The sequence below is a fragment of the Bos mutus genome, unplaced genomic scaffold (genome assembly GCF_027580195.1).
Source record: "Bos mutus isolate GX-2022 unplaced genomic scaffold, NWIPB_WYAK_1.1 CTG219, whole genome shotgun sequence".
Lineage (NCBI taxonomy): Eukaryota > Metazoa > Chordata > Mammalia > Artiodactyla > Bovidae > Bos > Bos mutus.
In genome coordinates, this window is record NW_027219646.1 from 29,757 (window position 1) to 101,845 (window position 72,089).

General features: G+C 37.4%; 5 protein-coding genes and 2 pseudogenes across 5 annotated transcripts; all 7 read right to left on the reverse strand.

Annotated features, from left to right (window-relative positions):
• Nucleotides 1-7,299: 7,299 nt before the first annotated feature.
• Nucleotides 7,300-8,244, reverse strand: LOC102269560 (olfactory receptor 5W2-like). The gene has a single exon (XM_070366855.1). It carries the CDS (start codon nucleotides 8,242-8,244, stop codon nucleotides 7,300-7,302), a length of 945 nt encoding a protein of 314 aa, XP_070222956.1.
• Nucleotides 8,245-25,187: 16,943 nt separating this feature from the next.
• On the reverse strand, nucleotides 25,188-26,117 carry LOC102269277 (olfactory receptor 5W2-like). Its single transcript, XM_014479270.2, has one exon. It carries the CDS (start codon nucleotides 26,115-26,117, stop codon nucleotides 25,188-25,190), a length of 930 nt encoding a protein of 309 aa, XP_014334756.2.
• A 4,474-nt stretch (nucleotides 26,118-30,591) lies between these two features.
• LOC102280080 (olfactory receptor 5W2-like) lies at nucleotides 30,592-31,523 on the reverse strand (annotated as a pseudogene).
• A 4,485-nt stretch (nucleotides 31,524-36,008) lies between these two features.
• On the reverse strand, nucleotides 36,009-36,941 carry LOC106700526 (olfactory receptor 5W2-like). Its single transcript, XM_070366858.1, has one exon. The coding sequence runs from the start codon at nucleotides 36,939-36,941 to the stop codon at nucleotides 36,009-36,011; it is 933 nt and encodes a 310-aa protein (XP_070222959.1).
• Nucleotides 36,942-41,370: 4,429 nt separating this feature from the next.
• Nucleotides 41,371-42,302, reverse strand: LOC102268998 (olfactory receptor 5W2-like; annotated as a pseudogene).
• Nucleotides 42,303-56,497: 14,195 nt separating this feature from the next.
• Nucleotides 56,498-60,240, reverse strand: LOC138986866 (olfactory receptor 5W2-like). The gene is made up of 2 exons (XM_070366859.1): nucleotides 60,228-60,240; nucleotides 56,498-57,429 (listed from the first exon to the last, which is right to left on the reverse strand). The coding sequence occupies exons 1-2, from the start codon at nucleotides 60,238-60,240 to the stop codon at nucleotides 56,498-56,500; spliced, it is 945 nt and encodes a 314-aa protein (XP_070222960.1).
• Nucleotides 60,241-68,385: 8,145 nt separating this feature from the next.
• On the reverse strand, nucleotides 68,386-69,321 carry LOC138986867 (olfactory receptor 5W2-like). The gene has a single exon (XM_070366861.1). It carries the CDS (start codon nucleotides 69,313-69,315, stop codon nucleotides 68,386-68,388), a length of 930 nt encoding a protein of 309 aa, XP_070222962.1. The 5' UTR covers nucleotides 69,316-69,321.
• Nucleotides 69,322-72,089: the final 2,768 nt, after the last annotated feature.

The following is a 72,089-nucleotide window of genomic DNA, read 5'->3' on the forward strand; positions in this document are numbered from 1 at the left end:
CTCTATACACTCCAAGAGAGTAGAAATTTCTGGTATTATTATTGTATATCTCTAATGCCTAGAAATTTACCTAGAAAACACATTTGGCCTTCAATGAATACTTGCTGGATGAATAAAAATGAAAATTTCTGACTAAATTCATCATATTTAGTACTGTGCTCACCTAGGTAAGGGAGCTTCTTTGGTGGCTCAGATGGTAAAGAATCCCCCTGCAATGCAGGAGACCCAGGTTCAATCCCTGGGTCAGGAAGATGCCCTGGAGAAAAATGGCAACCAACTCCAGTATTCTTGTCTGGAGAATCCCATGGACAGAGTAGCCTGGCTACAGTCCATGGGGTCACAAAGAGATGGACACGACTAGGTGACTAACTCTTCACCTGGGGAAGACTTTAGATGATGTCTCCTTAATGAACATAGTTGTCACATGAGATTTAAAAGCTAAAATAACATTAGTGATACACTCATTGACTTTTATGAGTGCTTCTATTGCTGAGTACTGTAACTTGGAATATATTTCTTTGTCTAAGTTTAAGTCTTTAGCTGTAGCTGCATACTCTATAAACATTTGACTCTCTTGCAGTTTTCGGAACCACAAAATGACACTTCCATTATCAAAAGGGTCTTTCACAAATAGTCCTTTAATGTAGTTTATTAACACTTGTTGTTGTTGCTGTTGCTGCGTCACTTCAGTCGTGTCCCACTCTGTGCGACCCCATGGACTGCAGCCTACCAGGCTTCTCCGTCTATGGGATTCTCGAGGCAAGAACACTGGAGTGGGTTGCCATTTCCTTCTCCAATGCATGAAAGTGGAAAATGAAAGTGAAGTCGCTCAGTCGTGTCTGACTCTTAGCGACCCCATGGACTGCAGCCTACCAGGCTCCTCCATCCATGGGATTTTCCAGGCAACAGTACTGGAGTGGGGTGCCATTGCCTTCTCCCTTATTAACACTGGTCATGTTCAATTTAGAGATCTTGCCCTTTCTAAGCTAATACAGATTTCAGAAATTCTGAAGAGTTTATTCAAAATTCTCCAAGTCAGGCTTCAACAATACCTGAACCGTGAACTTCCAGATGTTCAAGCTGGTTTTAGAAAAGGCAGAGGAACAAGAGATCAAATTGCCAACATCCGCTGGATCATCGAAAAAGCAAGAGAGTTCCAGAAAAACATCTATTTATGCTTTATTGACTATGCCAAAGTCTTTGTGTGGATCACAACAAACTGTGGAAAATTCTGAAGGAGATGGGAATGCAGACCACTGGACCTGCCTCTTGAGAAACCTGTATGCAGGTCAGGAAGCAACAGTTAGAACTGGACATGGAACAACAGACTGGTTCCAAATAGGAAAAGGAGTACGTCAAGGCTGTATATTGTCACCCTGTTTATTTAACTTATATGCAGAGTACATAATGAGAAATGCTGGGCTGGAGGAAGCACAAGCTGAAATCAAGATTGCTGGGAGAAATATCAATAACCTCAGATATGCAGATGACACCACCCTTATGGCAGAAACTGAAGAACTAAAGAGTCTCTTGGTGAAAGTGAAAGAGGAGAGTGAAAAAGTTGGCTTAAAGCTCACCATTCAGAAGACGAAAATCATGGCATCTGGTCCCATCACTTCATGGAATTAGATACGAAAACAGTGGAAACAGTGGCTGACTTAAATTTTTTGGGCTCCAAAATCACTGCAGATGGTGATTGCAGCCGTGAAATTAAAAGATGCTTACTCCTTGGAAGGAAAGTTATGGCCAACCTAGACAGCATATTAAAAACAGAGACATTACTTTGCCAACAAAGGTCCATCTAGTCAAGGCTATGGTTTTTCCTGTAGTCGTGTATCGATGTGAGAGTTGGACTATAAAGAAAGCTGAGCACCAAAGAATTGATGCTTTTGAGGTGTGGTGTTGGAGAAGACTCTTGAGAGTCTCTTGGTCTGCAAGGAGATCCAACCAGTCCATCCTAAAGGAGATCAGTCCTGGGCATTCATTGGAAGGACTGATGTTGAAGCTGAAACTCAAATCCTTTGGCCATCTGATGTGAAGAGCTGACTCATTTGAAAAGACTCTGATGCTGGGAAAGATTGAGGGCAGGAGGAGAAGGGGACGCCAGAGGATGAGATGGTTGGATGGCATCACCAACTCAATGGACATTGGTTTGGGTAAACTCTGGGGTTGGCGATGGACAGGGAGCCCTGGTGTGCTGTGGTTCATGGGGTCGCAAAGAATCGGACACAACTGAGCGACTGAACTGAAGTGAAACTGAGGGTGTTTGTGTCACTCAAGAGCTTTACTACCATTATCTACTTCTCTAGTCACAGATTTGAACGTTGGAGTTTGTCCTTGGTTACTTCATTATGATTCTTTTCCAAAATCACTTTTTCCATCAGGCACTTCTCTGTTTCCAGGGATATCAGATCTCTTAGGGTTTCACTCTTTTGAGGAGCACTTAAATTCTTGTCTTGTTCCTTATCTTTGAGGGAAAGATTTTACCTTTTCATTATTTAATGTGATGTAAGTGGAGTTTGTCACATATGCCCTTTATTTATGTTGAGATAGGTTTCCTCTCTAGCTGGTTTGCTGAGAATTTAATCATGAAAAAAAGTTTGAATTTTGTCATTTGTTTTCTGCATTTATTGATATGATTATATTCCTTATACTTGTGTTTGTTAATGTGGTATATCACATTATTCAATTTGCACACGTTGAACTGTCTTTGCATGCTTGGAATAAATAACACTTGATCATAGTGTATGATCTTTTCAATGCAGTTTTGAATTTGGTTTTCTGATATTTATGTTCGTCAGAATATTCACCCTTTATTTTCATTACTTGTTGTGTTTTGTCTGGTATTGAGATCAAGGTAATGCTGGATTCATAAAGTGAGTTTGGAAGTACTGCCTATGGTTCTATTTTTTTTTTTTTTTGAAAAGTTTAAAAATTATTAATTCTTCAAATGTTAGAATTCACCAGTGAAGCCTTGTGGTCCTGGACTTATCTTTTTGGGAGCTTTGGATAACTGATTCAATCTCCTTATTAGTAATTTGTCTATTTGGATTTTTTTATTTTTCATCGTTCAGTCTTTGTAGGGTGTTACGCTCTAGGAATTAAACAATTTCTTCTAAGTCATTTGTTTTTTTTTGTTTGGGGGGGGAGGGATGTATATTGTTCATAGTAGTTTCTTATGATCCTTGGTTTTTGTGTAGTATCAAGGGTCATATCCCTTCTGCCATTTATAGTACTATTTATTTGAGACTTCTCCCTTATTCTTGATAAATTTAGCTATTTTTTCCTCCATTTTGCTTACCTTTTCATAAGTACAGCCTTTATGTTGATTGACTTTTTCTATTTCATTTGTTTTAACTCTGATCTTTGTTTTTTCTTTTCTATTACTAACTTTTGACTTAGCGTGTTCTACTTTTCTAGTTCCTTGGGGTATAAAAGGTCTAGCTTTTTTTTTTTCTTCTTCTTCTTAATGTAAGCATTTTTTCACTGCAAACTTTTCTCTTAAAGCTGTGTTTTTTGTAATTTGTTATTGTACTCTAATTTTTGGCATTATATTTTTCTATTTCCATTTGTCTCAGTATATTTTTTAATTCTTTTTTGATTTCTTCTCTGAACTACTGGTTGTTCAGGGATATGTTTAATCTCCATACATTTGCAAATTTTTAAACTTATTTCTCTAACTGATTTCTAGTTTTATACTGTTGTGGTTGGGAAAGTGTTTGATATGGTTTAAATTTTCTGTGACATTCTTGAATGAAGGTCTTACTGTCAGAGTCAGATGATCTGGAGACATGTCAACCCTTAAAGTGTTAGTCACTCAGTCATGTCAGACTCTTTGTGACCTCTTGGACTGTAACCCACCAGGCATCTATGTCCACGGAATTCTCCAGGCAAGAATACTGAAGTGGGTAGCCATTCCCTTCTCCAAGGGATCTTTATGACACAGGGATCAAACCAAGGTCTCCTATATTCCAGGCAGATTCTTTACCATATCCCTAGGATAGTCACAAAAGCTGAGGTATATCTATGTGTACAAGTTCCTTCCAGGGAGATACTGGTAAATTGAGGTGGGAGGTCCTCAGACAATTGAATAAGTCAATTTTAATTTTATAATTCCATTTATAGGACTTAAAATATTCTTACCTTTAGTTCACATCCACTAGATCTCATAACAGCCAGTTTGTATATCAAATGAATCTTTAGATGCCCTGACTTTATTTTTTGGGGCTCCAAAATCACTGCAGATGGTGTCTGCAGCCATGAAATTAAAAGGCACTTACTCTTTGGAAAGAAAGTTATGTTCAACCTAGATAGCATATTCAAAAGCAGAGACATTACTTTGCCAACAAAGGTCCGTCTAATCAAGGCTATGGTTTTTCCTGTGGTCATGTATGCATGTGAGAGTTGGACTGTGAAGAAAGCTGAGCACCAAAGAATTGATGCTTTTGAACTGTGGTGTTGGAGAAGACTCTTGAGAGTCCCTTGGACTGCAAGGAGATCCAACCAGTCCATTCTGAAGGAGATCAGCCCTGGGATTTCTTTGGAAGGAATGATGCTAAAGCTGAAACTCCAGTACTTTGGCCACGTCATGCGAAGAGTTGACTCATTTGAAAAGACCACGATGCTGGGAAAGATTGAGGGCAGGAGGAGAAGAGGAGGACAGAGGATGATATGGCTGGATGGCATCACTGACTCGATGGACGTGAGTCTGAGTTAACTCCGGGAGTTGGTGTTGGACAAGGAGGCCTGGCGTGCTGCGATTCATGGGGTCGCAAAGAGTCGGACATGACTGAGTGACTGAACTGAACTGAACTGATACAGGGTAGTCAAATAGAGAGAAATTACCTAACCAGATTACACATTTATATTCTCTAAATTAGCAACAATCCACGAACACTCCATTTTTCTTGGACAATATATCTCAAAAAATGATTTCTACCATGTTTCTGCTGATAAATAATAGTTTTAAAATATTGTGTGTAAATTGAGAAAACATAGCACAGGTGAAAACCCCTGAAGTCTTTTATTTAAAAACAAAAACAAAAACAAAAACCTCTTCATAAGTTCTTTCCAGTATGATTCTGTATAAGAGGTCAATGTCTCACAAATGCCCCCTGTGGTAGCCAGAGAACCTTCTTGGGCTTTAATTTCATTATGAAATGTTTTTGCACAAAGACACTCTACAATGATAGCTAGAAGATCTAAGAAACAGTGGTTTTTTTAACTTTTGCAACTGTAATAAATAAGTGCATGAATTTTACATGCTTCTTCAAATATATGTATTGTTTAGACATGTTGATTCAGTGCTTTAGCATCAGATTCTAGAGCAGAAACCAACAAAATAGATACATATTAAGAATGTATCCAGATGAATGCTCTTTACTTCTAGTGTGATATGTATCTTCTTTATAAATCAGTACCCTGGTATTCACAACCATTTTATATTCTTTCTTAAAATTTATTATATATATGTATTCAAGCCACACACCATATCTTCAGTTAATTTTTATTTTGTTAATTATTTATGTCTAATAAACACTCACAAATGTTATCTACTCTTTTTATTCCTTCCTTTTTCTTTACTTAATTCTCTCTCTCTCTTTCCTTCTCCATTTGTGTCCCAAACATTAGGTAAGTCCTTTGGATAATACAGACAGAATATAGAATCCTTGAGCAAAGATTGTTCACAATCTCATACTGTAGGCCATGATTTCACAAACAGGACACTATTAAAGAAAATGGTTGTTTGTGAACTATAAAAAGGAACATTTAATCAGAGCTAAGAAGGGGAGGAGTTGATAGCTAATTATTAAAGAAATCTATGCAATTTACCAAAGCACTGTAAATTGCTTTCAGTTTTGGATTTCTTAATTCTAAAAAGGTGTGTGTATGTATGTGTCTGTGTGTTCAGTTGCATCCAATTCTTTGTGACCCCAGGGACCACAGCCTGCCAGGCTCCTCAGTACATGGAACTTTCCAAGCAAGAATATTGGATCAAGTTGCCATTTCCTATTCCAGAGGATCTACCTGACCTAAGGGTTAAATCCAACTCTCCTGCATCTCTTGCATTGGCAGGCAGATTGTTTAGCACTGAGCTACTGGGAATCCCCTGAAAAGTTATGTTGTTGTTGTTGTTCAGTCACTCAGTCGTGTCTGACTCTTTGTGACCCCACAGACTGCAGCACACCAGGCTTCCCTGTTCTTCACCATCTCTCGGAGTTTGCTCAAACTCATGCCCATTGAGTTGGTGATGCCATCCAACCATCTCATCCTCTGTCGTCCCCTTCTCCTCCTGCTCTCAATCTTTCCCAGTATTAGGGTCTTTTCTAATGAGTCATCTCTGTGCATCAGGTGGCCAAAGTACTAGAACTTCAGCTTCAGTTTCAGCATCAGTCCTTCCAGTGAATTTTCAGGATTGATTTCCTTTAGGATTGACTGGTTTGATCTCCTTGCTGTCCAAGGGACTCTCAAGCATCTTCTCCAACACCACAGTTCAAAAGCATCAGTTCTTCAGCGCTCAGCCTTCTTTATGGTCCAACTCTCACACCCATACAGTTCAGTTCAGTCACTCAGTCATGTCCGACTCTTTGCAACCGCATGAATTGCAGCACACCAGGCCTCCCTGTCCATCACCAACTCCCGGAGTTTACTCAAACTCATGTCCATCGAGTCAGTGATGCCATCCAGCCATCTCACCCAACTCAAGACCTCTATAAGTATCAAATTATCTTCCTAGAATAATTTCCTTCCCAAATTTTTGGATCTGACAATTAATATCTCCATTCAAGAAAACCTTTATTCTGCACACTATGTTTTGACATTTGTTCCTAGATTTTTGACCCTACTTTTTTTTTTTTTAATTAATGAAAGTCTTAAACTTTACTATGAATTGTATGTGTGGTTAGTTAGTAAATGTTTCTTTATTCATCTAGATTATAACGTCCATTTTTATACAAACTAATGGGTTTTTAAAGAAATGTAAAGCACTTAGAGGCAGACAAAGAAGAATTAAATAGTTGCTAAATATTAATACACTTAAAATAATAATGTTTGAATGAATGGATACACAGAAAAAGTATGATAGAATTTGAAGAGCCAGGAAGTTTTACACAGAGTTTCATAGATAAGGTCAAGACATATAATGAAGCATGACAAGTTTTGAAAACTGCAACAATTTCCTATGGCTGAGCTTTAGTATAGATACTCATTTATTAAATAATTTGATAAAATTATATTTCTCGTGTATCATACCATATAATTTTGCAAAAATAATAACTACTATATGTGTGTGTATATGTGTTATATAAATCTTTGAAACCATCTTTTATTTTTTAGTTTTCCTAGGGCATTTTTCACATCCTTGTTACGTAGGCTATAAATCAGGGGATTTAACATGGGAATCATAACGGTGTAAAACAATGAGGTCATTTTGTCTTGATCTAAAGAGTAGATTGAACTTGGCCTAAAGTACATAAAAAGCATAGTTCCCTGGAAAATTGCCACAGCAGTTAGGTGGGAGGCGCAGGTAGAGAAAGCTTTGAACCTCCCCTCTGCAGAATGGATCTTTGAGACTGCAAGGATGATATAACAGTAAGAGATAAGAACTCCTGAAATTGAGCTCAATTCAATAACACCAAAAACAATAAATACTGTCAATTCATTGACTTGTGTATCAGAGCAGGAAAGAAGGTAGAGTGGAGGTAAGTCACAGAAGAAGTGGTTAATCTCATTTGACCCACAAAAGCATAAGTGGAATGCTAATGTCGTGTGGATCAAAGCATCTGTCATTCCCACAAGGTAAACCCCAGCCACGAGCAGGGAGCACACCCCACTGGACATGCTGAGCGCATAGAGCAAGGGGCTGCTGATGGCCTTGTATCGATCATAGGCCATCACTGCCAGCAGGAGACACTCAGAATCTGCAAAGGTACAGGCAACCAAGAACTGTAGGGCACAGCCATAGAAGGGGATTGGTTTGTTCTTGGCCAAAAGGTCAACCAGCATCTTGGGCCCAATTGCTGTGGAATAGCAGAGGTCACAGAAAGAGAGGTGGCTGAGGAAAAAGTACATTGGCGTTTGCAGCTGGGGATCCATTCTAATCAAAATTATCATTCCAAGATTTCCCAGAAGATTAATGAGATAAACAACTAGCAACATGGCAAATAAGGTCACTTTCACTTCCAAATCACTGGTAATCCCCAAGAAAATGAATTCAGTCACAGAGGAGCAATTTTCTTTCTCCATTCTTTAATTTTTCTTATCTAAATTTTTGACAAAATGATCAGGAAAAGTATAGATAAATGTATGGACATCTGCAGAATATCTGTAAAGGAGAGCACAGTCTCTTTGTGTAACTGTCATTTTATACTCAGAAAATTACCCAATAATGTACTTACTTTTTGAAGGAACATTTTTACCTACCTGGAAAAATAAAAACAAACAACAACAACAACAAAACACTATATTACACATTGAAAAAGTTTTATCTAAGTCTGCATGTCATTATGATGTATATAAAACTCTATGAGTTTTTCATTTTCCTAGGTTTTTGCCTTCTTATCTCTGGAGGTATAATTGGAAGAATTAATGTCTTATTTTATGTTCAAAATACCATAGAAGAAACACCAGTGTTTGAAACCTGGCTGTCAGTTATAGGATTAAGCATTTTCCATCTCTGGAAATAGTCATTTGGGCACAAAAATTTGTTACCATTGTTATGTTTCTCAAAATACAGCTCAGATAATGTTGGTTTGAAATGATTTTCTATACATTCTAGAGCATATCAGCAACTATTCATAATGAAAATTATGTTACTGTCCTGGTCTAAGTTACCTTCAGCATTTGGTAGACATAAAATAAGCATTATTGGCCTTTACTATAGAAACATGTTGCTCCTTTGTCACAATTCTCATCACTGATCTCTGCTTCGCCCTGGTGCCAGAGGATCAGAGGATGGATCCCTTGACCAGCCAAAGAAAAACGATACAAAGAAGTGAAAACAACAGAATTTAACACACGCATTTGTGTCTCTTTGATTTTAATTGACTTTTATATTAAAAAGAAAATGAGATGAGGTATAATAAACACTTCTGATATGTACAGTGTCCTCCTTGTGTGTATGTATTTGCATGTGTCATGTCTGCATGTATGCACGTCTCTGTTGATATAAGAATTAGCATATTGGTGACAGATTTTCTTTAAGTATATATTGGCATATGATTTACATGGAGTTAAGTTTGCAAATATTGCTATTTATAGTGTTCTGACTATATTATTTTTTAAATAAAATTTTAAAAAGTATGTATATGCTTCCCCAGTGACAAAGAGTAAAGGCTTTCCGTGAATCTAAATTAAAAGTAACTAATTAAACAATCATTTTATAGATGCTAGAGACAGATTCTTCCAGTTCTGAGAAGATAATATTTTCTGACTTTTAAACTCATGAGTTTATTATATTGAATTGGTAGGCATAAGTAATTAATTGATAAATCTCTCATTTTTAAATGCTGTTTTTCTCCTATATTCTTACATCTGGAGATTCAAGAACATACCTGGAATAAGCAGGTCTTTCTGTCCTTGCTACTGATGTCTAAAAAATAAACAGCTAACCTTTTATTTTGCCAGGTAGCATTTAGGACTTAAGTCTCTGAAGCGTCCATCCTCTGGCTCAGTGTTTGCTAACATTTGGTTAATTATATTTTCTGCTTTGTATTTTCCCCCATGAAAACAGTAACAACCTTTGCAAAAATTAAGCTTTATTTCTTCACTATTGTCAACATATTGATCTGACAGTATGAAAAATACAGATTATGTTTATTTTAAGCTGCACAGTTACACTGAATCTAAACTCTCCTTACCTAGTCAAAGCAGAGATCTGATGAATTACAAGATTTCCCAACTTAGTAATTTACATCTTCCTATTATTCTTTTTGTTTCCTTCTTTTTTGAAATATTCACCTTCCTCATGTCATTTAGGAATATTTCCAGTAATAAAAGTATATGAAGAAATGTCAAAGCAATGCATGAAAAGCCAACAGATTTAAATAATCAGTACCTAAAATCAATTCATTTTGATGAGTGCAATGATTTGATGTAGTTTGTGGGAATACTTGGATTCAACTAACAAACGTTATAAATGAAAAGTGGGGAAATGTACTTGTTTTACACCTGCACTATATCTTTTTAGAACAAAGATTGACTCAGGTGTTAAAGCTTTTTATGACTCATAATTTCCTCTCTTATTAGAGAGGCAAAAACAAGATATCTGCACTAAAGAGAATTGATGATGCATTTAAGTCCTCTTAGGCTTCAAAATCACTGCAGATGGTGACTACAGCCATGAAATTAAAAATTGTGCCTTGGAAGAAAAGGTATGACTAACCTTGGAAGGAAAGTTATGACCAATCTAGATAGCATATTGTAAAGCAGAGACATTACTTTGCCAACAAAGGTCCATGTAGTCAAGGCTATGGTTTTTCCAGGGGTCAAGTATGGATGCGAGAGTTGGACTGTGAAGAAAGCTGAGCACTGAAGAATTGATCAGTGCTCACTGATCAAAAACACCACAGCTTTTGAACTGTGGTGTTGGAGAAGACTCTTGAGAGTCCCTTGGACTGCAAGGAGATCCAACCAGTCCATCCTAAAGGAGATCAGTCCTGAATGTTCATTGGAAGGACTGATGCTAAAGCTGAAACTCCAATACTTTGGCCACCTGATGCGAAGAGTTGACTCATTGGAAAAGACTCTGATGCTGGGAGGGATTGGGGGCAGGAGGAGAAGGGGATGACAGAGGATGAGTTGGAAGGATGGCATCACCGACTCGATGGATGTGAGCTAGAGTGAACTCCAGGTGTTAGTGATGGACAGGGAGGCCTGGCATGCTGCAGTTCATGGGGTTGCAGAGTTGGACATGACTGAGCAACATAACAGCAGCAGCAGCAGCAGCAGCAGCAGGCATAAAATACTTTACTTACAAATTTATTTTCCCAAAACAGTAGCTATTTGTTCTAGAGTCTTGAAATCATTACCTGGAAACCTTACCTGAGATGAGCAGGTCTTGGGTAGCTGAATAAGCAGATAGACTTTTATTTTACCAGGCACACTGGGACTTAAATCCCTCTGCTAGTGTGTCTAGGTTTTGACAATATGCAAATACATCATTACATTTATTTCTGCTTCTGTGTATCCCCCTGTGAATTCAGAAATAACTGGGCAAAGTCTGAACTTTTATGCTTCAATATTGTCACCAAGTTAATCTATGGTATGAAGAAGACTGCAAAAAACGTAAGGTGTTCCCCACAGTTACGCTCTATCTGGTCAAAAAGGTGCAAAACTTGAGAGTTGTGAGTTAAATTTTATTGGGGGAAAAATGAGGACTGCAGCCTGGGAGACAGCATCTCAGGTAGCTCTGAGAGATTTCTCCAAAGAGGCACTGGGAGAAGGTCAATATATGAAATTTTGATGAAGGGAGAGTTCTATGCAATCAAATGCTTATTTTACAAATGGTTTTCTGCTGGTTACAAGGAGCTAATGTCTCGTGAAGGGATTTAGTGATTTTTCTAGATATTAAGGGATGCAAGGATTAGGATCATAAAATCAGTTTCTGAAAATCAGTTCGGTTCAGTTCAGTCGCTCAGTCGTGTCCGACTCTTTGCAATCCCATGAAACGCAGCATGCCAGGCCTCCCTGTCCATCACCAACTCCCAGAGTTCACTCAAACTCATGTCCACTGAGTCCGTGATGCCATCCAGCCACCTCATCCTCTGTTGTCCCCTTCTCCTCCTGCCCCCAATCCCTCCCAGCATCAGGGTCTTTTCCAATGAGTCAACTCTTCCCATGAGGTGGCCAAAGTACTGGAGTTTCAGCTTTGCATCATTCCTTCCAAAGAAATCCCAGGGCTGATCTCCTTCAGAATGGACTGGTTGGATCTCCTTGCAGTCCAAGGGACTCTCAAGAGTCTTCTCCAACACCACAGTTCAAAAGTATCAATTCTTCGGTGCTCAGCTTTCTTCACAGTCCAACTCTCACATCCATACATGACCATTGGAAAAACCATAGCCTTGACTAGATAGACCTTTGTTGGCAAAGTAATGTCTCTGCTTTTCAATATGCTCTCTAGGTTGGTCATAACTTTTCTTCCAAGGAGTAAACGTCTTTTAATTTCATGGCTGCAGTCACCATCTGCAGTGATTTTGGAGCCCTCAAAAAGAAAATATCTAACATCTAAAGACCAAGTTCCACCAGTTTCCCTGGGGCACAGAGTGCCTCCCTCTGCACCCTGAATTCCCTCGGGGGTGTCACAGACCAGCAGCTGCTGCAGCACAGGGTTCAGTCTCCACACAAGCAGATGGCAAACACCCTTGTTGTTGTTCAGTTGTTGGCAAAGATTTTTGTCAAGTGCTAATTCGTAGTTGACACCTTCATAAATATTCTCCTTCTTTAGTCAGAAATAAAATAGATCCTTCTTTTCCAAATTCTTTGGATTGTTCATTGTGTTTTTGAAGCATTCTCTGAAACTACCTCATGTGGAGGTATTACTACACTTTGATCATATTTATTTTTATTTAAATGTTACATATATATAAATATATATGCATTTTCATATAACTAGTTCTTTGGGTTTAAATATATTTTCAAGGTTGCTCACCCATCACCATTATCTCCTTCTGGAACATTTGCGTCAATGAGACACTCATGCTAGTGTCTGTCACTACCTCTTCTTCCCTCCCCAGCTCTGGCAACCACTAGTCTGCTTTCTGAGTCTAAGTAATTGCATATTCTGGCCATCTCACGTAAAAAGAATCATGAAATAATGTGTGTCTATGTGTGTGTTTCTCCTGTCAGATTTCTTTTCTTCAGTTAAATGTCTAAGGTTAAATCAAGTCGCTGAATGCATTGGAATTTCGTTTCATTAAATGGCACTACAATATTGCATTTTATAGATACAACACATTTTATTGATCCATTCTTCAGACAGATGGATGTTGGCTTGTCTCTACTCTTAATCTATTATGAATAATGATGTTTTAACATTTATGTCAACTTTGCCTTTCTAGGCAGCCTTCAAAACCAAACATCAGCTTATTCCCATCCTTCAATCTCATACTGATAGCTTACAGTGAACAATTTCGGAGTTGTGATCTCCAAAGAAGATTTAGCTTCAGGACCAGGGACAAGGCTTGATCACGCAGAGCTTTTGTGTGGCAGAAGTTTTATTACAGTGCAAAAAGACAGAGAAAGCTTCTGACATAGGCATCAGAAGGGGGTGGAGAGTGTCCCACTCACTAGTTTTAACAATCCCTTATATACTTTTACCAAACCCATTCCCCCAACATACATCTTAAATTAACAAAAAACATGTATAATATCATATAAGAAATGAATCACCAGTCCAGGTTCGATGCAGGATACAGGAAGCTTGGGGCTGGTGCACTGGGATGACCCAGAGGGATGGTATGGAGAGGGAGGGGGAAGGGGGTTCAGGATGGGGAACATGTGTACACCCATGGTGGATGCATGTTGATGTATGGCAAAACCAATACAATATTGTAAAGTAAAAATAATAATAATAATAATAAAATAATAATAAATTAAAATAATAATAAAAATTAAAAAATAAAACTAGAAATAGAAAGGTATTACCAGACCCACTCCCACAACATAGGTTTTAAAACAGCAAGATTAGTCAGAAGGTTCTTGTTAAGAAGTAGAAACATGTCCTTAAGCAAGATACGTTGTTGTTACATAATCATTCAATTCAGTTCAGTCACTCAGTCGTGTCCGACTCTTTGCAACCCCATGAATTGCACACACCAGACCTCCCTGTCCATCACTAACACCCGGAGTTCACTCAAACTCACATCCATCAAGTCGGTGATGTCACCCAGCCATCTCATCCTCTGTCGTCCCCTTCTCCTCCTGCCTCCAATCCCTCCCAGCATCAGAGTTTTTCCAGTGAGTCAACTCTTTGCATGAAGTAGCCAAAGTACTGGAGTTTAAGCTTCAGCATCACTCCTTCGAAAGAACCCCCAGGTCTGATCTCTTTAGAATAGAATGGTTGGATCTCCTTGTAGTCCAAGGGAATCTCAAGAGTCTTCTCCAACACCACAGTACAAAAGCATCAATTCTTTAGAGCTCAGCTTTCTTCACAGTCCAACTCTCATATCCATGCATGACCACTGGAAAAACCATAGCCTTGACTAGACGGACCTTTGTTGGCAAAGGAATGTCTCTGCTTTTGAATATGCTATCTAGGTAGATCATAACTTTCCTTCCAAGGAGTAAGCGTCTTTTAATTTCACGGCTGCAATCACCGTCTGCAATGATTTTAGAGCCCAGAAAAGTAAAGTCTGACACTGTTTCCACTGTTTCCCCATCAATTTCCCATGAAATGATGGGACTAGATGCCATGATCTTAGTTTTCTGTATGTTGAGCTTTAAGCCAACTTTTTCATTCTCCTCTTTCACTTTCATCAAGAGGCTTTTTAGTTCTTCTTCACTTTCTGCCATGAGGGTGGTGTCATCTGCATATCTGAGGTTATTGATATTTCTCCCAGCAATCTTGACTCCAGCTTGTGCTTCTTCCAGTCCAGCATTCTCATGATATACTCTGCATATAAGTTAAATAAGCAGGGTGACAATACCAGCCTTGATGTACTACTTTTCCTATTTGGAACCAGTCTGTTGTTCCATGTCCAATTCTAATTGTTTCTTCCTGACCTGCATACAGGTTTCTCAAGAGGCAGGTCAGATGGTCTGGTATTCCCATCTCTTTCAGAATTTTCCACAGTTTATTGTGATCCACACAGTCAAAGCCTTTGGCATAGTCAATAAAGCAGAAACAGATGTTTTTCTGGAACTCTCTTGCTTTTTCTGTGATCCAGCAGATGTTGGCAATTTGGTCTCTGGTTCCTCTGCCTTCTCTAAAACCAGTTTGAACATCTGGAAGTCATGGATCACGTACTGCTGAAGCCTGGCTTGGAGAATTTTGAGCATTACTTTACTAGTGTGTGATGAGTGAGATTGTGCAATAGTTTGAGCATTCTTTGGCATTGCCTTTCTTTGGGATTGGAATGAAAACTGACCTTTTCCAGTCCTGTGGCCACTGCTGCATTTTCCAAATTTGCTGGCATATTGAGTGCAGCACTTTCACAGCATCATCTTTCAGGATTTGAAATAGCTCAACTGGAATTCCATCACCTCCACTAGCTTTGTTCTTATTGATGCTTTCTAAGGCCTAATTGACTTCACATTCCAGGATGTCTGGCTCTAGGTCAGTGATCACATCATCGTGATTATCTGGGTCATGAAGATCTTTTTTGTACAGTTCTTCTGTGTATACTTGCCACCTTTTCTTAATAAATCTGCTTCTGTTAGGTCCATACCATTTCTGTCTTTTATCAAGCCCATCTTTGCATGAAATATTCCCTTGGTATCTCTAATTTTCTTGAAGAGATCACTAGTCTTTCTGATTCTGTTGTCTTCTACTATTTCTTTGCATTGATCAACAAGGAAGGCTGTTTTATCTCTTCTTGATATTCTTTGGAACTCTGCATTCAGATGCTTATATCTTTCCTTTTCTCCTTTGCTTTTGGCTTCTCTTTAGATCCCAATACTAAAATATGACCAGTACTCCTGTGGACATATTGTTGAGGCAAAGCTTCAGTTCAGTTCAGTCACTCAGTTGTGTCCGACTCTTTGTGACTACATGAATTGCAGCACGCCAAGCCTTCCTGTCCATCACTAACTCCTGGAGTTCACTCAAACTCATGTCCACTGAGTCAGTGATGCCATCCAGCCATCTCAGTCTCTGTCGTCCCCTTCTCCTCCTGCCCCCAATCCCTCCTAGCATCAGGGTCTTTTCCAATGAGTCAACTCTTCTCATGAGGTGGCCAAAGTATTGGAGTTTAAGCTTCAGCATCAGTCCTTCCAATGAACACCCAGGACTGATCTCCTTTAGGATGAACTGATTGGATCTCCTTGCAGTCCAAGGGACTCTGAAGAGTCTTCTCCAACACCACAGTACAAAAGCATCAATTCTTCGGCGCTCAGCTTTCTTCACAGTCCAACTCTCACACCCATAGATGACCACTGGAAGAATTATAACCTTGACTAGATGGACCTTTGTTGTCAAAGGAATGTTTCTGCTTTTGAATATGCTGTCTAGGTTGGTCATAACTTTCCTTCCAAGGAGTAAGTGTCTTTTAATTTCATGGGTGCTATCACCATCTGCAGTGATTTTGGAGGTCCCAAAAAGAAAGTCTGACACTGTTTCCACTGTTTCCACATCTATTTGCCATGAAGTGATGGGACTGGATGCCATGATCTTAGTTTTGTGAATGTTGAGCTTTAAGCCAACTTTTTCACTCTGCAAAGCTTAAACCACAACTAATTTTTAATAGTTCCCCACTAAAATCCAGAAGGTGATAAGCTTGTTTCAAAAGAATTTTACTATCATCATTTGCTTCTCTGTTACACATACAGTGTATATAGAATTGTCCTTGATCACCTAATTCTATTCCTATCTTTTGTAATTTCTCCCTCAGTTACTTCCATTCCTTACAGGGTATAAAAATCCCTTGAGTTACATTTTGTTCTGTCAGAACCTTGCTATAGCTTTTTAACAGGGCTGCTCCTCAAAACCATGAGGACTAGCATCATTTTGATCTACTCCCACTCAACAACTGAAACCTGAATTTGGGTAGCTGCATTATTATTACAAGCTGGATAACCTGATATATCTCACAATGGGATTTGTGTTTCATTAAAAATGAAGATCTTAAATAGCTTAAAAGCTTATCTTAAGGAGAAAACATATTCCTCAGATATAAGCAAGTGAAAAAAAAAATCTATACTTAGAGTTTCCCTGGTGCCTTGGTGACACTAAAGCAATTCTGTGTAGGCAAATACTACCCAGATCAAGATCTTCTTCAGAATGTAGTTTTCTGGTCCCCAAATCTATAATGATATAAAATGCATTGCATGGTTCTGAACTGAAGTACATTGTAGCTCTCTCTTGCTCTGAGAAAGACTAGGAGAGCCAGTGGTTGTATAAAGACAGTGCTGTTCTACAAGCAAGGCAGCAGTTTTAGTAACATAAAGATTAATAACACATTGAGAAACTCTAGACAGTATGCACTATATCAATTTCATAAATATATAATGAACACGTGTACAAGAAACTTTTCATTTTAAAAATAAAAATTAACAGTCTTCTACAATCTCATAGTGAATGTACTGTGTTTATGGAAAGCCATTTTTAGAGTATAATATACACATTAAAAAGGCATTTTCTAGGTTTAGAAAAGGCAGAAGAACAAGAGATCAAATTGCCAACATCCCTTGGATCATCAAAAAAGCAAGAGAGTTCCAGAAAAACATATATTTCTGTTTTATTGACTATGCCAAAGCCTGTGACTGTGTGGATCACAATAAACTGTGGAAAATTCTGAAAGAGATGGGAATACCAGACCACCTGATCTGCTTCTTGAGAAGCTCATATGCAGGTCAGGAAGCAACAGTTAGAACTGGACATGGAACAACAGACTGGTTCCAAATAGGAAAAGGAGTATGTTAAGGGTGTATATCATCACCCTGCTTATTTAACTTATATACAGAGTACGTCATGAGAAATGCTGGGCTGGAAGAAGCACAAGCTGGAATGAAGATTGCCGGGAGAAATATCAATAACCTCAGATATGCAGATGACACCACCCTTATGGCAGAAAGTGAAGAAGAACTAAAGAGCCTCTCGATGAAAGTGAAAGAGGAGAGTGAAAAAGTTGGCTTAAAGCTCAACATACAGAAAACGAAGATCATGGCATCTGGTCCTATCACTTCTTGGGAAATTGATGGGGAAACAGTGGAAACAGTGTCAGACTTTATTTTTTTGGGCTCCAAAATCACTGCAGATGGGGATTGCAGCCATGAAATTAAAAGATGCTTACTCCTTGGAGAAAAGTTATGACCAACTTAGCATATTCAAAAGCAGAGACATTCCTTTGCCAACAAAGGTCCGTCTAGTCAAGGCTATGGTTTTTCTAGTGGTGCTGTATTAATGGGAGAGTTGAACTATAAAGAAAGCTGAGTGCCAAAGAATTGATGCTTTTGTACTGTGGTGTTGGAGAAGACTCTTGAGAGTCCCCTGGACTGCAAGGGAATCCAACCAGTCCATCCTAAAGGAGATTGGTCCTGAGTGTTCATTGGAAGGACTGATGTTGAAGCTGAAACTCCAATATTTTGGCCACCTCATGCAAAGAGTTGACTCATTGGAAAAGACTCTGATGCTGGGAAAGATTTTGGGTCATAGGAGAAGGGGATGACAGAGGATGAGATGGTTGGATAACATCAGCGACTCAATGTACATGAGTTTGGGTAAACTCTGGGAGTTGGTGATGGACAGGGAGGCCTGGCATGCTGCAGTCCATGGGGCCACAAAGAGTTGGACATGACTGAGCGACTGAACTGATACACATAGAAGGGTTTCCCAGGTGGCTCTAGTGGTAAAGAATCCTCCTACCAATGCAGGAGTCATAAGAGAGTATGGTTCAAACCATGGGTTGTGAAGATCCCCTTGAGAAGGATGTGGCCACCCACTCCAGTATTCTTGCCTGGAGAATTCCTTGGACAGAGAAATTGGGCAGGCTACAGTCCATAGGGTCACATAGAGTCAGACATGTCTGAAGCAACTTAGCATGAATGCATTCATAAATATAGAAAATTTTAATCTAAAAATGTATACTGCAAGGAAACTTTCAAAAATGGAAAGATTCCTACACCCAAAACCAGAAAAAAAGGCACATTGCTAGATTCCCAGAAATTCTCCACACAGCCACCAGAAATGATGTGCAATGTGATATGGTAGTTTGTATATTTTTGAAGTATACAGTAGTGAAATCATAGAGCTTTTGCTCTTTTATGTCTGGGTTTTTTTGTCGATATTTTATTTGTGAAATTTTTCTACATTATCATATACAGAAGTCATTCATTCATTCTCATTGTTGTATAGTTTTATTACACACAGACTGTGATAACATTGCTTATCAAGGGTCAGTGAACCTGACTCATAATGTTTTATTAGAGCTGGGGCATACCATTTATTCATATATTATGGACTGTTTAGTTGTGACTAATATTTATGGCCTAAAATCCTAAAATATACACTATTAAATATTTCAAGGGCTTCCCAGGTGGTGCTAGTGGTAAATAACCCAGCTGCCAATGCAGGAGACATAAGAGACACAAGTTTGATCCCTGGGCTGGGAATATTCCCTGGAGGAGGTCATAGCAACCCACTCTAGTATTCTTGCCTGGAGGATCCCATGGACAGAGGAGCCTGGTGGGTTACAGTCCATGGCGTCACAAAGAGTCAGACACAACCGAAGCCACTTAATATGCACACAAATACTTCAAAGAAAAGTTTGTCAAGTCATGATCTAATGTGCTGAAACAAATTTGAACTGGTCCCATTTTTACATGATTTCAAATAACCCAATGATGAATATTTCTGTACATGTATTTCAGGGGATGTATTCATTCTTCACTCTTGGGCATAATTCTAGGAAAGGTATTTGGGGTTCTCGAACATTTATGTCCAGCTATGGTAATAAGAGACTGTCATGGTGTTTACTAAGTGAGGTGGCAATTCTCAATCTATTGTCAATGTGTAAAAGCCACGGCTGATTCACATCCTCAGATACTGCACTTGGTTACACTTTGCCATTTGGTCAGTCAGTCAGTTCAGTCGCTCAGTCGTGTCCTACCCTTTGCGACCCCATGGACTGCAGCATGCCAGGCTTCACTGTCCATCACCGACTCGGAGCTTGCTCAAACTCACCTTCATCAAATTGGTGATGCCATCAAAACATCTCATCCTCTGTCGTCCCCTTTTCCTCCTGTCTTCAACCTTTCCCAGCATCAGGGTCTTTTTCAATGAGTCAGTTCTTCACATCAGGTGGTATTGGAGTTTCAGCTTCAGCATCAGTCCTTCCAATGAACATTCAGGACTGATTTCCTTGAGGATTGACTGGTTTGATCTCCTCCTTGCATGATACAATTTCTAACATTTTATTTAAGTTTTATTTACTTCAGTGCTAAATAGTTGGATATCCACTTTGGGGATGAGTATGAGTTTCTGAATCTGAATAACAGAATACACAATAGGGTCACATTTGAAAATGTTTGCCCTTCTGAAACTTATACTACTTAGATGGCTTTGTGTCACCACTACTTTGGGTTAAACAGACTACACATATCAAACAATTTCTTGTTTGAATATCAAGTGATTCTTTTTCTCTTTTTTGTAATTTTCAAGTCCTTTCCAATACTGGGGGTGAATTTATACAGAAGTAGAATCATGTTTTATACAGACAGATTGTACCAGCTGGAAAGGACCTTAGAGATAATCTAGCTGAAGCCTCTATTTAACTTCAGGGAACCTGAGGGATAGAAAGGAAGAGTGATGTGTTAAATTTAGAGTGGACTTGCTGTCTGGGCCATAGCATGTTTCTAACTAAAGAGAGAGATGTCCAGGGAGGTTAAACGTTGCTGCCTCTGGCTATAACACAGAACCTCCTATTTACTGGTGTACTGAACATTATTACTTCACAATTTATAATGGATATACTTGTGCAACCCATAATTAGTATGCCTCTATCTGTCCTCTATGTTAGACATTTACCCATATCTAACATTGATTTTGCCATATTTACACTTCTTTATTTCAGTGGCAAGGATGAAGGAAGAGGTCAAGATATATGACTATAATATTAACACATGACACACTCATTGATAAATTGCATTTGGATATTGATATTTACCATCACACACTGCACTGGTTGTGTGAGAAGAATGTGGTGTTGAAAGATTAAATGGGAAAAGAATGAAGACTATTGAGATAGACAGAGTGTTAACATACTATATTAGTAAACCAATAATTAATGGCAGAATATTGAAACCATGGGCTTCCCTTGTGGCTCAGCTGGTAAAGAATTCACCTGCAGTGCGGGAGCCCTGGGTTTGATCCCTGGGTTGGGAAGATCCCCTGGAGAAGGGAACGGTTACCCACTCCAGTATTTTGGCCTGGAGAATTCCATGGACTGTTTAGTCCATGAGGTGGCAATGAGTCAGACACGACTGAATGTCTTTCACTCACTCATTGACACCATATTTTATCTGACTTTAATATGTTCCAGTCAATGTTTTCTGCCATGTTACTCCTCATAAGCAACAGTTCAAAAGAAGTTTGAATAAATTAATAAAATATACCAGAAATAGAAACCTATAAACCTTTTATAATATAGCATAGCTATCTTATGGTGTTTTTACCATGAGAACTCTTCTTAACATGCCGTAGTGTTTACAAATACCACCATGAAAGACGAAGGAATTTCATAGGCTTTATTTTTTCATTCTGAAATATTTTTATGTAAGGACATTTTACAATGGCAGCTGGAAAATTTAAGACCATCTGAGGCTTTTAACTTTGCAATTTTAATGTGTAAATAAGAGTGTTCTTCAGTAGTTTATGATATTTCAAATATATGATTGGATTGTAGCCTAGCTTTATCAGCAAACTGATTCAGTATTTTAGCCTTCAGGAAGCCATATCAAAGTCAGATGTAATAGTCAAATATTAAGGTGTTATAGCTTCTTACTTGTAGTGCAATTAACAAATACATGTGTCTTTATAAGAATATTATCTTAGTGTCCATTACAATTTTATGCACCTTCCAAAAAACTGTTGTGTATATACATACAATATGTATACACTGTTGTGAGATATGTGTCTATGTGTATGTGTGTGTTAAGATACTTAACAAATCTTCAGTTAATTTTGTGTTATTGAGACATAATGAAGTGAAGTCTCTCAGTCGTGTCCGACTCTTTGCAACCCCGTGGACTGTAGCCCACCAGGCTCCTTTGTCCATGGGATTCTCCAGGCAAGAATACTGGAGTGGGTTGCCATTTCCTTCTCCAGGGGATTTTCCCGACCCAGGGATCGAACTCAGGTCTCCTGCATTGTGGGCAGATGCTTTAACCTCTGAGCCACAGGGCTAGTCAATAGTCAAAAAATGTTGCCTACTGTTTTTAGGTAAATTCATGTTTATTTATTTTATATCCCAGGCAAAATTCAGTGCTTGGTTAACAAGGATGGAATGCTAGTTCTTTAGCAAAGAATGCTCACAAACAGGTGATATAAAGTAATGCCTTAAAAGTGATTGTTTGTAAACCATAGAGAAGTGGGCATTTAACCAGGGTTGAAGATGAGGAGGAAGGAAAGAAATTATCTTGGAAGAAGTGCAGAAGAATTGGTAGTTGATAACAACAGCACAATATTGTACTTTAACAATTAGACAGCTGTTCTATATGTCTTTAAAATCTAATCTTTAGACATCTTATTTTTATATAACTTTAACTTATATGCAGAGTACATCATGAGAAACGCTGAGCTGGAAGAAGCATAAGCTGGAATCAAGATTGCCAGGAGAAATATCAATAACCTTAGATATGCACATGACACCACCCTTATGGCAGAAAGTGAAGAGGAACTAAAGAGCCTCTTGATGAACGTGAAAGAGGAGAGTGAAAAAGTTGGCTTAAAGCTCAACATTCAGAAAACTAAGATCATGGCATCTGGTCCCATCACTTCATGGCAAATAGATGGGGAAACAGTGGAAACAGTGTCAGACTTTATTTTTTTGGGCTCCAAAATCACTCCAGATGGTGATTGCAGCCATGAAATTAAAAGACGCTTACTCCTTGGAAGCAAAGTTATGACCAACCTAGACAGAATACTCAAAAGCAGAGATATTACTTTGCCAACAAAGGTCCATCTAGTCAAGGCTATGGTTTTTCCAGTGGTCATGTATGGATGTGAGAATTGGACTGTGAAGAAAGCTGAGTGCCGAAGAATTAATGCTTTTGTACTGTGGTTTTGGAGAAGACTCTTGAGAGTCCCTTGGACTGCAAGGAGATCCAATCAGTCCATCATAAGGAGATCAGTCCTGCATGTTCATTGGAAGGACTGATGTTGAAGCTGAAACACCAATACTTTGGCCACCTGATGCAAAGAGTTGACTCTTTGGAAAAGACTCTGATGCTGAGAGGGATTAGGGGCAGGAGAAGAAAGGGACAACAGAGGATGAGTTGGCTGGATGGCATCACCGACTAGATGGACATGAGTTTGGGTGGACTCTGGGAGCCGGTGATGGACAGGGAGGCCTGGTGTGCAAAGAGTTGCAAAGAGTCAGACACGACTGAGTGACTCAAATGAACTGAACTGATTCAAATGTAATTGGCTAATACCATGTTTAATTATAAGTACACAATGTGATATATGTGTACATTGTGAAATGATTACCACAATAAGGTTGATTAACACAAGCTTCATCTCACAGTGTTACCATTTTGGGTGTGTGTATAGTGAGGACAGTTAAGGTCTACTTTTTTTTTTTTTTTGATAATTTCTCAATTTTCTATTATTGTTAACTAGATATACCATATACATTATTTATTTTTTTTATTTTTTTAGTTTTTTTTTTTTTTAATTTTATTTTATTTTTAAACTTTACAAAATAGTATTAGTTTTGCCAAATATTGAAATGAATCTGCCACAGGTATACATGTATTCCCCATCCTGAACCCTCCTCCCTCCTCCCTCACCATACCATCCCACTGGGTCGTCCCAGTGCACCAGCCCCAAGCATCCAGTATCGTGCATCGAACCTGGACTGGCAACTAGTTTCATACATGATATTATACATGTTTCAATGCCATTCTCCCAAATCTTCCCACCCTCTCCCTCTCCTACAGAGTCCATAAGACTGTTCTATACATCAGTGTCTCTTTTGCTGTCTCGTACACAGGGTTATTGTTACCATCCTTCTAAATTCCATATATATGCATTAGTGTACTGTATTGGTGTTTTTCTTTCTGGCTTACTTCACTCTGTATAATAGGCTCCAGTTTCATCCACCTCATTAGAACTGATTCAAATGTATTACTCAGCCATTAAAAAGAATACATTTGAATCAGTTCTAATGAGGTGGATGAAACTAGATATACCGTATACATTTAGATTCCCCTAAATTATTCATCAAATAACAAAGTGTATACACTTTTACCAATATCACGAATATCCCTTACAAGAGGTAAGGGTCCTAGCAACATTCAACTCACTCACATCTTTTTTTTTTTTTTTTGACTATAGCACTCAGCTTGCTGGGATCTTAGTTCCCTGATCAGGGATCAAACTGGACCCAGTTAGTGAAAGCACTGAGTTCTAATCACTGGTCTGTCAGGGAGTTTCTGAATTTGACCTTTTAGATTCTACATATTTGTGAGATCATATAGTACTTGTCTTCCTCTCTATTAATATTTCACTTAACACATGACCTCACAGTTCTTCCATGTTGTAGAAAACATGACTTCTAAAAGACATAGACATGTACACTCAGTTCAGTCACTCAGTTGTGTCCACCTCTTTGTGACCCCATGGACTGCAGCATGCCAGGCCTCCCTGTCTGTCACCAATGCCTGGAGTTTACTTAAACTCATATCCATTGAGTCAGTAATGCCACTTTAAGATCTGAATAACTGTCAGATTCTCTGACTACAAACTTTTCATTTCCCAGATTGAATCTTTTTAAGATTTGACTGAATATCTCTATCCAAAGTATCTTTTTGAATAGTTTTAGATATTTTTGTTTTGAAATTATAGCCCTTTATGTTTATGTCATGATGAATTTGAGGCCAATTATGAATTACTTGACTGTTTTTTTAAATTTGTTTTTAGTACTAACTTCCGTAGTGCAGAAACTATAAGATCTACAATAATATATAAAAAGGCTACAGGCTCAAAGATCACTGAGCAAATGCACAATAAATCTTAGTGTAATTGAAAACAATGTTTTAATTAAACACTGAACAAAAATTACTACAATGAAAAAGACAGAAAAGTTTTTCACATAGTCAAAGTGCTATACGCACACACACACACACATATAAATCCTTAAAACATAATGAAACAGGAGATGTGTGGGGAAACAAAGTTAGGATTTAAAACAAATATCACCTTAAGAATTTGAGAAATTATTATTCTCATGTATCCTATCATTTAATTTTAGTAAAACAGTAAACAATATATATATATGAATGCATATGTGTACACAAATGCCTAATACAAATAACTAAAACCATTTATTTTTCAATTTTTCCAGGGCCTGTTTTACATCCTTGTTCCTTAGGCTGTAAATCAGAGGGTTTAACATGGGAATCACGAGGGTGTAAAACAATGAGGTCATTTTGTCTTCATCTAGAGAGTAGGATGAACTCGGCCTGAAATACATGAAGAGCAGAGTTCCCTGGAAAATGGCCACAGCAGTTAGGTGGGAGGTGCAGGTGGAGAAAGCTTTGAACCTCCCTTCAGCAGAGTGGATCTTCAAGACTGATAGGATGATATAACAATAAGAGACAAGGACTCCTGAAATGGAGCTTAATTCAATAAAGCCAAAAATCATGAATATCACTAACTCATTGAGCTGTGTGTCTGAGCAAGATATCAACAGGAGAGGAGGAACATCACAAAAAAAGTGGTTAATCTCATTTGACCCACAGAAGCATAAACGGAATGCTAATGTCGTGTTTATCAAACCATCTATCATTCCCACCAGGTAAACCCCAGCCACGAGCAGGGAGCACACCCCGCTGGACATGCTGACTGCATAGAGCAAGGGGCTGCTGATGGCCTTGTACCGGTCATAAGCCATCACTGCCAGCAGGAGACACTCAGAATCTACAAAGGTACAGAGAACCAAGAATTGCAGAGCGCAGCCATAGGAGGGGATTGATTTGTTCTTGGAAAATAGGTCCACCAGCATCTTAGGGCCGATGGCTGTGGAATAGCAGAGGTCACAGAAGGAGAGGTGGCTGAGGAAAAAGTACATGGGTGTGTGCAGCTGGGGATCCATCCTAATCAGGGTGATCATTCCGAGATTTGCCAGAAGATTAATGAGATAAACAGGTAGAAACATTGTAAATAGGATCACTTTGTTCTCAGTGTTATCAGTAATTCCCAAGAAAATGAATTCAGTCAAGGAGGAGCAATTCTCTCTTTCCATTCTTCTTAGATCTTGTGCAAATTTTTGAGAAAGTTATCAAGAAAATCACATATGCATGTTTAATGCTTCTGCACATCAAAAAAAAAATCATAAGGAAGAGCATTTTTTTCCCTTAATTGCCTTTTTATACTTAGAAAATAATCCAGTCTTGTACCTACTCTTCAAAGACGCATAACTCTCTATTCCGCAATAATAAAAGGCATATGAGGAAGACCTTTGAGAACGTTTCAAGTGAATCTAGATGCCATTCATGAGGTTGCTACTTTCTACAAATTCTTCTCTGAGCCTTATTTTTCTTATATCAGAGAGAAGAGCTGGATGATTTTACCTTTCTTCAATTCTTTAAAACCACATGGAAGACACGCCAGTGTTATCAAGACCAGATTCAAGACTTCGGACTGAGCTTTCTCTGGGTTTAAAAATATTCACTTGAGTCCAAAAAAAAAAAAAAAATGATCACTATTTTTTGTCTCTCAAAAAGACATGACTGGTTTAAGAATGTTCTTCTTAGTTCCATAAACAGTGAGTACATCACTGACTAGTAATAATAAAAATCATTATGTTACTGGTCTTAGCTTATCTTCTGCTTAGCATCTGGTGAGACACGAAATAAGTTATTACTGACCTGTTCCTAGAAATTTGCTATTGCTTTCCCATAACGCTCGTTACCTCTTTGTGGAGAGGTGACCGTCTAGGTGACTCTCTTGACCAGTGGAAGAAAAGAGCTAAAAGGAAGTGAAAACAACAGAATGTGCCACATATATTTGCATCACTTTAGATTTTAAATGACTTTCAGTTTAATTGAATGTAAATTAGATGAGGGACAATAAACCCTTCTAAAATGCAAAGACCTTGCTCTCTCTGCTGTGTTTGTGTGTATGCCTGTGTATATATCTTAATGTAAGTGAAAGCAATGGACTTTTTCTTTAGACCTAAGTTAATAAAGTACGTGGTCAACATGGAGGAGAATTTGTACATGTTTTTGTTTTTAATTGTGGTATGCATACTGTGAAACAAAGCACACCTTAATTGTTTTGTTTCTATAAAACAAAATACACTTTAAATTCATGTACAGTTGCTCATTGAAAAAAGGAGCAAAGACTTTTATGTGATCCAGCAGGAAAATAAAATTACATTATGAATGTTAACAAGTTCAGACAGATTCTTCCAATTTTGTGAAGAACATGGTATTTCTGCCATTAAATGCAGATTTTAGTGAGTATGTAGGCATAAAGTCCTTCACTTACAAACTCTTATTTTCCTCCCAATTTAAATATTTTCTCTTATTTTTCTTCAGTTAGGATCTGGAAACGTGCCTGGAAGGAGCAGGTCTTGGGTAGCTGAACAGTAATGAGCATTTGGTCTTTTATTTCACCAGGTATGTTGGGATTTAAATCCCTGTGCTATGGCCCTCAGGCTTTAGTGTTATTCAAACACTTCATTAATTATATTTCTGCTTCCGTATATTCCCCTGGCAGAGGAAGACATGGCTAGATAGCATTACTGACTCAATGGATGTTAATTTGAGCAAACTCTGGGAGATAGTGGAGGAGAGAGGAGCCTGGTGCGCTGCCATCCCTGAGGCTGCCAAGAGTCAGACAGACTTTGAAACAGAACAACCACCACAACATTCCCCTGTGAATTCAGAAACAGCTTAGCAGAAGAGGAGTTTTTGTGCTTCATTATTGTGTCCAAATTGCTCTATGGAAGGAAGGATACTGCAAGTGATTTGTATGGTGTGTGTCAGCTACCCGGAAACTGTCTCCTCCTTCTCTAGTCAAAGAGGAAACTTAGTGAAATTCTAAAAGATCCTCCTTCATCCAACCCTTTTTGATTGTTCATTGTGTTTTTGAAATATTCCCCTTCACTGCCTCATGTTGGAATATTACACTTTGGTCATATTTTCTTGTATCTTGAAGTGTAATCCTGCATCATAAAATCATCCTTCTAATGTATACAGTTCTTTGATTTTTAGTGCACTTTCAAGTTTGTTCACTTTTTACTACTATCTACTTCCTGAACATCTTCATCAGCCCACGAAGAAATCTACACCTTCTAGCTCTCACTCTCCTTTCCTTCCTCTCAAGCCTGGCAACTGCTAATCTTCTTTTTGATTCTATGTGGTTTCCTACTATTGGCCTTTGTAAAAAAGAGAATCATGCTGTGTGTGTGTGTGTGTGAGCGCTTTCTGTTAGGTTTATTTTCTTCAGTAAAATATTTTCAAGTTTCATCCATGTTGTTACATGTGTTAGAATTTTGTTTCATTATGTGGCTGAATAGCATTTCATGTTATGGATATAATACACTTTGGCAATCCATTTTTCAGAAGGATGAACACTAGCTTGTTTCTACTTTTCAGCTGATATGACTAATGACACTATAAACATTCCTGTCAATCCCTTTCAAGACAGCCCTCATTACCAAATACCAGCTTTTTCCCATTCTCCAGCCACATATCATCCAAGGACATTTCACTGATTTTGTGACTTCATCACATTGTCTAAAAAGTGCACTCTTTTCTGAATTATGTTTATTTTATTTAAGATTTTTTTTTACTACATTAAAGGCCACAGAAATAAAATCAATGGTTGCTTTGTATTCCCTAAACTACATGGTACTAGTATTTGTAAAGGTAGTGGTTTCTAAATATTTATTGTTATGCATTTTTCACTATCAAATGAAGACCAAAGAATAATTGCAAGGATAAAAACATACTTGCTTTGGGAATTTTTCTATGTATAAAGATCATATGAGTGAAGATGTCTCATTTTAAAATTGTCCATGGTGATGATTTTTGTTTTGCATTTCTTTTTTAATTTATTTTACTTTTTAACTTTAAAATATTGTATTGGTTTTTCCATATATCAACATGAATCTGCCACAGGTAAATCAACAGAGATCTATTATTTTTCTTAAAATAATTTGTTTACTATTTTTATATTAGTTATATATTGAAATTATATATAATTATATATATATATATATATATATATATATAAAATTGGAAAAAAATATCTTGGATGTTACACTTTTATGTCCTCCTTAAGTCCTCCTAAACAGATAGCAATGGAGTTCTCCATTCTTCTAAAACATGGTCTACCATCTTGGTATCTGGTGTGATTGGGCTGCTTCCTAAGGTCACAGAAAGTAAAATAATGCCTTAAGTAGATGGTTGCTTGTGGAACGCAAAGAGACAAAGAAAGATGTTTAACCAGGGCTGAAAATGAGGAAAAAGGAAAGGAAATTATCTTAGATGATATGACACAGTGACAGCCCAATAATGTACTTTACCAAGGCTTTTCCCATTGCTCTTTGTAACCTAATTTTCAACTTCCTTTCTTCTTTTTTCCCCTGATTTATTCAGATATAACTGTCAAATAGCATTTACATCCATTAGATATACAAAGTGATGATTTGAATTATGTATGCATTGTGAAATGATTACCACACTAAAATTGGTTAACACATTCATCACCTCACATAGTTACCACTATAGTGTGTGTATAGTGAGAACATTTAAGGTCTACTTTTGTAGTTAATTTCAAGCTTATAATATGGTATTGTTAGCTAGAGTCACCATGTGTATTAGATCCCCAGAACTTATTCATCAAATGTAATAGCAAAAAGTTTGCACACTTTGAACAGCATCACCCATTTCTCCCACCTTCCAACTCCTAGCAACCAATAATCTCTTCCTGTTTCTATGAGTTCATTCTACCTTTGTAGATTCCACATACACATGAGATCATACAGTACTAGCTTTTCCCTGACTGACATAGTTTACTTAGATTAAGATCCTTGCGATGATCCCATGTTGCAGAACACATGACTTCTTTACTGCTGAAGACAGGGGATTCTCTGTTTCAAGACCTGTCCAATTGTCACATCCTCTGACTGCTATCTTTTCCTCACCCAAAATGGATCTTTCTTAGATAGGAGACGGAATATCTTTATCCAAAGATGCTTTTACTTTACACTAGTTTTAGATACTTTGCTTTTGGATTTACAGCACTCAATTTTTTATTCCAGGATGACTTTAAGTCTAATTATGACTTACTTGACTATTTAGTTCATTAGTGTCTAATACTAGCACCAGCTTAAGTTCATTAATACAGAATCTAAAAAATGTACTATAAAATATAAAGAACCTAAGTGGTGGAAGATTGCTCAATACATGTATAATGTCTTAGTGAAATTGAAATAATGTTTGAATGGAAAATTACTCCAGAATTAGCACAACTAGAAATGTCAAAAGCTTTTTCAAACATAGCATGTGCCTTATAGAAACTCTGGCTACATACTAAGCATAACATTTGAGGGCAACTGCAGTATCTCTGAAGAGTGGTGTTTAATACAAATAATTATTCATTTAAGAATCTGAAAAAAATTATGTTTCTCATGTATCATACCATATAATTGTAATTAAGCAATTACTATGTGTGTAGCCATATGTACAGATATATAATAAAAATATTTAAAAATATAGTTTATTTTTAAATTTTTCTAGAACCTCTTTTACATCTTTGTTTTATAAACTATAAATCAGAGGGTTTAACACGGGAATCACAAGGGTGTAAAACAATGAGGTCATTTTGTCTTCATCTAGAGAGTAGGATGAACTCGGCCTGAAATACATGAAGAGCAGAGTTCCCTGGAAAATGGCCACAGCAGTTAGGTGGGAGGTACAGGTGGAGAAAGCTTTGAACCTCCCTTCAGCAGAGTGGATCTTCAAGACTGATAGGATGATATAACAATAAGAGACAAGGACTCCTGAAATGGAGCTTAATTCAATAAAGCCAAAAATCATGAATATCACTAACTCATTGAGCTGTGTGTCTGAGCAAGATATCAACAGGAGAGGAGGAACATCACAAAAAAAGTGGTTAATCTCATTTGACCCACAGAAGCATAAGCGGAATGCTAATGTCATGTGTATCAAACCATCTATCATTCCCACCAGGTAAACCCCAGCCATGATCAAGGAGCACACCCCGCTGGACATGCTGACTGCATAGAACAAGGGGCTGCTGATGGCCTTGTACCGGTCATAGGCCATCACTGCCAGCAGGAGACACTCAGAATCTACAAAGGTACAGAAAACCAAGAATTGCAGAGCACAGCCACAGAAAGAGATTGACTTGTTCGTGGCAAAAAGGTCTACCAGCATCTTAGGGCCGATGGCTGTGGAATAGCAGAGGTCACAGAAGGAGAGGTGGCTGAGGAAAAAGTACATGGGTGTGTGCAGCTGGGGATCCATCCTAATCAGGGTGATCATTCGAGATTTGCCAGAAGATTAATGAGATAAACAGGTAGAAACATTGTAAATAGGATCACTTTGTTCTCAGTGTTATCAGTAATTCCCAAGAAAATGAATTCAGTCAAGGAGGAGCAATTCTCTCTTTCCATTCTTCTTAGATCTTGTGCAAACTTTTGAGAAAGTTATCAAGAAAATCACATATGCATGTTTAATGCTTCTGCACATCAAAAAAAAATCATAAGGCAGAGTGTGTTTTTTTTTCCCTTAATTGCCTTTTTATACTTAGAAAATAATCCAGTCTTGTACCTACTCTTTAAAGAGGCATAAATGTCTATTCTGCAGTAATAAAATGCATATGAGGAAGACCTTTGAGAACATTTCAAGTCAATCTAGATGCCATTCATGAGGTTGCTACTTTCTTCAAATTCTTCTCTGAGCCTTATTTTTCTTATATCAGAGAGAAGAGCTGGATGATTTTACCTTTCTTCAATTCTTTAAAACCACATGGAAGAGACGCCAGTGTTATCAAGACCAGATTCTAAGACTCCGGACTAAGCTTTGCCTTTGTTTAACAATATTCACTTGAGTCCAAAAAAAAATAAAAATGATCACTATTTTTTGTCTCTCAAAAGGACATGACTGGTTTAAGAATGTTCTTCTTAGTTCCATAAACAGTGAGTACATCACTGACTAGTAATAATAAAAATCATTATGTTACTGGTCTTAGCTTATCTTCTGCTTAGCATCTGGTGAGACACGAAATAAGTTATTACTGACCTGTTCCTAGAAATTTGCTATTGCTTTCCCATAACGCTCGTTACCTCTTTGTGGAGAGGTGACCGTCTAGGGTGACTCTCTTGACCAGTGGAAGAAAAGAGCTAAAAGGAAGTGAAAACAACAGAATGTGCCACATATATTTGCATCACTTTAGATTTTAAATGACTTTCAGTTTAATTGAATGTAAATTAGATGAGGGACAATAAATGCTTCTAAAATGCAAAGACCTTGCTCTCTCTGCTGTGTTTGTGTGTATGCCTGTGTATATATCTTAATGTAAGTGAAAGCAATGGACTTTTTCTTTAGACCTAAGTTAATAAAGTACATGGTCTACATGAAGGAGAATTTGTACATGTTTTTGTTTTTAATTGTGGTATGCATACTGTGAAACAAAGCACACCTTAATTGTTTTGTTTCTATAAAACAAAATACACTTTAAATTCATGTACAGTTGCTCATTGAAAAAAGGAGCAAAGACTTTTATGTGATCCAGCAGGAAAATAAAATTACATTATGAATGTTAACAAGTTCAGACAGATTCTTCCAATTTTGTGAAGAACATGGTATTTCTGCCATTAAATGCAGATTTTAGTGAGTATGTAGGCATAAAGTCCTTCACTTACAAACTCTTATTTTCCTCCCAATTTAAATATTTTCTCTTATTTTTCTTCAGTTAGGATCTGGAAACATACCTGGAAAGAGCAGGTCTTGGGTAGCTGAACACTAATGAGCATTTGGTCTTTTATTTCACCAGGTATATTGGGACTTAATCCCTGTGCTATGGCCCTCAGGCTTTAGTGTTATTCAAACACTTCATTAATTATATTTCTGCTTCCGTATATTCCCCTGGCAGAGGAAGACATGGCTAGATAGCATTACTGACTCAATGGATGTTAATTTGAGCAAACTCTGGGAGATAGTGGAGGAGAGAGGAGCCTGGTGCGCTGCCATCCCTGAGGCTGCCAAGAGTCAGACAGACTTTGAAACAGAACAACCACCACAACATTCCCTGTGAATTCAGAAACAACTTAGCAGAAGAGGAGTTTTTGTGCTTCATTATTGTGTCCAAATTGCTCTATGGAAGGAAGGGTACTGCAAGTGATTTGTATGGTGTGTGTCAGCTACCCGGAAACTGTCTCCTCCTTCTCTAGTCAAAGAGGAAACTTAGTGAAATTCTAAAAGATCCTCCTTCATCCAACCCTTTTTGATTGTTCATTGTGTTTTTGAAATATTCCCCTTCACTGCCTCATGTTGGAATATTACACTTTGGTCATATTTTCTTGTATCTTGAAGTGTAATCCTGCATCATAAAATCATCCTTCTAATGTATACAGTTCTTTGATTTTTAGTGCACTTTCAAGTTTGTTCACTTTTTACTACTATCTACTTCCTGAACATCTTCATCAGCCCACGAAGAAATCTACACCTTCTAGCTCTCACTCTCCTTTCCTTCCTCTCAAGCCTGGCAACTGCTAATCTTCTTTTTGATTCTATGTGGTTTCCTACTATTGGCCTTGCGTAAAAAGAGAATCATGCTGTGTGTGTGTGTGTGTGAGCGCTTTCTGTTAGGTTTATTTTCTTCAGTAAAATATTTTCAAGTTTCATCCATGTTGTTACATGTGTTAGAATTTTGTTTCATTATGTGGCTGAATAGCATTTCATGTTATGGATATAATACACTTTGGCAATCCATTTTTCAGAAGGATGAACACTAGCTTGTTTCTACTTTTCAGCTGATATGACTAATGACACTATAAACATTCCTGTCAATCCCTTTCAAGACAGCCCTCATTACCAAATACCAGCTTTTTCCCATTCTCCAGCCACATATCATCCAAGGACATTTCACTGATTTTGTGACTTCATCACATTGTCTAAAAAGTGCACTCTTTTCTGAATTATGTTTATTTTATTTAAGATTTTTTTACTACATTAAAGGCCACAGAAATAAAATCAATGGTTGCTTTGTATTCCCTAAACTACATGGTACTAGTATTTGTAAAGGTAGTGGTTTCTAAATATTTATTGTTATGCATTTTTTCACTATCAAATGAAGACCAAAGAATAATTGCAAGGATAAAAACATACTTGCTTTGGGAATTTTTCTATGTATAAAGATCATATGAGTGAAGATGTCTCATTTTAAAAATTGTCCATGGTGATGATTTTTGTTTTGCATTTCTTTTTAATTTATTTTACTTTTTAACTTTAAAATATTGTATTGGTTTTTCCATATATCAACATGAATCTGCCACAGGTAAATCAACAGAGATCTATTATTTTTCTTAAAATAATTTGTTTACTATTTTTATATTAGTTATATATTGAAATTATATATATATATATATATATATATATATATATATATATATATATATATATAAAATTGGAAAAAATATCTTGGATGTTACACTTTTATGTCCTCCTTAAGTCCTCCTAAACAGATAGCAATGGAGTTCTCCATACTCCTAAAACATGGTCTACCATTTTGGTATCTGGTGTGATTGGGCTGCTTCCTAAGGTCACAGAAAGTACAATAATGCCTTAAGTAGATAGTTGTTTGTGGAACTCAAAGAGGCAAAGAAAAATGTTTAACCAGGGCTGAAAATGAGGAAAAAGGAAAGGATATTATCTTAGATGATATGACACAGTGACAGCCCAATAATGTACTTTACCAAGGCTTTTCCCATTGCTCTTTGTAACCTAATTTTCGACTTCCTTTCCTCTTTTTTTCCCTGATTTATTCAGAACTAACTGTCAAATGGCATTTACATCCATTAGATATACAAAGTGATGATTTGAATTATGTATGCATTGTGAAATGATTACCACACTAAAATTGGTTAACACATTCATCACCTCACATAGTTACCATTGTAGTGTGTGTATAGTGAGAACATTTAAGGTCTACTTTTGTAGTTAATTTCAAGCTTATAATATGGTATTGTTAGCTAGAGTCACCATGTGTATTAGATCCCCAGAACTTATTCATCAAATGTAATAGCAAAAAGTTTGCACACTTTGAACAGCATCACCCATTTCTCCCACCTTCCAACTCCTAGCAACCAATAATCTCTTCCTGTTTCTATGAGTTCATTCTACCTTTGTAGATTCCACATACACATGAGATCATACAGTACTAGCTTTTCCCTGACTGACATAGTTTACTTAGATTAAGATCCTTGCGATAATCCCATGTTGCAGAACACATGACTTCTTTACTGCTGAAGACAGGGATTCTCTGTTTCAAGACCTGTCCAATTGTCACATCCTCTGACTGCTATCTTTTCCTCACCCAAAATGGATCTTTCTTAGATAGGAGACGGAATATCTTTATCCAAAGATGCTTTTACTTTACACTAGTTTTAGATACTTTGCTTTTGGATTTACAGCACTCAATTTTTTATTCCAGGATGACTTTAAGTCTAATTATGACTTACTTGACTATTTAGTTCATTAGTGTCTAATACTAGCACCAGCTTAAGTTCATTAATACAGAATCTAAAAAATGTACTATAAAATATAAAGAACCTAAGTGGTGGAAGATTGCTCAATACATGTATAATGTCTTAGTGAAATTGAAATAATGTTTGAATGGAAAATTACTCCAGAATTAGCACAACTAGAAATGTCAAAAGCTTTTTCAAACATAGCATGTGCCTTATAGAAACTCTGGCTACATACTAAGCATAACATTTGAGGGCAACTGCAGTATCTCTGAAGAGTGGTGTTTAATACAAATAATTATTCATTTAAGAATCTGAAAAAAATTATGTTTCTCATGTATCATACCATATAATTGTAATTAAGCAATTACTATGTGTGTAGCCATATGTACAGATATATAATAAAAATATTTAAAAATATAGTTTATTTTTAAATTTTTCTAGGGCCTCTTTTACATCTTTGTTTCGCAAACTATAAATCAGAGGGTTTAACACGGGAATCACAAGGGTGTAAAACAATGAGGTCATTTTGTCTTCATCTAGAGAGTAGGATGAACTCGGCCTGAAATACATGAAGAGCAGAGTTCCCTGGAAAATGGCCACAGCAGTTAGGTGGGAGGTACAGGTGGAGAAAGCTTTGAACCTCCCTTCAGCAGAGTGGATCTTCAAGACTGATAGGATGATATAACAGTAAGAGACAAGGACTCCTGAAATGGAGCTTAATTCAATAAAGCCAAAAATCATGAATATCACTAACTCATTGAGCTGTGTGTCTGAGCAAGATATCAACAGGAGAGGAGGAACATCACAAAAAAAGTGGTTAATCTCATTTGACCCACAGAAGCATAAGCGGAATGCTAATGTCATGTGTATCAAACCATCTATCATTCCCACCAGGTAAACCCCAGCCATGAGCAGGGAGCACACCTCGCTGGACATGCTGACTGCATAGAGCAAGGGGCTGCTGATGGCCTTGTACCGGTCATAGGCCATCACTGCCAGCAGGAGACACTCAGAATCTACAAAGGTACAGAAAACCAAGAATTGCAGAGCACAGCCACAGAAAGAGATTGACTTGTTCGTGGCAAAAAGGTCTACCAGCATCTTAGGGCCGATGGCTGTGGAATAGCAGAGGTCACAGAAGGAGAGGTGGCTGAGGAAAAAGTACATGGGTGTGTGCAGCTGGGGATCCATCCTAATCAGGGTGATCATTCCGAGATTTGCCAGAAGATTAATGAGATAAACAGGTAGAAACATTGTAAATAGGATCACTTTGTTCTCAGTGTTATCAGTAATTCCCAAGAAAATGAATTCAGTCAAGGAGGAGCAATTCTCTCTTTCCATTCTTCTTAGATCTTGTGCAAACTTTTGAGAAAGTTATCAAGAAAATCACATATGCATGTTTAATGCTTCTGCACATCAAAGAAAAAAATCATAAGGCAGATCATGTTTTTTTCCCTTAATTGCCTTTTTATACTTAGAAAATAATCCAGTCTTGTACCTACTCTTTAAAGAGGCATAACTCTCTATTCTGCAATAATAAAAGGCATATGAGGAAGACCTTTGAGAACATTTCAAGTCAATCTAGATGCCATTCATGAGGTTGCTACTTTCTACAAATTCTTCTCTGAGCCTTATTTTTCTTATATCAGAGAGAAGAGCTGGATGATTTTACCTTTCTTCAATTCTTTAAAACCACATGGAAGACACGCCAGTGTTATCAAGACCAGATTCTAAGACTCGGACTGAGCTTTCTCTTGTTTAAAAATATTCACTTGAGTCCAAAAAAAAAAAAAAAATGATCACTATTTTTTGTCTCTCAAAAGGACATGACTGGTTTAAGAATGTTCTTCTTAGTTCCATAAACAGTGAGTACATCACTGACTAGTAATAATAAAAATCATTATGTTACTGGTCTTAGCTTATCTTCTGCTTAGCATCTGGTGAGACACGAAATAAGTTATTACTGACCTGTTCCTAGAAATTTGCTATTGCTTTCCCATAACGCTCGTTACCTCTTTGTGGAGAGGTGACCGTCTAGGGTGACTCTCTTGACCAGTGGAAGAAAAGAGCTAAAAGGAAGTGAAAACAACAGAATGTGCCACATATATTTGCATCACTTTAGATTTTAAATGACTTTCAGTTTAATTGAATGTAAATTAGATGAGGGACAATAAACCCTTCTAAAATGCAAAGACCTTGCTCTCTCTGCTGTGTTTGTGTGTATGCCTGTGTATATATCTTAATGTAAGTGAAAGCAATGAACTTTTTCTTTAGACCTAAGTTAATAAAGTACGTGGTCTACATGGAGGAGAATTTGTACATGTTTTTGTTTTTATTGTGGTATGTATACTGTGAAACAAAACACACCTTAAATGATTTGTTTCTATAAAACAAAACACACTTTAAATTCATATACAGTTGCTCATTGAAAAAAGGAACAGAGACTTTTATGTGATCCAGCAGGAAAATAAAATTACATTATGAATGTTAACAAGTTCAGACAGATTCTTCCAATTTTGTGAAGAACATGGTATTTCTGCCATTAAATGCAGACTTTAGTGAGTATGTAGGCATAAAGTCCTTCACTTACAAACTCTTATTTTCCCCCCAATTTAAATATTTTCTCTTATTTTTCTTCAGTTAGGATCTGGAAACGTACCTGGAAAGAGCAGGTCTTGGGTAGCTGAACAGTAATGAGCATTTGGTCTTTTATTTCACCAGGTATGTTGGGACTTAAATCCCTGTGCTATGGCCCTCAGGCTTTAGTGTTATTCAAAGACTTCATTAATTATATTTCTGCTTCCGTATATTCCCCTGGCAGAGGAAGACATGGCTAGATAGCATCACTGACTCAATGGACGTTAATTTGAGCAAACTCTGGGAGATAGTGGAGGACAGAGGAGCCTGGTGCACTGCCATCCCTGAGGCTGCCAAGAGTCAGACAGACTTTGAAACAGAACAACCACCACAACATTCCCCTGTGAATTCAGAAACAACTTAGCAGAAGAGGAGTTTTTGTGCTTCATTATTGTGTCCAAATTGCTCTATGGAAGGAAGGGTACTGCAAGTGATTTGTATGGTGTGTGTCAGCTACCCGGAAACTGTCTCCTCCTTCTCTAGTCAAAGAGGAAACTTAGTGAAATTCTAAAAGATCCCCCTTCATCCAACCCTTTTTGATTGTTCATTGTGTTTCTGAAATATTCCCCTTCACTGCCTCATGTTGGAATATTACACTTTGGTCATATTTTCTTGTATCTTGAAGTGTAATCCTGTGTCATAAAATCATCCTTCTAATGTATACAGTTCTTTGATTTTTAGTGCACTTTCAAGTTTGTTCACTTTTTACTACTATCTACTTCCAGAACGTCTTCATCAGCCCACGAAGAAATCTACACCTTCTAGCTCTCACTCTCCTTTCCTTCCTCTCAAGCCTGGCAACTGCTAATCTTCTTTTTGATTCTATGTGGTTTCCTAATATTGGCCTTGCATATAAAGAGAATCATGCTCTGTGTGTGTGTGTGTGCTTCCTGTTATTTCAGTAAAATATTTTCAAGTTTCATCCATGTTGTTACATGTGTTAGAATTTTGTTTCATTATGTGGCGGAATAGCATTTCATGTTATGGATATAATACACTTTGGCGATCCATTTTTCAGAAGGATGAACACTGGCTTGTTTCTACTTTTCAGCTGATATGACTAATGACACTATAAACATTCCTGTCAATCCCTTTCAAGACAGCCCTCATTACCAAATATCAGCTTTTTCCCATTCTCCAGCCACATATCATCCAAGGACATTTCACTGATTTTGTGACTTCATCACATTGTCTAAAAAGTGCACTCTTTTCTGAATTATGTTTATTTTATTTAAGATTTTTTTTTACTACATTAAAGGCCACAGAAATAAAATCAATGGTTGCTTTGTATTCCCTAAACTACATGGTACTAGTATTTGTAAAGGTAGTGGTTTCTAAATATTTATTGTTATGCATTTTTCACTATCAAATGAAGACCAAAGAATAATTGCAAGGATAAAAACATACTTGCTTTGGGAATTTTTCTATGTATAAAGATCATATGAGTGAAGATGTCTCATTTTAAAAATTGTCCATGGTGATGATTTTTGTTTTGCATTTCTTTTTTTATTTATTTTACTTTTTAACTTTAAAATATTGTATTGGTTTTTCCATATATCAACATGAATCTGCCACAGGTAAATCAACAGAGATCTATTATTTTTCTTAAAATAATTTGTTTACTATTATTTATATTAGTTATATACAAAATTGGAAAAAAATATCTTGGATGTTACACTTTTATGTCCTCCTTAAGTCCTCCCAAACTGATAGCAATGGAATTCTCCATTCTCCTAAAACATGGTCTACCATCTTGGTATCTGGTGTGATTGGGCTGCTTCCTAAGGTCACAGAAAGTAAAATAATGCCTTAAGTAGATGGTTGTTTGTGGAACGCAAAGAGACAAAGAAAGATGTTTAACCAGGGCTGAAAATGAGGAAAAAGGAAAGGAAATTACCTTAGATGATATGACACAGTGTTGATAGCTGATAGTGACAGCCCAATAATGTACTTTACCAAGGCTTTTCCCATTGCTCTTTGTAACCTAATTTTCAACTTCCTTTCTTCTTTTTTCCCCTGATTTATTCAGATATAACTGTCAAATAGCATTTACATCCATTAGATATACAAAGTGATGATTTGAATACATTGTGAAATGATTACCACACTAAAATTGGTTAACACATTCATCACCTCACATAGTTACCACTATAGTGTGTGTATAGTGAGAACATTTAAGGTCTACTTTTGTAGGTAATTTCAAGCTTATAATATGGTATGGTTAACTGGAGTCACCATGTATATTAGATCCCCAGAACTTATTCATCAAATGTAATAGCAAAAAGTTTGCACACTTTGAACAGCATCACCCATTTCTCCCACCTTCCAACTCCTAGCAACCAATAATCTTCTTCTTGTTTCTATGAGTTCATTCTACCTTTGTAGATTCCACATACACATGAGATCATACAGTACTAGCTTTTCCCTGACTGACATAGTTTACTTAGATTAAGATCCTTGCGATGATCCCATGTTGCAGAACACATGACTTCTTTACTGCTGAAGACAGGGGATTCTCTGTTTCAAGACCTGTCCAATTGTCACATCCTCTGACTGCTATCTTTTCCTCACCCAAAATGGATCTTTCTTAGATAGGAGACGGAATATCTTTATCCAAAGATGCTTTTACTTTACACTAGTTTTAGATACTTTGCTTTTGGATTTACAGCACTCAATTTTTTTATTCCAGGATGACTTTAAGTCTAATTATGACTTACTTGACTATTTAGTTCATTAGTGTCTAATACTAGCACCAGCTTAAGTTCATTAATACAGAATCTAAAAAAATGTTCTATAAAATATAAAGAACCTAAGTGGTGGAAGATTGCTCAATACATGTATAATGTCTTAGTGAAATTGAAATAATGTTTGAATGGAAAATTACTCCAGAATTAGCACAACTAGAAATGTCAAAAGCTTTTTCAAACATAGCAAGTGCCTTATAGAAACTGGCTACATACTAAGCATAACATTTGAGGGCAACTGCAGTATCTCTGAAGAGTGGTGTTTAATACAAATAATTATTCATTTAAGAATCTGAAAAAAATTATGTTTCTCATGTATCATACCATATAATTGTAATTAAGCAATTACTATGTGTGTAGCCATATGTACAGATATATAATAAAAATATTTAAAAATATAGTTTATTTTTAAATTTTTCTAGGGCCTCTTTTACATCTTTGTTCCTCAAACTATAAATCAGAGGGTTTAACATGGGAATCACAAGGGTGTAAAACAATGAGGTCATTTTGTCTTCATCTAGAGAGTAGGATGAACTCGGCCTGAAATACATGAAGAGCAGAGTTCCCTGGAAAATTGCCACTGCAATTAGGTGGGAAGTGCAGGTGGAGAAAGCTTTGAATCTCCCCTCAGCAGAGTGGATTTTCAAGACTGAAAGTATGATATAACAATAAGAGACAAGAACTCCTGAAATTGTACTCAGCTCAATGAAACCGAAAACAATGAACAACACCAACTCATTGACCTGTATATCAGAGCAGGAAAGGAGGAAAAGTGGAGGTAAGTCGCAGAAGAAATGGTTAATCACATTTGACCCACAGAAACATAAGCGGAATGCTAATGTCGTGTGTATCAGAGCATCTGCCATTCCCACCAGGTAAACCCCAGCCACAAGCAGGAGCAGACCCTGCTGGACATGCTGACTGCATAGAGCAAGGGGCTGCTGATGGCCTTGTACCGGTCATAGGCCATCACTGCCAGCAGGAGACACTCAGAATCTGCAAAGATACAGAAGACCAAGAATTGCAGAGCGCAGCCACAGAAAGAGATTGACTTGTTCTTGGCAAATAGGTCCATCAGCATCTTAGGGCCAATGGCTGTGGAATAGCAGAGGTCACAGAAGGAGAGGTGGCTGAGGAAAAAGTACATGGGTGTGTGCAGCTGGGGATCCATTCTAATCAGGGTGATCATTCCGAGATTTGCCAGAAGATTGATGAGATAAAAAAGGAAAAACATTGTAAATAGGATCACTTTGTTCTCAGTGTTCTCAGTAATTCCTAAGAAAATGAACTCAGTAAAGGAGGAGCAATTCTCTCTACTCATTCTTCTTTGTTCTTGTCTAAAGTTTTAGCAAGTGATCAAGAAAATGACACCTGGATGTGTAACATTTCTGCACATCTGCAAAATGTCATAAGACAGAGCATGATTTTTTTCTATATTTTTATATTTAGAAAATAATTAATGTCAGGTGTATGTATGCTTGAAGAGGGATAGCTGTATATTAAGCAGTAATAAAAATTATCTGGAATTGAGCTTTGAGAAATAGTGATGTAAATTTAGATATCATTCATGAGGTATGCTACTTTCTACAAGCTCTTCTCTGAGCATTATTTTCCTTATCTCAGTGGGTAGATATCGATAAATTTCACTCTCCTTATCTCTTCAAAATAATTTGTAAGAGACATCAGTGATAGAGAAGCCAGGTTTAAGACATGAGACTAAGAATTTTCTATGCTTGAAAATATTCACTTGAATACAAAAAATTATTAGAAAATATAATCACAAAATTTATGTTTCTCAAAATCACATGATCAATTTAAGAGTCTTTAACTTAGTTACAGAAACAATGAGTATAACACTGACTAGCATTAATAATGGAGAAGGCAATGGCACCCCACTCCAGTACTCTTGCTTGGAAAATCCCATGGATGGAGGAGCCTGGTGGGCTGAAGTCCATGGGGTCACGAAGAGTAGGATAGGGCTGAGCGACTTCACTTTCACTTTTCACTTTCATGCATGGGAGAAGGAAATGGCAACCCACTCCAGTGTTCTTGCCTGGAGAATCCCAGGGATGGCAGAGCCTGGTGGGCTGCCGTCTCTGGGGTCACGCAGAGTCGGACACAACTGAGGCGACTTAGCAGCAGCAGCATTAATAAAAAAAATTATTATGGTACAGATTTTAGTTTATGTTGCATTTAGTATTTGGAGATACATGAAATAAGTATTATTTACCTTTTTGCTAGAAATTTGTGATTGCTTTCCCACAATGCTCATTATCTCTTTTTGTAGTAGTTGTAGTCAAGGGATGAATCTATTGACCAGTGGAAGAAAAAAAGTTAAAAGGAAGTAAAAGCAACAGAATGTACCACATACATTTGCATCACTTTAGATTTTAAATCTCCTTTCTGGATTCAATTTATGATAGGAACATATTTCTGTCTCAGTTTGTAAACACTGGACCTTTCAGAGATGGCTTAGTTATTTCAGCATCAAAGTATCAAATCAGTAGTTAAAAAAAAGATTCAGCATAGCAGTTGGCAGAGGTAATTTGGAGGTAAATGGAGTCCATGAGTGAGAAAACAATAAAAAAGTGTAGGAAAAATAGCATGCCATAAAAAAGAAATCTGAAGAAAAAGCCAAATGCTTTTTCTGGGTCATCAACAAGGATTTGTAGGGACTTCCTAGAGGAAGGTGAGCTTCCTGGGGCTGTGGGAGGCCTGGGAGAGAATTAACTAGGCCTGACCTTGGGGCTAAGTCGCTAAGTTGCCTTTCCCCTGTAAAATAACATCCTTCCTGTGGTTGGGAGAAGGCCGGGCCTGCAGGCCTGCCAAGGTTAAGGCAGTGGTGAAGGAAAGAGCGGAAAGGTTTAGCACGGGGATGGTTCTGTCAGAACAGAGGTTGATGTGGGCGACCAGCTGTCCCAGTTTGTCTGGGATTAAGAAGTCTCCTAAGTGCAGAGCTGTCACTGAGCCTGGACCAGGAAGGCATTAGCAGCCTTATGTCTATTCATTGCCAGGTAGCTCATGCTCTTTCCCCTGAAATCTCAGATCCTGTTACCCCATATGAGCTTTCATAAGTATATCAGCAAATGTTACGCAACTCCCCAAAGTACAGGCATAGCTTGTGTAGTTGTGCTTCACTTTATTGGGCTTCTTGCATGCTGTATTTTTCACAGACTGAAGGATTGTGGCACTCCTTCATTGAGCAAGTCTACTGGCATCATTTTTCCAACAGCATTTGCTCACTTTGTGTCTTTGGGTCACATGTTGGTAATGCTCACAATATTTCAAACTTTTTCATTATTACTATGTTTGTTATGGTGATCAGTGATCTTTGACGTTACTGTTGTGATTGTTCTGGTATTTTTTAGCAATAAAGTGATTTTAAATAATAAAAAAATCTCCTTTAATTTAATAAAATATAAATGAAAAGAGTGACAATAAATACTTCTAAAATACATAGACTTCTCCTATGTTGTATGTATGTATTTATGTGTGTGAATGTGTATATACATATTTAATGTATCTGAGAATAGAGTATAAGTAATAGACGTTTTCCTTTAGTTCACTTCAGTTCAGTCGCTCAGTCATATCCGACTCTTTGAGACCCCCAGGGCATATGGTGCATGTGGAGATGAACTTGTACGTGTTTTTATTTTTACTGTGGTACCTACACTATTTTTTAAATAAAACAATATATACCTTAAATTGTTTTTTAATACTTACCAAATGATAAAAAGAGTGAAGGCTTTCCCATGAACCAAGAACAAAATGAAATAAAAGTAATTATTCATGGATACTAACAAGTTCATACTCATTCAGTTCTGAGAAGAAATATTATTACTAGCCATTAAATGCAGATTTTAGAGAATAGGAAGGCATAAAATATTGCATTTACAAAACTTTTTCTCAAAAAGTTAAGTATTTTCTCCTATATTCTTTAAGTTAGGATCTAGAAACCTACCTGAGATGAGCAGGGCTTGAGTAGCTGAACAACAACCAGTGTGTGTTAGTCACTCAGTCGAGTCCAGCTCTTTGTGACCCCATGTGACCCTCTCTGGCTCCTCTGTCCATGGAATTCTCCAGGCAAGAATATTGGAGTGGGTTGCTATTCCCTTCTCCCAGGGATCTTCCCCATCAGGGATCAAACCTAGGTCTCTTGTACTGCAAGCAGGCGCTTTACCATCTGAGCCACCAGGGAAGAACAACAGGCAGATGGCCTTTTATTTTACCAGGTACGATGGGACTTAAATCCCAGTGCTACTGCCCTTAGGCTTTGATGTTATACAAACACTTCATAAATTATATTTCTCTTTCTCTATATTCCCTTGAGAATTCAAAACAACTTAGCACCAGCTAAGTTTTTGTGCTTCACTATTGTTACCAAATTGCTCTGTGTTAGGAAGAAAACTGCAAATTTTAGGACTGCTTAACAGTTACCCTGAAACCATTTCCTCCTTCTCTAGTGAAACAGGAAACCTAAGGAAACTCAAAAAAGGTCCCTCCCTCCATCACTTCTAACTTCTTCACATTATTCATTGTGTTTTAAAAAAATTCTCTTTCATACCTCATTTAGGAGTATTACTACAATCCTATTGTATTTTCTTTTATATTAAAATATAATGCTCATATCACATATACCATAAAATTCACCCTTTTAATGTATATAGGTTATTTTATTTTATTTTATTAGTTTTATTGTGTTTTCAAGGCTTTTCAGTCACCACTACTATCTACCTCCAGAACATCTTCATCAGTTCAGTAAGAAGCCCACACCTATTAGCTCTCATTCCCTGTCCCTGCTGACCCCAGCCCTGGCAACCACTTATCCATATTCTGACTCTGAGCAGTTTCTTATTCTCAGTCTTGCATATAAACAGAATTATGCAATATGTGTTGTATTTTTTCTTCTCTCAAGCTTCTTTTCTTCAGTGAAAAATTATCAAGGCTCATCCATGTGTCAGAATCAGGATTCTGTTTCATTGAAGGGCACAATAATATTTCCTTTTATGGATATTACACACTTACTGACCCATTGTTCAGTTGGATAAATGTTGGGTTGTTTCTCCTCTTTATCTGTCATGGATAATGATGCTATGTTATTCTTGTCAATGCTACCTTTCAAGGCAGCCATCATCACCAAACCTTATCTTACTCCTATCTTCCAACCACATGCCAAAGGATATTTCATTGATTTTATGTCTCCCTCACATTCTCTAAACTATGCACTTTTTTCTGAGTTATGTTAATTTGTTCTTGTAAGAAGGTCTGCTAAATTTAAGACTTCATAAATTACAGCAATGATTATTTTGTATTTTCTAAACTTAATGGCACAAGGATTTGAAAAAGTAGTATTTTCTAAATATTTGCCATTAAGTATTTATGACTATAAGGGTAGAAAATAGTGTGCTGTGCTTAGAGTTGCTCAATCATCTCCAACTCTGCAACCTACTGGACCATAATCAGCCAGGATCCTCTGTCCATGGGATTTTCCCAGCAAGTATACTGATACTCCTCCAGTCTATCTTCCCAAAACCAAGGATTGAACCTGTGTCTCCTGCATCTCCTGCATTGGCTGGAAGATTCTTTACCACTGAGCCACATGGGAAAACAATGTAAAAAATAGCAGTATACCTGCTTTGAAAATTTTTCTACAGATATAGCTCAATTGTACAAAAAAGGTCTTAATGACCTGGATAACCACGATGGTGTGGACACAAACTTAGAGCCAGACATCCTAGAGTGTGAAACCAAGTGGGCCTTGGAAAACAGTACTATGAACAAAGCTAGTGGAGGTGATGGAATTCTTGGTGAGTTATTTCAAATCTTAAAAAGATGTTGTGAAAGTGCTGCATTCAATATGTCAGCAAAATTGGGAAACTCACAAGACTGGAAAAGGTCAGATTTTATTCCAATCTGAAAGAAGGGCAATGGCAAAGAATTCTCAGATCAGATCAGATCAGTCGCTCAGTCGTGTCTGACTCTTTGTGACTCCATGAATCGCAGCACACCAGGCCTCCCTGTCCACCATGCGATTGTGCTCATTACACATGCTTGCAAGGAAATGCTCAAAATCCTTCAAGCTAGGCTTCAACAGACATGAACTAAGAACTTCCAGGTGTACAAGCTGGCTTTAGAAAGGGCAGTGGAACCAGAGATCAAATTGCCAACATCAGTTATTCCAGAAAAAAATATTTACTTCTGCTTCATTGACTGTGCAAAAGCCTTCGACTGTGTGGATCACAATGAACTGTGATGCAAATACTATACCACATTACCTGCCTCCTGATAAACCTGTATGCAGTCAAGAAACAACAGTCAGGATCAGACTTACATCAAGGTTGTATATTGTCACCATGTTTATTTAGTTTGTATATGCAGAGTACAAATTTCCAGATAGGATGAAGCCCAAGCTGAATCAAGATTGCCTTAAGATATATCAGCAACCTCAGATATGCAGATAATACCACTCTAATGGCAGAAATGAAGAACTAAAGGGTCTCTTGATGAAGGTAAAAGAAGAGAGTGAAAACATGTCTTAAAACTCAACATTCAAAAAACAAAGATTACGGCATCTGGTCCCATCACTTCATGGCAAATAGATGGGGAAAAAGTGGAAGCAGTGATAGATTTTATTTTCTTGGGTTCCCAAGTCACTATGGACATTGAAATTAAAAGATGCTTGCTCCTTGGAAGGAAAGCTATGACAAACCTAGAGAGTGTATTAAAAAGCAGAGATATCACTTTGCTGACAAAGACCCAACAGCTAAAGCTATGGTTTTCCCAGTAGTCATGTAAGGTTGTGAGAGTAGGACCATAAAAAAGGTTGAGGGCTGAAAAATAGATGCTTTCAAATTGTGGTGCTCGAGAAGACTCTTGAAAGTCCCTTCAACAACAAAGGGATCAAATCAGTCAATCCTGAAAGAAATCAACCCTGAATATTCACTGCAAAGACTGATGCTGATGCTGAAGTTCCAATATTTTGGCTATCTGCTATGAAGAGACAACTCACTGGAAAAGACCTTGATGCTGGGAAAGATTGAGGGCAGGAGGAGAAGGGGGTTACAGTGTATGAGATTGTTGGATGGCATCACTGACTCATTAGACATGAGTTTAAGCAAACTCAGAGAGATACTGGAAGATAGGAGAGCCTGGCATGCTACAGCTCATGGGGTCACAAAGAGTCCAACATGACTTGGCAACTGAACAATAATAACAATATTGGAAAGTGAGGAAAATGTTTGAAAATCATGTATCTATATATCTGACAAAGAACTTGTATCCAAACTTTATGAAAATCTCTCATAAATAATAAAAATCAAATTAATAAAACTTATACAAAGGATTGGACAGATAATCTCACCAAGAAGATGTATAAATAGCAAGGTCATATGTAACAGTTTGCTCAGCATCTTTACTTGTTAGGGACTTGACAATAAAGTAAATTAAAAATACTGATCATGCCTAATTTTCTGTTTTATCTGAATTTTCATTTGGTATTTAACAGGAACAAAGATTATATTTTTATTTGTTTGGGCTACATTTCTATTTGTTTGTTTCATGTTTTTTTTGTGTGTTTTTTTCTGTAAACCTAAGAAATTCACCAAGCTAAATTTCATATCATTAGTACATTTTTAATTTGGGAAAAAGATTCATAGGGACAATTGTTGATTCATTTTTAATGTATTGCCATTCTTGGTGTGATCAACCCAATACTCAAATATCTAATGTATTACTGTGGAGATATTGTTAAGAAAAAGCTCAAACCACATAGCTAATTACTAATAATTTTCCACTGGTTAAAATCAAGACACTGATGCATTTATGTCACAAAAGAATTTCAGTGTCATTATTAACCTCTCTGGCACATATTTGCTATATGTAGAATTGTCCTTGATTACCTAATTCTATTTCTATCCAAATTAATTTTCCCTCAGGTACTTCCTGATATTCTGGGATTCAAAAATCCCTAGAGTTGCATTTATTCCCCCAGAACCTGACTTTAGCTTTCTAACAGCTCCTCAAAACCATGTAGACTATTGTGCCTTCAATCTGTTCCCACCTAGCCACTTAAAACTGAGTTTGGGTAGCTACATTACAATTGTAAGTTGGATAAACTAAAGTATTTCCCAAAGGGATCTATGTCTAATTAAAAATGGAGACCTTAAATAATTGGAAAGCATGTTTCAAGGAGAAAATATATCCCTCTGGTACAAACAAGTGAGAGAAAAACAATCTATACTTAGGGTTTCTCTAGTGCCCCTGGTGACAGTAAAATTGTGTGTAGGCAAATGTCTGCTCAGAAGGTTACCTTTTCAGGACACAGTTGTGTGTTCCTCAAACTTGGAGTATTGAGATGCAGAGTTCACTGCATGATCGGGTACCAAAGTTCATTATGTCCCACTGTTGGTGGGAGAAAGACTAGGAGAACCTGTGAACGGATACAGACTGTGCTGTTCTACAAACAGAGCAACGCTCTAGTAGCATAAAGATTAATTATGCACTGAGATAATCTATGACACAATGCACTACATCATTTTCACAAATATATCAACACTTATTTGCACAAGAAACTGTTAGATAAAAAATAATTAAAATTTAACAACCTGCAGTGAGCATACTTTGTTTATGGAAATTTTCTTTTTAGAGTATGATACACATAAAGAAAACATTCTTCTATAAAAGTATAATACAAGAAAATTTTTGATAATGAAAAGATCTTAATCCCAGAACACCAAAGATAAAACATGCCTAGTGTCTCAGAAACTGTCATCCCACCTCTATCACAAATTGATGTCCAATACAGTACTTTGTGCTTCCCTGATGGCTCAGTGGTAAAGAATCTGCCTGCAATACAGGAGACACGGATTCTGTCCCTGGGTCAGGAAGATCACCTGGGAAGAGGAAATGGCAACAAACTCCAGTATTCTTGTCTAAGGAACCCCATGAATAGAGCAGCCTTGTGGATCTATGGGATTGCAAAAGAGTCAGACAAGACTTAGCAACTAATAATTTAGTTTTAATATTTTGAGTTATATAGTAGTATAATCATAGATTTTATATTTTTGTTTCTGATTTCTTTCACTCAATATTATTTTTATGAAATTTCTCTACACTTTTGTATCTCAAGGCAGTTCATTCATTCTCATTGTTGTGTAGTTTTCCTAGGTATAAACTTACCACATAGTAATTTATTTAATACAAGAGCATGTGTCAGCATACATGACCTATAAGTTTTCAGTGGAACTGAACATACCATTTATTTACATACTATTCATGGTTGCTTTCATGATTCAGAGAAAACCTGAGGGTTGTGACGAAGTTTATCAACTGTGACCTCTAAAATGTACATTATTTAACACTACCGAAAAGTTTGTTAGGTCTTTAAGATGTTGAAGAAAATTGAGTTTAAGAAGAGATTAGTTCTATATTATTATAAATAAAGCAATGAGGAATATTTTGTGTACATCTTTTGGTTGTCATAGTCGCTCATTTCTTTTGGGTAACATTCAAAGAATTGCATCTTTCGAGTTGTATGACATGTACATGTCCAGCTATATTAGACCCCCCTTAGAGATTTACAAAGTGTAGCAACAAGTCTTGTTCTACTGTTAATGTGAAAAAGTCATGGTTGTTCCACATCCTCACCAAGAGTGTCTAATTCAAATATTTGCATCTTGCAATTTTTTAGATTGATTGGTTTGATCAATTTGATCAAACCAGTCAATCCTAAGGAAATCAACCCTGGATATTCACTGGAAGGACTGGTGCTGAAACTGAAGCTCCAATACTTTGACCACCTGATGTGAAGAGCTGACTCATTGGCAAAGACTCTGATGGTGGGAAAGAATGAGGGCAAGAGAAGGGGGCGACAGAGGATGAAATGGCTGAATGGCACCACTGTCTCAATGGACATGAGCTTGAGCAAACTCTGGGAGATTGTGAAAGACAGGGAAACATGGCGCTGCAGTTCATGGGGTCACAGATAATTGGACATGACTTAGTTACTGAACAATGAAGAAAAATCTTTCCGATCAGATCAGATCAGATTAGTCTCTCAGTCGTGTCCTACTCTTTGCGACCCCATGAATCGCAGCACATCAGGCCTCCCTGTCCATCACCAACTCCCAGAGTTCACTGAGACTCATGTCCATTGAGTCAGTGATGCCATCCAGCCATCTCATCCTCTGTCGTCCCCTTCTCCTCTTGCTCCCAATCTTTCCCAGCATCAGAGTCTTTCCCAATGAGTCAACTTTTCGCATGAAGTGGCCAAAGTACTGGAGTTTCAGCTTTAGCATCATTCCTTCCAAAGACATCTCAGGGCTGATCTCCTTCAGAATGGACTGGTTGGATCTCCTTGTAATCCAAGGGACTCTCAAGAGTCTTCTCCAACACCACAGTTCAAAAGCATCAATTCTTTGGCACTCAGCCTTCTTCACAGTCCAACTCTCACATCCATACATGACCGCAGGAAAAATCATAGCCTTGACTAGACGAACCTTTGTTGGCAAAGTAATGTCTCTGCTGTTGAATATGCTATCCAGGTTGGTCATAACCTTCCTTCCAAGGAGTAAGTGTCTTTTAATTTCATGGCTGCAGTCACCATCTGCAATGATTTTGGAGCCCAGAAAAATAAAGTCTGACACTGTTTCCACTGTTTCCCCATCTACTTGCCATGAAGTGGTGGGACCGGATGCCATGATCTTCGTTTTCTGAATGTTGAGCTTTAAGCCAACTTTTTCACTCTCCTCTTTCACTTTCATCAAGAGGCTTTTTAGTTCCTCTTCACTTTCTGCCATAAGGGTGGTGTCATCTGCATATCTGAGGTTATTGATATTTCTCTCCGGCAATCTTGATTCCAGCTTATGTTTCTTCCAGTCCAGCGTTTCTCATAATGTACTCTGCATATAAGTTAAATAAACAGGGTAACAATATACAGCCTTGACGTACTCCTTTTCCTATTTGGAACCAGTCTGTTGTTCCATGTCCAGTTCTAACTGTTGCTTCCTGACCTGCATACAGATTTCTCAAGAGGCAGATCAGGTGGTCTGGTATTCCCATCTCTTGAAGAATTTTCCACAGTTTATTGGGATCCACACAGTCAAAGTCTTTGGCATAGTCAAGAAAGCAGAAATAGATGTTTTTCTGGAACTCTCTTGCTTTTTCCATGATCCAGTGGATGTTGGCAATTTGATCTCTGGTTCCTCTGCCTTTTCTACAACCAGCTTGAACATCAGGAAGTTCATGGTTCACATACTGCTGAAGCCTGGCTTGGAGAATTTTGAGCATTACTTTACTAGCGTGTGAGATGAGTGCAATTGTGAGATAGTGTGAGCATTTTTTGGCATTGCCTTTCTTTGGAATTGGAATGAAAACTGACCTTTTCCAGTCCTGTGGCCACTGCTGAGTTTTCCAAATGTGCTGGCATATTGAGTGCAGCACTTTCACAGCATCATCTTTCAGGATTTGGAATAGCTCAAGCGGAATTCTATCACCTCCACCAGCTTTGTTTGTAATGATGCTTTCTAAGGCCCACTTGACTTCACATTCCAGGATGTCTGGCTCTAGGTCAGTGATCACACCATCATGATTATCTGGGTCGTAAAGATCTTTTTGTACAGTTCTTCTGTGTATTCTCACCATCTCTTCTTAATATCTTCTGCTTCTATTAGGTCCATACCATTTCTGTCCTTTAACGAGCCTATCTTTGCATGAAGTGTTCCTTTGGTATCTCTGATTTTTTTTTAATCTTTTTTTCTTGAAGAGATCTCTAGTCTTTCCCACTCTGTTGTTTTCCTCTATTTCTTTGCATTGATCGCTGAAGAAGGCTTTCTTATATCTTCTTGCTATTCTTTGGAACTCTGCATTCAGATGCTTATATCTTTCCTTTTCTCCTTTGCTTTTCACTTCTCTTCTTTTCACAGCTATTTGTAAGGCCTCCCCAGATAGCCATTTAGCTTTTTTGCATTTCTTTTTCATGGGGATGGTCTTGATCCCTGTCTCCTGTACAATGTCACGAAACTCCATCCACAGTTCATCAGGCACTCTATCTATCAGATCTAGGCCCTTAAATCTATTTCTCACTTCCACTGTATAATCATAAAGGATTTGATTTAGGTCATACCTGAATGGTCTAGTGGTTTTCCCTACTTTCTTCAATTTAAGTCTGAATTTGACAATAAGGAGTTCATGGTCTGAGCCACAGTCAGCTCCTGGTCTTGTTTTTGCTGACTGTATAGAGCTTCTCCATCTTTGGCTGCAAAGAATATAATAAATCTTTAGATGAATCATAATACTGTGTTTATTTACTGTTAACTTTTAATTTGTTTTACTTATTGGAGGGCTAATAAATTTGGATATCCACTTCTGTGAGGAGTCTATGTGATCCTGAATTTGAATAACAAGCCACACTGAATAGGCATGATTAAAAGCCTGTGGCTTCCTGAAACTCATTGTATCCCCAAAGCTTCATGTCATCACTATTGCAGGTTAATACTGCAATAATATTGCAGTCTAGATTAATAGTATATTTTTTTTGCTTTGAAATTAAATGATTTTTTTTTTTTTAATTTTCCAAATTTCTAGTACTTTTCAATAGTAGGCATGGATTTAAACATCATGGATGGAGAAGCCTGGTAGGCTGCAGTCCATGGGGTCACACAGAGTCAGCCACGACTGAAGCGACTTAGCAGCAGCAGCAGCAGCAGAGTCATATGTATTTTGTAGACAAAGAGTGTATCAGCTGGAGACGACATTAAAGTTAATCTAGTTGAATTGTTATTTTACACAGGGGGCTCAGAGACATTGAAAAGAAGTTTTGTTTTAAAGTTAGAGTTGCACTGTTACCTGCATCATAGCACATTTCTAGAGAGAGATAACTGGGGACGTTAAATGTTGCTGCCTCTATATTTAACACAGAAATTTGCACTTATTGAATTGCTGAACACTCATACTGCTTTATTTTTACAAATATAGTTATACAGCCAGTGACCCACATGTATCTCTCTGTTTTCTGCATTGGACATATGCTCAAACCTGTCATTGTTGCATCATATTTGTACTTAAGTATTTCAGTGGCAGAGGCTTCTTTTGTGGCTCAACACTTAAAGAATCTACCTGTGATTCAGGAGACATAAGAGATGTGGGTTTGATCCCTGGGTCTGGAAGATGTCCTGGAGAAGGAAATGGCAACTCACTGCAGTATTCTTGCCTAGAGAATTCCATGGACAGAAGAGCCTGGAACATTCCATGGGGCTGCAAAGAGTCAGACCTTCCCCTAAATATGTTGTGTATGTAATGTATATACTGCAATATACATATATATTTATACTATTCCTCTGGTAATTTTTTACTGACATATAATTAACACTCAAAAATGTATGCAGTGTTTTAATTTATTAGGTGTCTGTTTATTTTCCTTTTGTGACCCAGACAACATGGAGTGTTTTGGATAACAGTATGGAATGCTCAGTCCTTCAACAAAGAATTCTCACAAATAGGATGAAATAACATAACACTTAAGTAGATGACTGTTCATCACAAAAAGACAGAGACATTAAAACAGGCATGAGAAGAGGAAACAAGGAAAGGAAATTATCATGGAGGAAGTGATGAAGTTGATAGTTGATTAAAAAAAAAAAAAAAAAAACTAAGTTGATGGCATCCAGCCCCATTACTGCATGGTGAATAGAAGCGGAAAGTGTGGAAGCAGTGACAGATTTCCTCTTCTTGGGCTCCAAATCACTGTGGAGGGTGACTGCAGCCATGATAGCAGAAGACAATTGCTTCTTGGCAGGAAAGCATTGACAAACCCAGACAGTGTGTTGAAAAGCAGAGCCATTACTCTGCCATATGGTCAAGGATATGGTCTTCCCAGTGGTCACATATGGTTGTGGGAGCTGGACCGTAAAGAAAGCAGAATGACAAAGAATTGAAGCCCTGGAACGGTGGTGCTGGAGAAGACTCCTGAAGGTCCCTTGGACAGCATGGAGACCAAACCTGTCAATCTTAAGTGAGATCAACCCTGAATATTCACTGGAAGGACTGATGCTGAAGCTGAAGTTCCAATATTTTGGTCATCTGATGCGAACAGATCACTCATTGGAAAAATCCCTGATGCTGAGAAAGATAGAGCAGAAGGAAAAGAGGACATCAGAGGATGAGATGGCTGATTGGCATCACTGATGCAATGAATGTGAAGTTGTGCAAACTCTGGGCCATGGTGAGGGACAGGGAGGCCGGGTGTGCTACAGACCATGGGGTTGCAAAGAGTCGGACGTGACTGAGCGACTGAACAACAACAACGACAGCATGATGATGCACGATACTAATGTTCTGTCCGTTGGACTTTATACCCATACTACTGTTCCGTCCATTGGTCCTTATAGCCTTCTTTCCTTCCTTTTATCCAAGCTTTATCAATTAAAATTGACAAATAGCACATATAAGGTATTCAAAATGAAGATCTGATATATGTATGTGTTGTGAAATGGTCACCACTGTATGGCTAGTAAACAGTTCATTAATTCATAGAGTTAACATTTAGAGTGTGTATATGATGAGGACCATTAACATCTATTCTCCTGGCAAATTTCAAGTTTATAACATAGAATTATTATTTAGAGTCATCATATACATTAGATCCCCAGAACTTAAACACTGAATAATAGTAAGTTTGGCCATTATTACTCATTTCGCCCACCTTTGAGACCTTGGAAAAAACCACCAGTCTACTCTCTAATTCTATAAGTTTGAACTTTTAAGATTCAACATATATGTGAAACTATACAGTGTTTACCTTTATCTGTCTGCCTATTTTAGTCAGCATAATGCATTTATGGTTCTTCCATAAGTGGTAAACAAAGCTTCTTGAATTCTACAAGACACAGTTTTGTCCCTCTCAAGACCCATCTAATTGTCAGATCCTCTGCCCACTATCATTTTGTCTCCCAAGTAGAATAATTGTTAGATCTAAGACTGAATATATCTATCAAAAGATACACTAGTTTTAGATTTTATTTTGGATTTACAATCCTCATTTTTTACTTCATAATGATTTTGAGATTTCTTATAAGTTATATAGTTATTTAATCAATTAATGCCTCTTATTAGCATTAGCTTATATTCATTTGTATAGAAAGTACAGTATATGCCATAGAACATAAAGAGACTCAAAGATTTCTCAGGAAATTCAATAATTCTTAAGGTAGCTGAAAGAATAAACCCACAAAATTTAACAAAATTAGAAAATTCTGGAAAGTTTTCAACAAAGGGAAAGCACCATATGTAAATTCTTGATACATGAATCGAAGTATGCAATATTTCAGAACTAAAATATTTCTAAAACTTAGACTTTATAACAACAAATTCTCATTTGAACTGTTTAAGACAACTTTGTTTCTCTTGCATCATGCAGTATAAGTGATATATATATATATATATGATATAAACACAAAAACAACAGTATGTGTGTACTTGTGACTATGAGAGTGTGTGAAATATAAACCTTTAAAATCACATTTAAAGTTTCAGTTTTTGCAGGGCCTGTTTCACATCCTTGTTCCTTAGGCTGTAAATCAGAGGGTTCAACATGGGAATCACGAGGGTGTAAAACAATGAGGACATTTTGTCTTCATCTAGAGAGTAGGATGAACTCGGCCTGAAATACATGAAAAATACAGTTCCCTGGAAAATTGCCACAGCAGTTAGGTGGGAGGTGCAGGTGGAGAAAGCTCTGAACCTTCCTTCAGCAGAGTGGATCTTCAAGACTGCTAGAATGATATAACAATAAGAGACAAGGACTCCTGAAATGGAGGTCAGTTCAACACAGCCAAAAAAAATGAATAATGCCAATTCATTGACCCGTGTATCAGAGCATGAAAGGGAGAGAAGTGGAGGTAAGTCACAAAAAAAGTGGTTAATCACATTTGACCCACAGAAGCATAAGCGGAATGCTAATGTCGTGTGTATCAAAGTATCTATAATTCCCAACAGGTAAACCCCCGCCATGAGCAGGGAGCACAGCCTGCTGGACATGCTGACCGCATAGAGCAAGGGGCTGCTGATGGCCTTGTACCGGTCATAGGCCATCACTGCCAGCAGGAGACACTCACAATCTATAAAGTTAGAGAAGACCAAAAATTGCAGAGCACAGCCACAGAAGGAGATTGATCTCTTTTTGGCTAAAAGATCCACCAGCATCTTGGGGCCAATGGCTGTGGAATAGCAGAGATCACAGAAGGAGAGGTGGCTGAGGAAAAAGTACATGGGTGTGTGCAGTTGGGGATCCATCCTAATCAAAATAATCATTCCCAGATTTGCCAAAAGGTTAATGAGATAGACAATAACAAACATGATAAATAAGATCATCTTGACTTCAGGCTTATCCGTAATTCCCCACAATATGAACTCAGTTAAGGAGGAGCAGTTTCCTCTTTTCATTCTTCTGTCTTCTTGTCTAAACTTTTGAGGAAATGATCAAGAAAATGATACATGTAAGGGAACCACCTTGGGGTGTTCACAAAATATCTGCAGGGAAGAACACAATTTATTTCTACAATGGTCTTTTTTTTTTTTTTTAATATTTTCAGCCTGGTGTCTCTAACATCAGTGTTTTTTGCACACTGTTTTGAAGATGTGATGAGATATCAGTTCATCCAAATATCCCTCTTGATACAAGGAAGGTAGTGCTCAGAGGAGCTGAAGAGTTCATGACAACAACCAGTCAATCCCCAAAGGAAATCGGCCCTGATTATTCATTGGAAGGACCGCTGATGCTGAAGCTGAAGCTCCAATACTTTGGCCACCTGTTGCAAAGAACCAACTCATTAGATTCATTCAACCAATTCATTAGAAAAGATCCTAATGCTGGGAAAGATTGAATGCAGAAGAAGAGGGAGCAGAAGATGAGATGGTTAGATAACATCACCAACTCAACTGACATAGATTTGAACAAACTCCAAGAGACAGTGAAGGACAGGGAAGCCTAGAGAGCTGCAGTCCATGGGGTCACAAAGAGTCAGACACGACGTTGTGACTGAACAACAACAACACAGGCAGTAGCATACCACAGAAATTACATCTAGATTTGCACAGAAGTTTCTCAACTGCCTATCTCAGATATTTTTATTATTATCAGATTGATAGCAATACCTCTTTAAAGAATGCCCATTGATCAAGTCATTTTCTGAGTGTGTGCCTGCATGCGTGCTCTGTCGCTAAACTCTGTTTGACTCGTTGTGTTCTCATAGACTGCAGCCCTCCAGGCTCCCTATCCATGGGATTTTCCAGGCAAGATTCTTATCCCATGGAAAGGGAAGCCTGGTGGGCTGCAGTTCATGAGATCACAAAGAGTGAGACAGAACTTAGCGACAGAGCATACACTCAGAAAATAACTAAGTCGGTGGGCATTCTTTAAAGAGGTATTGCTATCTATCCGATAATAATAAAAAAAAGACCCGAGATAGATAGCTGAAAAACTTTGTCTATTTCTAGATGTTCTTCCTAACTAAACTACTGCCATAAGCTCTATAATTTCTCTGAGCACTGTATTCTTTGTATCGAGAAGGATATTTAGATGAATTGACATCTCGTTACATTGCCAAAGCAGTGTGAAAAAAAACACCGATGCTAGAGACAGCAGGCTGGAAGTATATGAACAGCCATTTACTATGCTGAAAAAATTCCTTGGATACAAAATTTTATTTTCATTATCATGTTGCACATAAAACATAATTTAAAATATTTATTATTAGTTTTACAATCTATTAGTATACCATGCACTGGTAACGATGAAAATAATTGTTATTGATCCTAGTCTTTAGTATTTAGTGAGACATGAAATAAGTAGCATTGAAACCTTGCTCGAAAAATTCATCACTGCTTTGCCACATGACTTATTACCTATTTATAGAGTTTCTGTTGCCAAAGGAGGAGTCTCTTAAACAACGAAAAATGCTAAAATGAAGTGAAAACCACAGAATCTAACACCTACTATTGCATCTCTTTGGATTTTAAGGGACTTTTATATTATAAAAGTGGAAATAGGTTTAGGGACAATAAATGCTCCTGCGATACATAGGTTTCTCTGTCTAGTATGTATGCACTATGTGTCTGTCATGTTTGCATGCAGATTACATGTCTCTGACATACATAAAAACAGTGAGTGGGTAAGGAATTTTTTCTTTTGACCTTAGTAGCTATGGGGCATCACATGAAGATGAATATGCACATTTTAATTTTTAAATGCACCTGTACAGTATATTTTTAAATAAAAGAGAACAAACCCACCAAGCCCCCTTTAAATTCACCTATCTGCTACTCTGATTATAAAAGAAGTAATATCTTTCCTATAAACCAGAATCAAAATAAATTAACTTAATAGTTATATTATGGATATTAACAAGTACAGAATCTGCCAGTTCTGAGAAGAAAATATTGTTCCTGGACATTAAATTACAGAATGTATTCAACTGAGTAAACAGGTATAAAATGTTTTATTTATAAATTGATTTTCCCCCAATTGTGAATGTTTTTGTCCTATGTTCTTTAAATCAGGACCTCAAAACCTACCTGAGATGAGCTGGTCTTAGGTAGCTGAACAGATAGCAGATAGCATTTTATTTTACTAGGTACATTGGGATTTAAATCCCTGGGCCACTGCCTTTGGGTTTTGGTGTTGTACAAACATGTCATTAATTATGTTTCTGCTTCTGCATATTGGCTCATGGATTCAGGGACAAATTTAGCACAGGATGACCTTGTATACATCAATTATTTAGTGACCTTGTCACTAAATTAATCTAGCATAAGGGGGGCTTCCCTCGTAGCTCAATTGGTAAAGGATCTGCCTGCAATTCAGGAGACCCAGGTTTGATTCCTGGGTCAGAAAGATCCCTGGAGAAGGAAATGGCAACCCACTCCAGTACTCTTGCCTGGAAAATCCCATGGATAGAGAAGCCTGGCAAGCTACAGTCCATGGGGTCCCAAGGGTTGTGCACGACTTAGTGACTAAACCACCACCACCAAGGATTAAGCAGTATGAGTGAATATAGAGAGAAATGTTTCCATAATATATGATGAAAATATTTAAAAACCATACATTTGTATATACGACAAAGAACTTGTATCCAAAATATATGAACTTTCATCAATAGTAAAAAAAAAAAAAAAAGAAAGAAAACAAAAAGTGAGCAAAAAAAAATTGAACAAATATTCTCAACAAGATGATAAATAAGCAAAAGGTTAATGCTTAAGAATTTCATTCTTATGTGAATCAGTAGGTATTAAGGCAGTGGCATGGAGACGGCAGTGGCACCCCACTCCAGCACTCTTGCCTGGAAAATCCCATGGGCGGAAGAGCCTGGTAGGCTGCAGTCCATGGGGCCACTAAGAGTCAGACACGACTGAGCGACTTCACTTTCACTTTTCACTTTCATGCATTGGAGAAGGAAATGGCAACCCACTCCAGTGTTCTTGCCTGGAGAATCCCAGGGACGGGGGAGCCTGGTGGGCTGCCGTCTATGGGGTCGCACAGAGTCGGACACGACTAAAGTGACTTAGCAGCAGCAGCAGCAGTAGCAGCAAGGCAGTGGCAATAAAGCCACAATAAGATAACATGACCTAAATGTTAATGGACTGAAATTAAATACTGATCATAACTAATGTTCTGTTTCATCTGAATTCTCATTTGCGAAATACACAGACTTTCTTATCAGTTTGGGTGTTTTCTCAGTTCTTTTCAATTTTTTTGTTTGTTTTTCTACTTTTTTTCTTATGAATCTGAGAAATTATTTATGCTAAAATTCATAAATGTAGTACATGTATAATTTTGTAAAAGTGATTCTCAATTTTTTAAAATGCCTTTATATATGTCATTGTCATTCTTGCCTATGAGGAGCTCAACACTAAAATGTCACCTGTAACCTGTGGAGACATCATTGAGGCAAATCTCAAACCACAATATGATTGCTAATAATTCCCCACTAAAATTAAGAAGGGCTCCCAGGTAGCTCAGTGGTGGATAATCCAACTACCAATGCAGGAGACTCAGAAGACAGATGCTCGATACCTGGGTCAGTAAGATCCCCAGAGGAGGAAATGGCACCCCACTCCAGTATTCTTGCCTGGAAAATTCCATGGACAGAGGAGCCTGGCAGGCTACAATCCAGGGGTTGCAAAGAGTCGGACATGACTGAGCATGCACACACACACACACACACACACGTGCACACACACACACACAAAATCAAGAAACTGATTATGTTTCAAAAGCGTTTTGCTACCATTACTTCTCTGTTATACATATGGTGTATGTAAAATTGTTCTCAATCCCCTAATTCTACTCCTATCCACATTAATTTTTCCCTCAGGTACATCCCTATCTTTAGGGATGCAAAAATCCCTTGGGTTACATTTTGTTCAGCCAGAAGCAAGTGTTAATTTTTTGACAGGCCTGCTCCTCAAAAACATGTGGACTAACATCATTTCTATCTTCCCCCACATAACAATTTAAACCTGAGTTTGGGCAGCTACATTATAAATTGCAAGGTGGGTAACCTAAAATATCTCCCAATGGGGTTGGTGCTTCATTAAAAATGGAGATTTTAAGTAATCAAAAACTAAGGAGAAAATGTATGCTTCAGATACAAGTGAGGAAAAAAAAGTGATTAGGTTTTTCCTGGTGCCTCTGCTGACACGAAAACAATTTTATGTCGGCAAATACTACCCAAAGGTGATCTTTTTTTTTTTTAATATAATGGTCAGTTCCTCAAACCTTGAGTAGTATGACAGAGAGCTCATTGCATGGTCTGGTATTAAAGTACATTTGAGCTCCCCGCTGCTGTGAGAGTGGCCAGGAGAGTCAGCGGGTGGACGAACGCAGTGCTGTTCTACAAGCAAGGCAGCGCTTTCAGTGATATAAAGATTAATAATGTACTGAGATACTTTGACACTTATACTCTACATCAATTTCATAAGTCTATATGAATAATCATTTTATATAAGAAAATTTTAGACTTAAAATATTAATATTTTTATAATCTCATGGAAAAAAAAATAAACAGTGATTTTAAAGTATAATATACATACAGAAAAAATTTCCATCTAAAAATGTAGATTGCAAAAAATCTTTCAAAAATGGAAAGATTCCTGCACCCAGAACCAAATCAAAAAAAAAATTATTAGATTCTCAGAAACTGTCTCTACATCCATTAGAAATTGATTTTCCATATCATATGTGAGTTTGTTTATTTTTATTTATTTTTTTATATTTTATTTTATTTTTTAACTTTACAATATTGTATTGGTTTTGCCATATATCAACATGAATCCGCCACAGGTATACACGTGCTCCCCATCCTGAACCCTCCTCCCTCCTCCCTCCTCCCTCCCAGTACCATCCCTCTGGGTCATCCCAGTGCACCAGCCCCAAGCATCTAGTATCGTGCATCGAACCTGGACTGGCGACTCGTTTCATATATGATATTATATGTGTTTCAATGCCATTTTCCCAAATCATCCCACCCTTGCCCTTTCCCACAGAGTCCAAAAGACTGTTCTATACATCAGTGTCTCTTTTGCTGTCTCGTATACAGGGTTATCGTTACCATATTTCTAAATTCCATATATATGCATTAGTATACTGTATTGGTGTTTTTCTTTCTGGCTTACTTCATTCTGTATAATAGGCTCCAGTTTCATCCACCTCATTAGAACTGATTCAAATGTATTCTTTTAAAATTTTTAAGGTACATAGTAGTGAAATCATACAGATTTTACACTCTTATGTCTGACTTTTTTCACTTAAGATTATGTTTGTGAAGTTTTCCCATGCTCTTGTATGAGGATGTAGTTATTCATTCTCATTGCTGTGTACTTTTCCAGCATACAAACTTATCATAAAGTCATTTGTCTAATCTAAAGCAGGAGTCAGTGAACTCGACCTGTTAAGTTTTATTGGAGCTGTGACACACCATTCATTCATGTATTACGGATGGCTGCTTTTGTGATAGAGGACAAAACAGTTGTACCAAGATTTTATGGTCTACAAACCTAAAATATACATTATTAAATACTTTCAAAAAAGTATGTCAAGTCTTGATCTAATGTATTAAAAGAAATGAGTTGCTTTTGATGTTACACTACTGTAATTAATACAATGGTGAACATTTATATGAATGTCTTTTGGGTGCATATTCATTCTATATGCTTGGACATACTTCTAGGAATAATATTTTTGGTCTTAGGACATTTATTTGTTCAGCTATAGGAGACTCAGGCAATGGCACCCCACCCCAGTACTCTTGCCAGGAAAATCCCATGGGCGGAGGAGCCTGGTAGGCTGCAGTCCATGGAGTCGCTGAGGGTTGGACACGACTGAACGACTTCACGTTCACTTTTCACTTTCATGCATTGGAGAAGGAAATGGCAACCTACTCCAGTGTTTTTGCCTGGAGAATGCCAGGGACGGGGGAGCCTGGTGGGCTGCTGTCTATGGGGTTGCACAGAGTCGGACACGACTGAAGTGACTTAGCAGCAGGAGACTCAGACATAGAATCTCACCGGGTGCAGTGTCAAGTCTCAATCTACTGTCAGTGCATAAAACCATGCTTGTTTCACGTCCTCAACAATAGGAGATTCTTGTTTACTATTTGGTGTGTAAATAAGTACTTTTGCCATTTGGTAAATGTCAACACAGCTCTTAACATTTTATTTCACTTCCATTTACTTCAGCACTAATAAAGTCGGATATCTATCCGCTTCTATAAGTGAAAGTTTGCAGCCTCAAGCCAGGAGCTACTCCAGAATTCATGACCTCCAGAGGAAAGGATTTTGATCTGGAGTCAGAGAGGAGGCTTGATTACTTGAAGTTTTTGTGTAATAAAGTTTTATTAAAGTATAAAGGGATAGAGCAAGCTCTGACATCAGAAGGGGGAGGAAAGAGTGACCCCCTTGCTAGCTTTTAGCAAGGAGTTATATATCTGTTGCAGAATCACCTCAAAACTGAGAGAGTTGTATCAGGCCCCTCTCCCACAACATGCATTTTTGAGACAGCCCGGGGCACAAGGTGAGTCATCCCCGGCCATAAAACAATTGACATGAACCTTAAAGAAAGGAAGATTTCCAGGCTATTACATAGTTTCATTAGCACAGCTCAAGAGAACATTCCCATGAGTAAGACATAGGGATTTGTTGAGCCATTATCAGTTCAAGGTTTGAGAAAAGTTAAGTCCAGGCTGAATCAGGAGTCTTCCTGACAACACAGAATTTAAAACAAACCTCCTTTTAATTTTGTACAGAGAGGGAACAAACAAAACAAACAAAAAACACCTGCCACTTGCATTCTATTTCCTCTGCTTGGGGATCCCTAGCCTTCCTGCCTGTTACCCTCTCATAAGGAGTCCATGAGATGTTGAACTTGGATAACAGGGCATGTAAAACAGCTGTTTTTAAAGTTTTTGGCCTCCTAAAACTCACACTGTCTTAATGGCTTCATGTAACTGACATTTCAGGTCGAGTGAGTGAGTGAAAGTCACTCAGTCATGTCCAACTCTTTGCAACCCCATGTACTATACAGTCCATGGAATTCTCCAGGCAGAATACTGGAGTGGGTAGCCTTTCCCTTCTCCAAGGCATCTTCCCAATCCAGGGATCAAACCCAGGTCTCCCTCATTTCAGGCAGATTCTTTACCAGCTGAGACACAAGGGAAGCCCTAGAATACTGGAGTGGGTAGCCTATCTCTACTCCAGGGCATCTTCCCGACCCAGTAATTGAACTGGGGTCTCCTGCACTGCAAGCGGATTCTTTACCAACTGAGATACCCGGCCTATATGTTCAGATCAATTCTTTGACTGAATGTGAAGTGACTCTCTGTTTTTTCTTTATATTCTTTCCAGTCATATGGATGGATTTATACCACAATAAAGCCATATTTTATAGAGGCAGATCATACCACCTGAAAAGAGCCTTAGAGGTAATATAGCTTAAACCCCTCTTCTACACAGGGTGATCTGAGAGGTATAAAGCAAGAGTGAGTATTTAGAGTGGTGTTCCTGCCTAGTTTATAGCATGGTTCTAACTAAAGAGAAAGACATCCATGGTGGTTAAAGATTTCTGCCTCTAGCTTTAACCCAGAGAAGGCAATGGCAGCCCACTCCAGTAACTTGCCTGGAAAATCCCATGGATGGAGGAGCCTGGTAGGCTGCAGTCCATGGGGTCGCTAAGAGTCAGACACAACTGAGCGACTTCACTTTCACTTTCCACTTTCATGCATTGGAGAAGGAAATGGCAACCCACTCCAGTGTTCTTGCCTGGAGAATCCCAGGGACAGAGGAGCCTGGTGGGCTGCCCTCTATGGGGTCACACAGAGTCGGACACGGCTGAAGCGACTTAGCAGCAGCAGCAGCAGCTTTAACCCAGATCCTCCTACTTACCAGTGTGTTGAACATTACTGCTTTTCTATTTATAATGAGTATACTTGTACAGCTGTAACAAGTATGAGTCTGTCCTCTGCATTAGACATTTACCAAATCTAACATTGCTTTGCCATGATTTAGTTCAGTTCAGTCTCTCAGTCGTGTCTGACTCTTGGCGACCCCATGGACTGCAACACCCCAGACTTTCTTGTCCCTCCCCAACTCCCAGAGCTTGCTCAAACTCATGCCATTGAGTTGGTGATTGCCATGTTTATGCTAAAGTATTTCAGTGGCAAGGATGAAGAAAGAGGTCAAGATATAGGAATTTGACTGTAATATTAAAACATTACACATATCATTGATAAATTGCAATTGAACAATGATATTTTCCATGAGCCATTGTTGCATGTATGAGGATAAAGTGATGTGAAGACATTATAATGGTAAAGAATGAAGAATACTGAAATTTACAAGCTAGAATAAAGTTTTTGATGTATTGTTCCCTTTTTTTCACAGATTACTCTCAAGAAAGAAGAATCATTTTGCCCATATTCCTATCTGAGTTAGAAATTATTTTTAAAAATTTCCATAATTTCTCATTAGTTTTTTCAATTTCAGGAGAGGAAGCCTACAATTAACTGAATCAGTCAGTTCTATTTTTGGAATTCCATTTAATGGGCTTAAAATTTTCTTCTGTTTATATATTCCCCACCAGATACAATATAATGGGGTAGTATTTATGTTGAATTAGTCTTTAGATGGTGACATAAAACTGATTATATATATGAGGATGGATTAATTAGATCCATGTTTATTAATCTCTGAATTAATAGTAGTCCACTGACACCGTATTTTAACTATATTTCTGACTATATTTGCTGCCATTTTGCTGCTCATCAGTTCAGTTCAGTTCAGTCACTCAGTCGTGTCCGACTCTTTGCGACCCCATGGACTATAGCCTACCAGGCTCCTCTGTCCATGGGATTTTCCAGGAAATAGTACTGGAGTGGATACAACAAGTCAAAAGAAGTCTAAGTGAATTGATGAAGTATGCCAGGAGTACACATATTTAAGTCTTTTCTATTATGCAAGAATCATCCTAATTTTTTCACTATGAGAATTTTTCTTAACATGGCATAGTGCTTTACAAATACCACCCTGAACAACAGAGGAATTATGTAGGCTTTATTTTTCCATTCTGAAATATTGTCACATAAGGTCATTTTACAATGGCAGCAGGAAAATTGAAGACCATCAGAGGCTTTTAATTGTATAATTGCAATGGATAAATATGTCTCTTTCAGTACATTATGGTATTTTAAATACATGGTCACATCCTAGCTTTCTCAACAAACTAATTTAGTGCTTTAGCCTTCAGGAAACCAGATCAGAAGCAGATGAAATAGTCAAATAGCAAGAACTTAGAGCTTATTCTTTCTAGTGAAATTAATAAGCATGTCTTTATAGTATATTATCCTAATGTTTAAAACTATTTTATGGACCTTCCAAACAAACATGTGTATATGTGTTCAATATGTTAACCATATTCTGATATACATTTTTAAGCTACTTATCAAACCCTCATTTAATTTTGTACTAATGACATATAATTAGCAGTGAAAAAGTGTTGTCTTCTATTTTTAGTTTATTATATATTTGTTTATTTGATCTTCCAGACAACATGTAGTGCTTTGTTTATACAATGCAATGCTCAGTCTTTAGCAAAGAACTCTGATAAACAGGGTGATATAAAGCAATCTTTTACATAGGTGGTTTTTTGTAAACCACAAAGAGACAAAGAGGGGTATTTAATCAGAGCTAAGAGTAAGGAAAATGGGAAGGAAATTGGTGTGCAGAGAGTCACAGAAGAATCGATAGCTGATAATGAAGCACAATTATGTACTTTACCATGATTCTGTCCACTGTCCCTTAACTTCATTTTACGCTTTTTTTTTAAAACTGTATTCAGATAAAATTGACAAATAACATGCTTATGATATAGGGCATGAAGATTTAATATATGTGTACATTGTGAGATAATTACTACAAAAAGTTAGTTAACACATTCATCAATTTACATAGCTATCATTTTGAGTGTGCCTGCCAAGAACACCTTTAAGAACTACTCTCTCAGCAAATTTCAGTCTTACAATACACAATTGTTAACTAGAGTTACAGTGCACATTAGACCCCCAGAACTTATTCATCAAGTAACAGAAAGTTTGTAAACTTTGATCAACATCACCCATTGCTCCCACCTTTCAGCCCGATAGCAACAGCCGATCTACTCTCTATTCCTATGTGCTTGACCAGTTGGATTCTATGTGTTTGTGAGACCGTGCAGTACTTGTCTTCCTCTGTATGGATTATTCCACTTAGCATATGCCCCTCATGGTTCTTCCATGTTGTAGCCAACATAACTTCTAACAGGCATGGACTCGTACACTTCAAAATCTGAGTAACTGTCAGATCCTCTGCCTGCTATTTTTTCATCTCCCAAATTGAATCCTTTTCCGAATATCCAAAGATACCTTTCCTTTAGACTAGTTTTAGATATTTTTACTTTTGAATAATAGACCACTATGTGTTATCTCATGATGAATTTCAGGCTTATTATGAATTACTTGACTGTTTAGTTAATACATTATTAATACCAGCTTATATTTAGTAGTATTTAAGCTACAAGATGTATTGTAGTACATAAAGAACTGAAAAGCTCAAAGATCAATGAACAAAATGCACTACATATCTTAGTGTAATTTAAATAGTGCTTGAAAATTAACATATTGAAAAAGGTCAGAAAAGTTTTTCCCAGAAACTAATACCACATACAAATTCTGGAAATATAAAGAAGCATGACAGGTGGGGGAAATAGAAATATACTTCAAATAGAAATTATGTTTCTCATGTAACCTCCCATTTAATTTTAATAAGTCAACAATCAGCATATATGCATGGATGTGTATGTGTGTACATACATAAAATATACAATTTTAAAACCATTTATCCTTCAATTTTTTCAGAGTTTGTTTCACATCCTTGTTCCTTAGGCTATAAATCAGAGGGTTTAACATGGGAATCACAAGGGTGTAAAACAAAGAGGTCATTTTGTCTTCATCTAGTGAGTAGGAAGAACTTGACCTGAAATACATGAAGAGCATTGTTCCCTGGAAAATTGCCACAGAAGTTAGGTGAGAGATGCAGGTAGAGAAAGCTTTGAACCCTGCTTTGGCAGAGTGGATCTTCAAGACTGATAGGATAATATAACAGTAAGAGACAAGAACTCCTGAAATTGTACTCAGTTCAATGAAGCCAAAAGCAGTAAATATCAGTAACTCATTGACCTGTGTATCTGAGCAAGATAGCAATAGAAGAGGAGCAACATCACAAAAAAAGTGATTAATCTCATTTGACCCACAGAAACATAAGCGGAATGCTAATGTCGTGTGTATCAGAGCATCTGACATTCCCACCAGGTAAACCCCAGCCATGAGCAGGGAGCACACCCCACTGGACATGCTGACTGCATAGAGCAAGGGGCTGCTGATGGCCTTGTACCGGTCATAAGCCATCACTGCCAGCAGGAGACACTCACAATCTATAAAGGTATAGAGCACCAATAACTGCAGGGCACAGCCATAGAAGGGAATTGATTTGTTCTTAGCCAATAGATCCACCAGCATCTTGGGGCCAACTGCTGTGGAAATGCTGAGGTCACAGAAGGAGAGGTGGCTGAGGAAAAAGTACATGGGTGTGTGCAGCTGCGGATCCATCCTAATCAGGGTGATCATTCCAAGATTTGCCAGAAGAGTAATGAGATAAACAAGGAGGAACATGGTAAATAGAATAACTTTGGTCTTGGTGTTATCAGTAATTCCCAAGAAAATGAATTCAGTTAAGGAGGAGCAATTCCCTGTGTCCATTCTTCTTTGTTCTTGTGTAAACTTTTGGAGAAAATGATCAAGAAAATGATACTTGCATGTGCGACACTTCAGCATCTACAAAATGTCAAAATACAGAATATTTTTCTTGTAAGTATCTTTTTATACTTAGAAAATTATTCAGTCATGCACCCACTCTTTAAAGAGGCATGGCTCTCTATTCTGCAATAATAAAAAAGTCTCTGAGAAAGACCTTTGAGAAATTGGATGTAAATCTAGATGTCATTCATGAGGTTTTTTTTTTTTTTTTTTTTTTTTTACTTTCTATAAGCTCTTCTCTGAGTGTTAGTTTCTTCATCCCAGGGAGCAGATTTAGAGAAATTTGACTCTTTACCTCTTGAGAAAAACCTAGAAGAGACACCAGTGTTAGAGAGACCAGGCCATAAGATATAGGACTGAGCATTTATGAGGGCTGAAAATAGTCACCTAGATACAAAGAACGATAACAATTTTTATGCTTCTCAAAAAAGCATGATTGGTTTCAGAGAATTTTATTTAATTCCAGAAACAGCGAGTACATCAATGACTAGTAATAAAAAATAATTATATTCCTGGATTTAGTTTATGCTATGATCAGTATTTTCTTGGACATGAATTAAGTATTATTGACCTGATTTTCTAGAAATTTATTCTTGCTTCCCCACAATGCTCATTACCTCTTTGTGGAGTGGCAGTTGTCAAAAGGTGAACCTCTTTTAACGAGTGGAAAAAAGAGCTAAAAGGAAGTGAAAACAAGAATTTATTGTATGATTCGCATCATTTTAGATTTTAAATGGCCCGTTAGTTACTAAAGTGGAAATAAGATGAGGGATAATAATGTTTCTAAAATGCATAGACTTTCCTCTTTGTTATATGTGTGTATGTGTATACAGGTTAATGTTTATAAGAATAGAATGGGAGCAATGAACTTTTTTTCCCCTCAGACCTAAGTAAACATGGCACGTGGTTCACATGGAGATGAATTTGTACATGGTTTTATTTTTACTGTGGTACCTACTCTATTTTAATAAAGAAAACATACTTTAAATTCATGTGTACATTTTTCCAATGATTAAAAAGTAAATATTTCCTGTGAAGAAAAAGCAAAATAAAATAAACAGTTGCATTCTGGATATTAACAAGTTCAGATTCTTGTGATTCTGAGATCAAAATATTTCTAGCCATTGATTTCAGATTTTCATGAGTAGGCAGGCACAAAAATGTTACGTATTTTCTTCTATATTCTTTAAGTTAGGAACTGGAAACCTACCTGAGATGAGCAGGTCTTGGCTAGCTGAACAATAAGCAGATCGCCTCTTATTTTACCAGGTACATTGGGGCTTAAATCCCTGTGCTACTGCCCCTCTGTTTTGATCTTATGCAAACATTTCATTAATTATACTTCTGCTTCTGTATTTTCCCCTGAGAATTCAGAACAGGCTGCATTTTCATACTTCACTACTGTCATCAAATTGATCTATGGTAAAAAGAAAACTGCAAAATTTTTTTGTATGATGTGCTTCACAGTTATGAAATGGTTTTGTCCTTCTTTAGTTAAAGAGTAAACCTACTGAAACTCAAAAAGATCCTCCCTCCATTATTTTCGTTTTGTTAGATTTGTTCATAGTGTTTGAGTCTCCTTCACATCTCATTTAAAGATATTACCACACTTGGTTCATGTTTCAGTATTTACTGAAATGTAATATGTACATTATAAAATTCACCCTTCTAATGTATACAGTTCTTTGTTTTTACTATATTTTTAAGGTTCTTAGGTTATCACCAGTATTTACTTCCACAACATTTTCATTATTACAATAAGAAATCCATATTTATTAGCTGTCACTTTCCCTTCCTTCCTCCTTGAGCCCTGGTAACTACTAATACTAATTTACTTTCTGATTCTTTGTGCTTTCCAATTCTCAGCCTCCTTTTTTTAAAAATTTTATTTTATTTTTTAACTTTACAATATTGTATTGGTTTTGCCATATATTAACATGAATCCACCACAGGTATACACGTGTTGCCCACCCTGAACCCTCCTCCCTCCTCCCTCCCCGTACCATCCCTGCACGATACTGGATGCTTGGGACTGGTGCACTGGGATGACTCAGCCTCCTTTTAAACAGAAATATGCAACATGCTTTTTGTTTGTTTGTTTTTGTTGTTGTTACTCATCAGCCTTATTTTCTTCATTGAAACATATTCAAGGTTCCTCTATATTGCATATTTATCCTTCTTTGAATTTTTGCCACACTTCACCTGTTTTGACAAACAAAATTAGTGGAAATATTATAAGTCACTTCTGGGTCTTGTCTTGAAGAAGACAGTATGTGAAAGCCATGAATTACTGTTACAACTAGCCATCTGATTAAGCAGTGTGGCACATTCTGAGATTACATGAACTGAAAGGGGAGAATTTGGGTTCATCTTTCTAGACATTTTCATCTAATTTCAATTATTAAAGTACTTGCAACCTAGCCAGTCTTTCCACTGAATATTTCATGCAACCTCAGTAAACACGGGAAAGAACAAAATAAGGAGTCAGTGGCCATTCTCTTAAGTTATTTAGTTTTGAAATACAGTTTATGTAGGAAGAGATAACTAGAACAGTGTGCAAAAATAAATCAGAGAAACACGCTTTTGAATATATATAAATGCATGTATATTCAAGGGTTTCTGACTGCCTAACAGAAGATGTGAGTTCGACCCCTGGGTTGGGAAGAGCCTCTGAAGTAGAAAATGGCAACCCACTCCAGTATTCTTGCATGGGAAAT

What these genes read in the sequence shown, in the direction of transcription:
- LOC102269560 (XM_070366855.1), bottom strand. Translation starts at nt 8,244, where the DNA reads ATGGAGAAAGAAAATTGCTCCTCTGTGACTGAATTCATTTTCTTGGGG.
- LOC102269277 (XM_014479270.2), bottom strand. Translation starts at nt 26,117, where the DNA reads ATGGAAAGAGAGAATTGCTCCTCCTTGACTGAATTCATTTTCTTGGGA.
- LOC106700526 (XM_070366858.1), bottom strand. Translation starts at nt 36,941, where the DNA reads ATGGAAAGAGAGAATTGCTCCTCCTTGACTGAATTCATTTTCTTGGGA.
- LOC138986867 (XM_070366861.1), bottom strand. Translation starts at nt 69,315, where the DNA reads ATGGACACAGGGAATTGCTCCTCCTTAACTGAATTCATTTTCTTGGGA.